Source organism: Lepidochelys olivacea (genome assembly GCF_965140295.1).
Source record: "Lepidochelys olivacea isolate rLepOli2 genome assembly, chromosome: 1".
NCBI lineage: Eukaryota > Metazoa > Chordata > Testudines > Cheloniidae > Lepidochelys > Lepidochelys olivacea.
Window position 1 is genome coordinate 8,316,761 of NC_140411.1, and position 71,516 is coordinate 8,388,276.

At 47.9% G+C, this 71,516-nt stretch overlaps 4 protein-coding genes across 4 annotated transcripts; 3 read left to right on the forward strand and 1 right to left on the reverse strand.

Annotated features, from left to right (window-relative positions):
- Nucleotides 1-21,168: 21,168 nt before the first annotated feature.
- On the reverse strand, nt 21,169-22,131 carry LOC311514353 (olfactory receptor 52K2-like; the record flags this gene model as incomplete). The annotated part of the gene is made up of 1 exon (XM_084616908.1): nt 21,169-22,131. The coding sequence occupies one exon, from the start codon at nt 22,129-22,131 to the stop codon at nt 21,169-21,171; it is 963 nt and encodes a 320-aa protein (XP_084473034.1).
- An 8,441-nt stretch (nt 22,132-30,572) lies between these two features.
- LOC311513351 (olfactory receptor 52K1-like) lies at nt 30,573-35,655 on the forward strand (the record flags this gene model as incomplete). Its single annotated transcript, XM_084615109.1, has 2 exons — nt 30,573-30,694; nt 34,664-35,655. The coding sequence occupies exon 2, from the start codon at nt 34,693-34,695 to the stop codon at nt 35,653-35,655; it is 963 nt and encodes a 320-aa protein (XP_084471235.1). The 5' UTR covers nt 30,573-30,694; nt 34,664-34,692.
- Nucleotides 35,656-59,218: 23,563 nt separating this feature from the next.
- LOC311513360 (olfactory receptor 52K1-like) lies at nt 59,219-60,181 on the forward strand (the record flags this gene model as incomplete). The annotated part of the gene is made up of 1 exon (XM_084615120.1): nt 59,219-60,181. One exon carries the CDS (start codon nt 59,219-59,221, stop codon nt 60,179-60,181), a length of 963 nt encoding a protein of 320 aa, XP_084471246.1.
- An 8,999-nt stretch (nt 60,182-69,180) lies between these two features.
- LOC311513343 (olfactory receptor 52K1-like) lies at nt 69,181-70,143 on the forward strand (the record flags this gene model as incomplete). Its single annotated transcript, XM_084615098.1, has 1 exon — nt 69,181-70,143. The coding sequence occupies one exon, from the start codon at nt 69,181-69,183 to the stop codon at nt 70,141-70,143; it is 963 nt and encodes a 320-aa protein (XP_084471224.1).
- Between the last annotated feature and the right edge of the window lie 1,373 nt (nt 70,144-71,516).

The window sequence follows — 71,516 nt, forward strand, 5'->3', positions numbered from 1 at the left end:
GCCTTTCCGGCCTGCCCTGGGGGCATGAACGCACATCTGCCCAAGGCCCAGCGCTTTGCTATAGGTTCCCAAACATTTACATGGAGTCTGAGACAGAGCCGGTGTTGAGTGCGCTCCTCCTCTCCCATCCAGGATTGCAGGGACCACTTCCCCTGTCCCTGGCAAGCACATAATAGCCCTGTGGCAGATAGTTGCGAACCATTGCTTACATGGCACTGTAATAAGAAAATATTTATATATTATTGGCTACTGATAGCCGGAACAAAGAGAAGAGCCAGTAGCAGCGTGTGACCAGTCAGTGCCGCATGGACACAGCTTAGGAACGAGGCCTGTTGATAAACGTAGGCAGTTTATGCAGCCTTGTCATAGCTGTGTTGGTCCGAGGCTGTTAGTGAGGCCAGGTGAGTGCAGGAATATCTTTACTGGACCAACTTCTGTCGGTGAGAGAGAGACACAGAGCTCTGTGTGGCCCAGAACCTGGTCTCTCTCTCACCAACAGAAGTTGGTCCAATAAAAGATATTCCCTCCCCGACCTTGTCCCTCTGCACACACTTGAGACAGGTTTGATTGTGGGTTCCAATAGCCCCCCACAGCCAACTCTTTGGACTCTTACGTAGCTAACTGCCTCTCATTAACTTTGGTTTCAGAGTAACAGCCGTGTTAGTCTGTATTCGCAAAAAGAAAAGGAGGACTTGTGGCACCTTAGAGACTAACCAATTTATTTGAGCATGAGCTTTCGTGCGCTACAGCTCACCTCGGATTAAGTGGGCTGTAGCTCACGAAAGCTCATGCTCAAATAAATTGGTTAGTCTCTAAGGTGCCACAAGTACTCCTTTTCTCATTAACTTTGTGTGCAAAATCATGGGAATTTTTTTTTAATTCAAAACAGGTTGGAGATTTTAAAAAGTCCCCAGAAATGAAAACCCACATGGTAATAAATGAACTGCAGTAAAGCCCTGTGCAGATGGGGCTGCAGCATTTGATTACCAGTCATTTGCCTGAGGGAAGCTTCCCTGTATTGGTAAAAACCAGAACAGGAGCTGAGGGGCATTAACTTTGAATTTTTAACCCTTCCCTCTCTAGTTCTTGTCTGCCCCCTCTGTGCCGCCGATGTGGTCCCTTAGTGATGGGCTGGAACGTGTCTCCTCCCTGGATTGCTCAGTGCAGGCAGACACATGGTCTTAGCCATGGCAGATACATGCCCCAGCACAGCAAGTGTGTTCTCTCGGGAGGTCCCTGGCCCCTTTAGCAGCAGCGTTCTGGCTGCCTGTCCCTGCTGCTATCAGCAGTACTGCACCCGAGAGCCGGAGTTTGAAGAGAGCTTGGCCCCACTTTGTCAGGGCTCTGTGCCCACGAGTAGCCTGCGTTTCCCACGAAGCCCCCGGCATGTGAAACAGCACGTACCCGGCCCATTCAGCCGCACAGCTTGGGCATTCTGCCTGGATGTACATAGTTCCTCTGGCGACAGGCGTGAGTAGTGCTAATCTGCTTCCAGAGATGGGGAAAGTGAGACAAAGAGGCCGTGGCTCTGATCCTGCTTCCACTGAAGGCAGTGGAAAAACTCCCACTGGCTTCCAAGGTGCAGTATTGGGCTGTTACTTATGAGCAAGAAACCTCAAAGCTCGCAAGAGTCCCAGTTAAAATTCCTACCTCCCAGTGCTATGCTCTATGCACTGCCCTGGAATCCAGCAGACTGATGAGAAAAGCTGGGCTGATTGATGGTATTTCTGGTTTGGAAAATGCCAGAATTGTCACAGAACACCCCCCAGGTCCCTTGTGGGGATCTTCCTACGTTTCACACCAGTGAGAGGCCGATAATTACCTTAATGCCGATCAGTATTACAGCAGGAAGGCGGTGCTGCTGGTTGGAAAGAAATCAGGGAGACCATGGCTGCTCTGCTGAAATGTATTTAAAAACAGACCTTGCAGACAAGTAAATTTATAGAAAAAAGTCGAAGTCACCAAAGAGATGTAGACTGGACTGTTGTGATGACAAAAATAGTGCAAGTCCACAGGGGCAAAAAGAGGATTGCAAGGTGTTGCCACACATGTGTGTGTCTAAGGCTGTAGAAAAGAATGTTTGATGTTGTGTTAATTGAGGAATAATTTGCAATCAAATCATTAAAGACTAAGAAATTCATACAAAGGGGGCAGAATTCAGCTTGTGTTATCGTTGGCATTTCTTGAATTCTGAGGACTTCCCCTTCTCACAAGGCCTTTTTTCCATGTTATTAAATTCATTCATTCATAAAAAAACAAATTCTGCTCAGTTACACTGCTGTAAATCCTGAGTAGCTCTGCTTTAATCAGTGGGATTATTTTACATTTACACCAGCATGACTGACAAAAGGATTTGTCCCAAAGTTTTCCAGTCCATTTAAAAATTATTCGTTAACAGGGCCCCTGATTAAATCCATACTGCCCCAACTCACCTGGATCTGTCTGTATCTTCTTCACCTACAGTGAACGCTACAGTCATACACATTCTGTGTGATTCTCCAGTCTGCCGGGACAACCCGCATGGGGGTATTTATACCTTTTAAAGAAATCCTCTTTCCTCCCCCCGCTGGGAATTCAGAGCCATTACAGAGGAAAATCTGCGATCAGGCACAGGGAATAGCCACAAATAGTAGCAGTAAATTAACCCATTCCTAGTTTACAGGCCCTTGGCTTAATAGCTACATCGCCATTCAATAGTATGGGATTGATCTTCAAGAGAGGACATGCTGGGTGTGTGTGTGTGTGTGTGTGCCTAGTTTAAGTGAGCAAATACCCCCAAAGGTCTGTCTGCATGAGGGGATCAGCACAACTAAGGGGGTGCATGTTCAAAAGTGTATATGACATTTGAAGACTTGTCCCTGCTTGTTCAGGGCTCTGTTTAGATATGAGTGTTAGGATATAGATATTCAGGCCTGTCTGTAAATGCCTATACTTTAAGAATGTGGGTATATGTTTATCATTTAGCTAGTTATAGAGCTATAAAAGAAAGAATCAAAATCACTGTCTGCTTGTGTAAGGGGCTTCTCTCACTGTGACAGTCTGAGGCCCCGTTCCTTAGCTAAGGCCTTTGGTTAAGCAGTGGGAGCAGCCATGAGCTGGGAAGCGAAAGGTCACGTCCTCACATTCCAAACTAGTCACATTGAAATAAGGCAATTGGAAAGGTGATCCAATCTATCACCTCCAGAAAGGGAAGAGCCTAGAAGATGTAAAAGGAAATTTAGTTTGATAGTCTTCTGTTTGGTAAGAACTCACTTATCAATAGACACAGCTGGGAAACCCTTATGTCTTTATAGATGTCATTGTGAAATCCTCACTTCTGTATTGTTTTGTCATTAGAGTTCCCACTTTGCTCTTATTTGCATGGTCTCTGTCTGGTTCTGTGACTGTTTCTGTCTGCTGTATAATTAATTTTGCTGGGTGTAAACTAATTAAGGTGATGGGATATAACTGGTTAGAGAATTATGTTACAATATGTTAGGATTGGTTACATAAATTTCAGTAAAATGATTGGTTAAGGTGTAGCTGAGAATATTACTATATAAATTAGGGACAAACAGGAAGTAAGTTGGGATTCAAAAATAAGGAAAAAGAAACTTGGATTTAAGCTTGCTGGAAGTTCACCCCAAAAAACTTTGAATTGTTTGCACCTTTGGACTTCAGGTATTGTTGCTCTCTGTTCATGCAAGAAGGACCAGGGAAGTGAGAGGGTGAAGGAATAAGTCCTCGAAGAATGAATATAATATAATCAGTACCCTTTTTGGTTAAGAGAGTGTTACCCAGGGTTTTCAGAACCCAAAGCAGTGGTAACTTCACTGCTTCACTCCAGGCAGTGTCAGGAATAAATCAGTGGGAACACAGCACTTCCAGCTGATGAAAGATTGATACAAGTCAGCGTGCTTTTATTTAAAACTACAATTTATTAAAGCTCACACAGACACTAGCAATAGGGTTAGAATATCCCATATCATTACCTAGAATTTGAGATGGCATCGAGTAGTTGACAGTAGATCAGCGATGGCCGGTTGCTTCCCCACCAGGGAGCATGGTAGTGTCAAGAAAAAAATCTCTCAGGATAGCTTCCGAGAACTGCTCCAAAGTACACACTATTATCTAGTCTTTTTTAACTAACTTTTACAAAACACACAACTCATAGGGGGTGGGTCATCACCTCTCCTAACTTCAATCAACTGCTTATCAACAAACATTCCTAACAATCTTAGTCAGAATAAGCTTTTGTATCAAAGGTGTGCAAACTCATGGTCTCTATCCACTTATTTTCTTTCCGTCTCAATTTGTTGACACTTTTCGCCCCTCCTCCCATTCTCATTAGCAGAAACTGCAAGTCTGCAGCTAGTTTTGACCTTGCCTCCAGAAGCCCTGATTGTTCAAATTAACCCTTAACGATGTGGAGTTCTATTTCATTAATTCATGGTGGCTGAATGCACACAATATGCTTGCAATTAGCTTGATCAACATCTGGAGCTACTACATACATCCAATCCAGGGCAACAAGGGGGCAGAGTTCAGGTGGATGGATAAATAGCACTTTAAATAGCACCTTTCCTCTAAGGATCTCAAAGCACTTTATAAACTTCAGTGAGAACACCTGTGTAATGTAAGTCAGTATTATCACCATTTTACAGGCGGGGAAACGGAGAAACAGAAAGGGTCAATGAATTCCCTGTGTGGACCTATAGTCTGGTCTCAATAGCTGGGATTAGAATCTGGCCCAGAAAGTCTTTGGGATTGCTGGAAAGGGAGTCGACAGCTCCTAACTCCCCTTGGTGTCCCTTAGCCACAGGAACATCCTTCCCAGTTCCCCAAAAGGCATACTGGAGTGGAGTGAGAGGTTGCATTTATTCTGGGAACATGGGCCAAAGAACACTCCACTGATTTTCCCCTACTCAAATTGCTTACAAGTCGGCACTGGAGGCAGGACACTTATTAATGCATATACACATCCGCAGAGAACACTGTCCCACACTCAGTCCAAAAAGATCCCACAAATTGGTGAACCCTCCCGGTGCCCCAGATCAGGAGATCCATTCAGAGACAGGTTCCCAAAAGCTCAGAACTTCTTGTTCTGTGCAATATGAGGAGATCCTGGACAGAGGTGGTTTGGCTGCAGCTGTTGGGTCCTTTCCATATTAGGAATCAAACGTGGGTCAGATATTCAGATGAAGCGTCATGCAGGAACGGGGAAGGGACCTGCGTGCTGTGAAGCACTGCCCTTTCCCTCTGGCTGTGAGGCTGCCCCAGCATGCAGGACACAAAGGCCTCACAGGTCCTACAGAAAAACAAAGAGACATGGGAACTTCTGTTGGGTTCTTGCATGTCTGCCACTAACTGTGGGGGAGAAGGAAAGACCTGTGGACAAGTCATTCCAAAACTGTCCTCTGCAAAGTATCATGAATCTTCCTCTATGGCATCGGGTACTGGCCAGTGATGAGGGCAACATACTGGACTAGATGGATCTGGTCTGGGGATTTCTAGGTTCCTGCCCGGCAAGGCATGTAAACCACTATGTTCTAGCAGCAGGAAAAGGGCATTTCTAGTCGGGCCCACCTCTAGACCAGGGAAAAGCAGACAATTCTGCAACTCCATTGCTGTCCCCTCTGTGGAATGGTGGATGGTGGATGCAAGGTAGAGTTCTAGGGTTGAATTATCCGCCTTTTACTCTACGCTTTGGAACACAGACCCCACTATCTCGGCTGGCACCTTGGTGACATTCCCAGATGAGGAGAAGCACAGTAGCAGAAGAGAGAGAACGACTCAGTGGTTAGGGCAGTAATTTCGGAGGCCTGCACTCTATTCTTGATTAGGACATGGGTAACCTTGGCCAAGTCTCTCTGTCTTTCCGTTCCCAAGCTGTAAAATGAGAAGAATAGCCTTGCCCTACTCTGTTATCATACCCAGCGAGTTTAGGGAGCATCAGCTGTGCAGTACCTAGAACAGCTCACGTTCGGCAACACCGGGGCTGGGAGAAGCCTAATACCTTCAGTGAATTCCAACTTGGATCATTGCATTCCAGCAGCCTCAATTTCCCCTGGTAGGGGATGTGGTAGTGGATGTGACAATCTCCTACACTTTCTGTGCTAACCAGGTGTGATGAGTAGCTGGTGCCCAATGACTGTCACAGTTAAACCGATATGTGGCTGCATTTCAGTGCTGGCGACATATACCCAGTCCAGGAGAGCCGGAATCTCTAGTGCAAATTCCTGTTGCAAATTTTCACCTGGTTGTAAGTGGCAGACTAAGATTTGTAACAGATCTACTGGATCCTTCAGCTATAGATCCTCCAGTGGAAACCAAGAGAGACCAGTAAAAATCGACACCTGTCATGGATGGTTATAAACTGTTCAGGAAGGACAGGCAGGGCAGAAAAGGTGGGGGAGTAGCACTGTATGTAAGGGAGCAGTATGACTGCTCAGAGCTCTGGTACGAAACTGTAGAAAAACCTGAGTGTCTCTGGATTAAGTTTAGAAGTGTGTGCAACAAGAGTGATGTAGTGGTGGGAGTCTGCTATAGACCACCGGACCAGGGGGATGAGGTAGATGAGGCTTTCTTCCGGCAGCTCACGGAAGCTACTAGATCACATGCCCTGATTCTCATGGGTGACTTTAATTTTCCTGATATCTGCTGGGAGAGCAATACAGCGGTGCATAGACAATCCAGGAAGCTTTTGGAAAGCGTAGGGGACAATTTCCTGGCGCAAGTGCTAGAGGAGCCAACTAGGGGGGGCGCTTTTCTTGACCTGCTGCTCACAAACCGGGTAGAATTAGTGGGGGAAGCAAAAGTGGATGGGAATCTGGGAGGCAGTGACCATGAGTTGGTTGAGTTCAGGATCCTGACGCAGGGAAGAAAGGTAAGCAGCAGGATACGGACCCTGGACTTCAGGAAAGCAGACTTCGACTCCCTCAGGGAACGGATGGCCAGGATCCCCTGGGGGACTAACTTGAAGGGGAAAGGAGTCCAGGAGAGCTGGCTGTATTTCAAGGAATCCCTGTTGAGGTTACAGGGACAAACCATCCCGATGAGTCGAAAGAATAGTAAATATGGCAGGTGACCAGCTTGGCTTAATGGTGAAATCCTAGCGGATCTTAAACATAAAAAAGAAGCTTACAAGAAGTGGAAGGTTGGACATATGACCAGGGAAGAGTATAAAAATATTGCTCGGGCATGTAGGAATGATATCAGGAGGGCCAAATTGCACCTGGAGCTGCAGCTAGCAAGAGATGTCAAGAGTAACACGAAGGGTTTCTTCAGGTATGTTGGCAACAAGAAGAAAGCCAAGGAAAGTGTGGGCCCCTTACTGAATGAGGGAGGCAACCTAGTGACAGAGGATGTGGAAAAAGCTAATGTACTCAATGCTTTTTTTGCCTCTGTCTTCACAAACAAGGTCAGCTCCCAGACTGCTGCGCTGGGCATCACAAAATGGGGAAGAGATGGCCAGCCCTCTGTGGAGATAGAGGTGGTTAGGGACTATTTAGAAAAGCTGGACGTGCACAAGTCCATGGGGCCAGACGAGTTGCATCCGAGAGTGCTGAAGGAATTGGCAGCTGTGATTGCAGAGCCATTGGCCATTATCTTTGAAAACTCGTGGCGAACCGGGGAAGTCCCGGATGACTGGAAAAAGGCTAATGTAGTGCCAATCTTTAAAAAAGGGAAGAAGGAGGATCCGGGGAACGACAGGCCAGTCAGCCTCACCTCAGTCCCTGGAAAAATCATGGAGCAGGTCCTCAAAGAATCAATCCTGAAGCACTTGCATGAGAGGAAAGTGATCAGGAACAGCCAGCATGGATTCACCAAGGGAAGGTCATGCCTGACTAATCTAATTGCCTTTTATGATGAGATTACTGGTTCTGTGGATGAAGGGAAAGCAGTGGATGTATTGTTTCTTGACTTTAGCAAAGCTTTTGACACGGTCTCCCACAGTATTCTTGTCAGCAAGTTAAGGAAGTATGGGCTGGATGAATGCACTATAAGGTGGGTAGAAAGCTGGCTAGATTGTCGGGCTCAATGGGTAGTGATCAATGGCTCCATGTCTAGTTGGCAGCCGGTATCAAGTGGAGTGCCCCAAGGGTCGGTCCTGGGGCCGGTTTTGTTCAATATCTTCATAAATGATCTGGAGGATGGTGTGGATTGCACTCTCAGCAAATTTGCGGACGATACTAAACTGGGAGGAGTGGTAGATACGCTGGAGGGGAGGGATAGGATACAGAAGGACCTAGACAAATTGGAGGATTGGGCCAAAAGAAATCTGATGAGGTTCATTAAGGATAAGTGCAGGGTCCTGCACTTAAGACGGAAGAATCCAATGCACCGCTACAGACTAGGGACCGAATGGCTAGGCAGCAGTTCTGCAGAAAAGGACCTAGGGGTGACAGTGGACGAGAAGCTGGATATGAGTCAGCAGTGTGCCCTTGTTGCCAAGAAGGCCAATGGCATTTTGGGATGTATAAGTAGGGGCATAGCGAGCAGATCGAGGGACGTGATCATTCCCCTCTATTCGACATTGGTGAGGCCTCATCTGGAGTACTGTGTCCAGTTTTGGGCCCCACACTACAAGAAGGATGTGGATAAATTGGAGAGAGTCCAGTGAAGGGCAACAAAAATTATTAGGGGTCTAGAACACATGACTTATGAGGAGAGGCTGAGGGAGCTGGGATTGTTTAGCCTGCAGAAGAGAAGAATGAGGGGGGATTTGATAGCTGCTTTCAATTACCTGAAAGGGGGTTCCAAAGAGGATGGCTCTAGACTGTTCGCAATGGTAGCAGATGACAGAACGAGGAGTAATGGTCTCAAGTTGCAGTGGGGGAGGTTTAGATTGGATATTAGGAAAAACTTTTTCACTAAGAGGGTGGTGAAACACTGGAATGCGTTACCTGGGGAGGTGGTAGAATCTCCTTCCTTAGAGGTTTTTAAGGTCAGGCTTGACAAAGCCCTGGCTGGGATGATTTAACTGGGAATTGGTCCTGCTTCGAGCAGGGGGTTGGACTAGATGACCTTCTGGGGTCCCTTCCAACCCTGATATTCTATGATTCTATGATTCTATGACACAGACCAGAAGACATCCACAGAGAGGAGAGAAAGACCAGTTCAAGGATTCCCATGGAGTCTACTGGAATTTCCACTAGGGATAAGAATTCCCCCAAATCTTGGTCCCAAGTTTAAAATCAACCAAGTCTTTTGGAAGGTTTGGAAAAGCCGAGGGAACTCCACCCCACTGAATTACGTTTTCTTTTCACTGCACCTCGTCCCTTCTGGGGTCCAGCTAGAAAGGGAAGAGCTGAAGTCTCAGAAGAATGGCTGCCTGGCCAGATTGGCAGGTGGATGCAGTCAGGAAGTGCCAGCACAGCCATGAAAGTGCCTCTTCTCAGGGTACGTCTACACCGCACCCCCTCCTCCCCCGGGGAGCAAGTCTCAGAGTCTGGGGGAACATACCTGGGCTCACGGTACAGGGCTAAAGATAGCAGTGTAGCCATTTCTGATCGGGCTGGAACCGGGGCTCTGAAAGCCAGTGAAGGGGGAAGGCCCAGAGCCCAGACTTCAGTCTGAGCGGGAACATCTTCACTGCTCTTCTGAGTGCCGTGGCCTGAACCCCACGAGCCAGACTCAATTGACCTGGGCTCTGAGACGCTGCCATGTTTTTGTTTGTTTTCAGTGTAGACTTATTTATAGTCAAGAGAATCCACTCGTTGCACCAAATGTCTCCCCATTGGTCTGCATTGTTCACAGGGTCACTGAATGCCTCAGGGGCATATGGGGATGAAATGAGGGGAGATTTCTTCTCCTCGGTGAGTTCACTACTCCCGGGAACTGTAACACCGACACAGATTGGAAACTCTATCGGGCACCTTTTCCTTACACATGTGTACAGCACCTGGCACGACGGGACTCGGTTTCCAGGCTGAGGCCTCTGAGCACTATCCCAGTGCAAACTAAAAGCAATAACATAAGGCAGCTGGCTGCGGAGTAAATATCTACGAGGCTGTATTGCCTCCTAAGGCCTCTCCCTGTGAGTGGCGTTCAGTAGCTAGCTTGTATTCGTAGTGACTGCAGACTTTGAAACATTCAACCAGAAAGCAGCTGAAGTTGACTTGTCTGGCCAGGGTGACCCTCTTGCATAGCCGGAGGAGGTACTCCGGGCACTAATACAGCCTCCTACGGGAAGTGGTGGAGGGTTCATTGGTTGCATTAAAACGAGACTGGGCAGAGCACTGGGGAATCTGCTGTAGTGATCAGTTCTGCAATGGCTGAGGGATCATGGTCTAGGAGGGACTGAAAATGGCTTTTCTCGCTCTCATTCTCATGATGCAGGAACAGTTTCTTTTCTCCCAAGACTGAAAAGAAAGAGTGAACTCTGTCTGCCAAGGATGGGTGGGGAGGACAAAGTGGAAGCAGAGATTCCCAGCTGAACTGCGAGACCCCCCCGCGGGGAGAAGGCGAGTTCTCTCACTCTGGCTATAAATCCACCAAAGGCAGGCAGCTGTGGGTGAGCATGTGGACCTCACACAGCCCGTGAGGGAAACCAAGGCTCTAGGAAAGGAGGGGAGCACTGCAGGATTCTGGTGAGTTGGCCCATGGAATCCGATTTGTGAGGGCAAAGGAATTGGACTGTTCTGTAGCCATGGACGGGTCTGAAGCAGAACCTCAGATCCAAACACACCCACATTCTGGGCAAGTTTAAAATCTGATCCAAAGTCTTCTGCTGTATATTTTAATTTCCTGTTTCATCTGTGGATTTGTATTGATCTCCACCTGATCCAGCTGGGGGCCTATCACTAGGCATCTATGGTCTATATTTAGAATGAATGATCTGGTTTTCACCTAAATGAGTGACCTGGTTTTCAATGGGACTGATGGGTGTTCAGCACCTCCTAAAAATCAAGTTATGTGCCCAAGCGTGGATGAAGGCAAATACTTTCAACACCCAAGATTGAGAATGTGGTGCTAAGTGGCTCTTTAGACGTTTCACAGGCAGATTACCTCTCGACTTCAGCGTTGGTCCTACTTCCTTTCTGTTAAGGTGCCTGGATTCTGAAAGGGGAATTCTGAAATAACTGCCCCCACAAATCAGGTGTGTGGAGGCCTCTGTGCCCACATTCCTGCTGGCAGATCATTGTGGGTGCAAACAAAGATGGAAAGGCCTACAAGCTAATGACGGGATGGAGCCAGGAGCCATGTGTTAAAATTCCGCCACTAAATGATTGGGAAGTTTGGGGTGATTTTGTACATTCTCTAGATATTGAGAATTATTGATCTTTGGATAGCCCTCAGAATGTGCAAGGCACTGTACAGACACACACACACACACACGAACATACACACACAGATACTTTCCTTCCTCAAAATTAAGCCCTGTGTAACATACGAGGGGGGAGATAAAGGAATACAAACGAAAAAGTGGACCATTTTTCCTACCCTTATATGCATCTGTTATGTTAGATACATGCACATCAGCTCTACCCGATGGCCCATTGTTCCTTGGCCAAGTGGGGATGGGAGTGAAGCAGGAATGGGGAGCGGTCCAGTTCAGGGAGGCTGTTCTATACCTGGAGGCAGCGTGGGAGAAGCAGAGAGGTGGGCAGTCTGTCCCTGGAAAGAGTGGAGGGGAGAGGGGACAACACGAGAAGGGAACTGAGTGAATTAGTAAGGAGACGGAGCTGCGAAGTGCCCTGAGGATGAGGACAAGGAGCCTGTGGAGGGATTTCATGCTTTGGGTGTGCGAGAAGGGGCATGTGGACTAGAGTGGAGGAGGTTGCCAGAACCAAAGCTAGAGATGATGAGGGGCTGGAAATGGAGGAGAATTTTTGTTGTGTAGATAGAAGGGTCGGATCTTAGGAGCATGATGGAGAGTGACGTGACAGGACTTGGATAGGCCCTGCACACGCAGGTTGGAGGGTCAAAGACATCTGCCAGGTTGTAGCCCTGAATGAGTGCGAGGCTGGAGGTGTTGTCAGCTGATAGAGCTGGGGAGAGGAGAGGGCTTGGCAACGAAGGCAATGAATTTTCCCCTTCCCCCGCCTACTCCCCAGCATAAGAGACAGGAGGCTGGGGTCAGGGTGCTTCCCCTGGAATTCAGTCCCTACTCAACCTTTGTCAGAGATACCCTAACCATGCTGCAAAGCACATATTTACTGTCCCAACTTCTCACCTGGCAAGTGTAGGAGTCATGGGGTGAGTCGCTGTCTGAGGGAGGGAAGGGTTTTGCTAAGTTCTACACTATTTGGTTTCGGCTGATTTGCTTGATATGTTTTGTGGGTTGGGGCTAATCTGGGTTGAACTTGTACAAGTGCACAAAGCTCCAAGGACTTCAATAGCTCAGACATAGGTGAGAGCAGGAGTGGGTGGGTGAGATTCTGTGGCCTGCGTTGTACACTTCCTGCTGGCTAAATTCTACCTCCTCTTTCCTCCCATGATGAACCCCATCGTGTATGGTGTGAAAACTAAACAGATTCGTGACCGGGTGCTTCTCCTGTTCTGTGGGAAAAGCTTCTACGCTGAGCAGGAGGGGGCTGCTGATCAATCAGGAAGCAGAGGATGCAGGAGAGGTTTTCTGAGTAACTTAGACAGCATGGTTTTGGGGGCTTTGTGTACGCTGGGATGGGAACCCCACCTCTGATTCACAGGGAGCTGTACACCATCCCCTACACGAGCTTAGCGCTGCTGGCAGGAAGGTGATCTTGGCCGTGACCTTGTCCTTACTTCGCCCCGTGTGTGGAGCGTGAAAAGGAGTGTGAAGGCTCCTTGCACCTTCTCTTTCTTTGCTGGAATCTAGCCTTTATTAGTGACACACCCAGCCATGGCCAAGGACGTCCATGCTGCAGGAACAAATGCTGTATCTGCTCCTGAAGTTCAGTCAGCTCTGAGATGAAGCAACACACCAGGGGCCATTTTGGCCCCAGAAGAAGTGCTGAGTGCTGGGCTTTTCTGTCTCAAATGTGCCACCATGGAAAGTGCTGGGTACCAACTTTTCTAGGTGAAATCTGGCCTTCGTTGTGGTGTCTGAACATTTGAGAGTCTGTTCCCAGTTGTTTAACCCTACCGCACAGCAGCACAATGCACTAGGTCAAGAGAAGGGCGTGAGGAAGGCTGGATCTGCCTGAAAGTGCACTTCAAAATTCCCCAAATCCTCACTAGAGTGATCTCACATGTTAGCATTTAGGCTTGTTTGTCAGCCTGAGATAGAATTTTGGAGTTGACTTTTTGATACTCTTATATCTTATACTAATATGTGTGAAGAACAATGAAGAAAGACACTGTGTGTTGCATTCCCCACCAGATGGGCCTTTTAGTACAATGGGAAAAGATAAGGGATTCAGCTAAATTGTTACTGGGCATGGTGGGAATGTCATATCTGAGCACACACTTAAAGACGGCCTCAACTCCTTATCTGAAGGCAAGGTCAAGCAACCAGTTAGGATGGAAAGAGAGGCTGTGGGGTGGAGGTGAGGGAGGCATAAGAAACACTAAAAACCGAAGAAAGGCCTGGCCTTGGCCAGAACACAACCTCACTCCTTCCCCCTCCCATGCGGTACAAAAGGGGTGGGATGAAGACCCTAGACTCACAACCCTCCAAAACGGAACATGACCCTAAGTGGTAAGGGGTATAACTAGGGGAATGCGCTGCAGGTATATTTGGGCCTGCTAAGGAGGAGCAGCGGGGAATGGGGAATAGGGAATGGGAAATGGGGAATGGAGGTGGGGAATGAGGAACAGGGACAGAGGCAAGGCTCTGCGGCATCAAAGCTGGGAAGGGGGACGTGGAGTAAACACTTTGCGGTGTGACAGCTGGGAACAGAGCACTGGGGAACAGACTCTGCCGGCGTGTAAAGCTATGGACGTGTTTGCTTGGATAAACATGTCTGCGCTTCAGACTTCTGGTCTTCTGCTTTCCGTCTGCGTGGCAAGAACCAGGGCAGAGGGTGAACGGACAGCTAACCTCAGACACAAAGTATTCAGAGTCCACTTTCTGATACTGACAATAAATAAATGAAACAGAGTACTCTGTGTGTGTGTGTGTGTGTGTGTGTGAGTACTCTGTGTGTGTGTGTGTGTGTGTGTGTGTGTGTGTGTGTGTGTGTGTGTGTGTGTGTGTGTGTGTAGATCAATAAAATACTCAGGAAAAAGTCTTGGTTTGCTTTGCTATCAACTTTGTTCCTGTTGCCTAATATATACTGTACAGCATATAGATATATATCACATTAATATTATGTATTCTGGGCACCACATAGATACTAGGATGCATTTAGGAACAGTGGGAGGGCACCGTCAGGGTAAGGTGAATGCCGTATCGCTGCACGGGACGGCTCTTTGGAGATTGGTATCGTATCGACCTTTTCCCTTCACCATATTAATAAACCCGACTGACATTGGCTATTTGTGCTCTTGAGTATATTTCATAACAAAATAATGAACCAAAGTGTGGTGAAACGATATAATTGATCAATAGTTCCAGATAGTTTGAATCACCACCCAGAGATATCACTGCAGAGATCCTATGGCCCATTTTCCCTGGAAAACTTCTGTTTTCTGTCACCCTGTGGGGTAACATAAAGAGAAACTGTTGCTCGGCCCTCCATGACAAAGCTCCGCCGTGGCTCCCCACCCCCAACTGACGCCCTTTCCCCATAGTGCAAGGGGGGCATGGGTGGAGTTTGGAGGACGATGGGGGTGCTGCCCCTCAAACTGCAAAGGTTCAGCCACCCCACTGAACAGATCGAGTCACAGCCCCCACCCTGGGCAGGCCCTCTCCCAGTCCCAAGGCACCCGGCACTGCCATGTAGAACTGGGAAGCAGACAGTGATGAGGAGCCCTGTGCCAGGAGCCGGCCCCAGCCCCCTGCTTGGTGGGGTGGTGTCCGGCGATGACCGGGGGAGTACAGCATCTCCGGTGGGTGGCAGAGGGCAAAGTGGAGCTGCCAGAGGTGGGGGAGGAGAAGGGGCCGGCCCCGAGAGGAGGTGGTTCCCAGGTGGCTGGAGGGTTCATGGCTTTTCCTGCTCCAAGCTCCCGCATCCCCTGATCCATGGCTGTTGGGCGCCCAGAGTCTCAGCCCTGCTACCCTCCAAGGAATGGGGCTGGGCCTTGCCACTCTGTTTCCACCTGGCCAATGTTGTGATTTGGACCAACATAGGTAACAGCCTGGCCTGGCACCAGTGTGTCCCTCTGCCCAGCACTGGCGGCTCCTGAGGCCTTCCTTTTTTCCGGTGCGGGGGTTGCCTGTGAGGTGCACCAGCTTACTGGGTGGGTGCAAATTAATTCCAGTTCTGTACAATAAAAACACTAAGCCTGGAAACTATCCTTGCAACAAACCCCATTGCCAACTCTGTCCACATATCTGTTCAAGAAAGAAGAGGAGTACTTGTGGCACCTTAGAGACGAACCAATTTATTTGAGCATAAGCTTTCATGACCTACAGCTCACTTCATCAGATGCATACTATGGAAAATACAGAAGATGTTTTTATACACACAGACAATGAAAACTGGGTGTTTATCACTACGAAAGGTTTTCTCTCCCTCCACCCCACTCTCCTGTTGGTAATAGCTTATCTAAAGTGATCACTCTCCCTACAATGTGTATGATAGTCAAGGTGGGCCATTTCCAGCACAAATCCAGGTTTTCTCCCCCGTCCATCCCACTCCAGCATTTGCTCAAGAAACTCCCTGAAAAAGCACAAGATCAAATTCACACAGACACACCCCTGGAACCCCGACCTGGGATATTCTATCTACTACTCAAGATCCATAAACCTGGAAATCCTGGGCGCCCCATCATCTCAGGCATTGGCATCCGGACAGCAGGATTGTCTGGTTATGTAGACTCCCTCCTCAGGCCCTACGCTACCAGCACCCCCAGCTACCTTCGAGACACCACTGACTTCCAGAGGAAACTACAATCCATCGGTTATCTTTCTGATAACACCATCCTGGCCACTATGGATGTAGAAGCCCTCTACACCAGCATTCCACACAAAGATGGACTGCAAGCTGTCAAGAACACTATCCCCGATAATGTCATGGCTAACCTGGTGGCTGAACTTCGTGACTTTGTCCTTACCCATAACTCTTTTACATTTGGGGACAATGTATACCTTCAAATCAGCGGCACTGCTTTGGGTACCCGCATGGCCCCACAGTATGCCGACATTTTTATGGCTGACTTAGAACAACACTTCCTCAGCTCTCGTCCCCTAATGCCCCTACTTTACTTGCACTACATTGATGACATCTTCATCATCTGGACCCATGGAAAAGCAGCCGTTGAGGAATTCCACCATGATTTCAACAATTTCCATCCCACCATCAACCTCAGCCTGGTCCAGTCCACACAAGAGATCCACTTCCTGGACACTACAGTGCTAATAAACGATGGTCACATAAACACCACCCTATACCGGAAACCCACTGACCGCTATTCCTACCTACATGCCTCCAGCTTTCACCCTGACCACACCACATGATCCATTGTCTACAGCCAAGCTCTGCGATACAACTGCATTTGCTCCAACCCCTCAGACAGAGACAAACACCTACAAGATCTCTATCAAGCATTCTTACAACTACAATACCCACCTGCTGAAGTGAAGAAACAGATTGATAGAGCCAGAAGAGTTCCCAGAAGTCACCTACTACAGGACAGGCCTAACAAAGACAATAACAGAACTCCACTGGCCGTCACTTTCAGCCCCCAACTGAAACCCCTCCAACGCATTATCAAGGATCTACAACCTATCCTGAAGGACGACCCAACACTCTCACAAATCTTGGGAGACAGGCCAGTCCTTGACTATAGACAGCCCCCCAACCTGAAGCGAATACTCACCAGCAACCACATACCACACAACAGAACCACTAACCCAGGAACTTATCCTTGCAACAAAGCCCGTTGCCAACTGTGCCCACATATCTATTCAGGGGACACCATCATAGGGCCTAATAACATCAGCCACACTATCAGAGGCTCGTTCACCTGCACATCTACCAATGTGATATATGCCATCATGTGCCAGCAATGCCCCTCTGCCATGTACATTGGCCAAACCGGACAGTCTCGATGCAAAAGAGTAAATGGACACAAATCAGATGTCAAGAATTATAACATTCAAAAACCAGTAAGAGAACACTTCAATCTCCCTGATCACTCAAGAAAAGACTTAAAAGTGGCAATTCTTCAACAACAAAACTTCAAAAACAGACTCCAATGTGAAACTGCAGAACTGGAATTAATTTGCAAACTGGACACCATCAAATTAGGCTTGAATAAAGACTGGGAATGGATGGGTCATTACACAACCTAAAAACTATTTCCCCATGCTAATTTCCCCCCCTATTGTTACTCACACCTTCTTATCAACTGTTTGAAATGGGCCATCCTGATTATAACTAAAAAAGGTTTTTTTTGTCCTGCTGACAATAGCCCACCTTAATTGATTAGTCTCGTTAGAGTTGGTATGGCAACCCCCATCTTTTCATGGTCTCTGTATATATATCTTCCTACTGTATTGTCCACTGCATGCAGCCGATGAAGTGGGTTTTAGCCCATGAAAGCTTATGCCCAAATAAATGTGTTAGTCTCTAAGGTGCCACAACGACTCCTCGTTCTTTTTGCTGATACAGACTAACACGGCTCCACTCTGAACCCTGTCAGGATGAAATGTGTTGTCATAAATATAAAATGAAGGGTAAACCCCTTTAAAATCCCTCCTGGCCAGAGGAAAAAATCCTCTCACCTGTAAAGGGTTAAGAAGCTAAAGGTAACCTCGCTGGCACCTGACCAAAATGACCAATGAGGAGACAAGATACTTTCAAAAGCTGGGAGGAGGGAGAGAAACAAAGGGTCTGTGTCTGTTGGTATGCTGCTTTTGCTGGGAATAGAGCAGGAATGGAGTCTTAGAACTTTTAGTAAGTAATCTAGCTAGGTATGTGTTAGATTATGATTTCTTTAAGTGGCTGAGAAAAGAATTGTGCTGAATAGAATGACTATTTCTGTCTGTGTGTCTTTTCTGTAACTTAAGGTTTTGCCTAGAGGGATTCTCTATGTTTTGAATCTAATTACCCTGTAAGGTACCTACCATCCTGATTTTACAGGGGTGATTCCTTTACTCCTATTTACTTCTATTTCTATTAAAAGTCTTCTTGTAAGAAAACGGAATGCTCTTTCATTGTTCTCAGATCCAAGGGTTTGGGTCTGTGCTCACCTATGCAAATTGGTGAGGATTTTTACCAAACCCTTCCCAGGAAGTGGGGTGCAAGGGTTGGGAGAATTTTGGGGGGAAAGACGTGTCCAAACTACATTTCCCAGTAAACCCAGTTAGAGTTTGGTGGTGGCAGTGGATATTCCGAGGACAAAGGATAAAATTAATTTGTACCTTGGGGCAGTTTTAACCTAAGCTGGTAAAAGTAAGCTTAGGAGGTTTTCATGCAGGTCCCCACATCTGTACCCTAGAGTTCAGAGTGGGGGAGGAACCTTGACATGTGTGTAGCAACATTACATGTTACGGTATAAGCAGAAGCTGAAATTAGGTCTGAAATGGGTTTACTAGACGAGTCTGCATAAACCTTTTTCTCAAAGACAAAGGACAAGCTGACACCCCTGACCAGGGCAATCAGCTACCAAGTAGCCATTCCTTGGCAAGGAAGAGGGCAGCAATAAACAGATCTGCATTGTAGCAAATACCAGCCTGGATCCTCTTTCACCACAAGATTCCTTGAGTGCAACTTCGCAGCAGGGGTAATTCTCAGAATAACAAGTTTCAAAGGGGGACAGGACTATAAAAATGATGGGCAAAAACAGCCCAAGGTATCTGTCCCTTCCATGTCTCTCTCTTTCATCCCAAAAGACAAAAGAAACACCCTTTGACGTTTGGTCAACCCTGGTGCTGGGAGCATGTGGGGAGAATCTGATCTTGAACCAAGTTTGTTAAGTTTTAGTTTCTAGAAAGGGTTTGATCTTTATTTCTCTTGTAACCATTCCTGACTTTAAGGTCTTATACTTCTAGTGGCGTAAAACCGATCTCTTTGTAGTGAAATAAACTTGCTTTATTCTTGAATCAAAAGTAACCCAGTGTTGTGTTTAAACTGAATTGTGTGGCTAACTCCATGTAAAGCAGCCAGCTGTTGGATATTGAGCCCTTAGAGGGGCAGTGGAGTGGGCCTTAAATATCTGAACTGTCCAGGAGAGGGCTGGACAGCGCAGAATATACTTTCCTTTGGGAAACCCATGCCAGGGGGACGTGCCTGCAGGAGCCTGTCTTTGCACCGTGCACCGCAGCTTGGTTGCAAAAAGAGCAGTCACACCTTATAGCACACCTGGTCTAGGCTCGGTCTGCATGGAGGGAAGATACCTGGGCAGCTTCACCATCCAGCCAGGTCCCCATTGGGTGGTTCCGCTAAGGATGCTCATCCAGCATGGGGCTTGTCCAGTGGACTCTCAGCCTTGCACTGTCTTCTCCCTGTTCTCTGGGGTAATGGTATGCAGCAGGGAGGACAGAAATTGGTCGAGGGGTTGCTCTCCCCCTGCCATGTCCATCAGTCCCGGTGACAGCTGTGTTTGGACCTCTCTTGGCAGCCTGTCCTTGGCGATTCTTGTTTTCCTGGTTCGCCAAATGTCTCGCATGTGACAGCGCTGCTTTTTGTTAGCATTCGTCATTGGTCTTTCCAATATGTGGTACAGGCTCCGAGATCAAGTCAGATTTGTGTCTGATTTGAATAAATACAAGCTGTTGCCCTGAGATTGCTTTGGAGGGGCACTGGAGGGAAACACAAGCCAGACTTAGGATCAAATTCTCAACAGCACCAATGTGGCTCAGGAGCCCAAGTGCCATTGACTTTCAGTGAGACTTAGGCTCCTCTGGGACAGATTTTTAAAGGGTTTAGGCAGCTAAAGATGCAGGTAGGTCCCCAGTGGGATTTTCAGAAGCATCCAGGGGCCTTTGCATCTTTAGGCACCTAACAAGCATTAAAAATCCGGCCCAGTGTCCCTCAATCACTTTTGAAAATTTTACCCATCAGTCCCAACAGGACTTGGTCACTTGTGGCATGTCTCCACAGCCAGCGGCAGCGAACGTCTGAGCTCGGGTTGACACATGTCGGCTGGTGCGGCTCGTGCTGCCCTGTTATGAACAGCTGCGTGGCCAGTGGTGCTAAGGTGTGGCTTGGGCCGGAGCTCAGGGTCTGAAGCACAGCTCCCCTCGCTAGGCTTCAAAGCCCTCGTGCCAGCCCTCATGCAACATCTACACAGATATTTTTAGCATGGAAACGCAAGCCCCCCGAGCTCCAGTCTGTAGCCCTGGGCTGGCAGGCTCACTGCTGCAGGCTGCGGGGACGTACCCTTAAGTGGCGCTTTTGAAAATGCTCCCCTGCAAGGCACCAGGGGCCAAATCCTGACAAGTCAGAATGGTCACACATCTTTGATTTTTCAAATAACGGTGAAATTTTTTCCCCAAATTTTGGAAACCAGTAAAAATTTTGACAAAGAAATCACGGTATTTTTCAACCAGCTAGAGAGCCAGCTGAAGTTTCAAAAAAACATTTTCAAAAGACCCTCATGGAACTTTCCAAAAACATTGCTGACATTAAAAATAACCCATCAACAGTTAAACAAATGGCACTGACGTAATTTCCAAAAATGTCATTGACATTTTAAAACAACACCTTGGAATAGGAAACACCGGGAAAAAAAGGTCCAATCAAACATTAAAAAACTTTTGCAAAAATGTGGACTGAGTTTTCAGGTAGCTCTGCTGAAACACCAGATGGGGATAGTAATAGCTCAGAACCCCTCAGGATTAGTCCCATTGGCTTCAATGGGCGTCGGGCTGCTCAGCACCTCTTGGCAGCTGGCCCTGTACTGTCAGCAGGTGGATACCGGTAGGCAAGCCATTCATTGGGTTTTAAGCCAGACAGACCTGGTTCTCTATGCTTTGTCCCCTGTCCGGTGCTGCTCTCAAACCTGCCATGGTTAGCTCTGGTATCATGCATGGAGGATGCTGTTTCGCGGAGTGTGTTGCTCCACCCCTGCCGGTGTGAGCTCACATGCATTGTGCGCCATGACCTCACACGCACTGTGCATGCGATATCATGCTGCTGGGAGCGGGGAAACACAGGCAAAGGCGGGGACAACGGAGGGGAGGTCCTGTATTCTGGGGCTGCGTCAGTGGCCACCCTACATACTGGCTTCTGCTAAGGTCTTTCTTTGGCCAAAGAGCTTAAAGACCCGTTTCCGGATCTGCTTGGACTTCATGCCATAGATGACTGGGTTTAGCATGGGGGGAACAACGAGGTACAGGTCAGCCACCAAGACCTGGGTGTGAGGAGCAAGGCTGAGGTCCAAAATATGCAGGTACATAGAAAGGAGCCCTCCCAAGTAGAAGAGCAGGATGACACAGACATGGGAGCCACAGGTGCTGAAGGCCTTGAGACGTGCTTCCTGAGATGAGAGCCGTAGGACGGAGCGGAGGATTATGCCGTAAGAGCAGGTGATGAAGATGAAGTCTGTCCCCACTAGGGCTGTGGCCACAATGATGCTGTACAGGTCGCTGACTGCCGTGTCTGTGTGGGCCAGCTCCATCACAGCCATGTGCTCGCAATAGGAATGAGGGATGACATTCGTTTTACAGTAGGGCAGACTGGTTAGAAGGCAGGTTAAGGGTGTCACAATCCCCACCCCTCTAGCAAGGGACAGCAGCCCAATCTGGGCAATCTTTGAGCTGGTTAAGATAGTCTTGTATCTCAAGGGCTTGCAGATAGCCACGTACCGGTCTAAAGACATGGCCAAGAGCACCCCCGACTCCACTCCAGTGAAGGTGTGGATGAAGAACATCTGGAGGAAGCAGGCCCCGAAGCTGATCTCTCTGGAATCCAGCCAGAAGATGCTCAGCATTTTAGGGACAACGGCAGTTGAGAGGACCAAATCAATGACTGCCAGCATGGAGAGGAAATAGTACATGGGCTCATGGAGGGTCTCCTCCTGCTTTACAACGAAGAGGACAGTACCATTTCCTAGCAGAGCAATCAGATACATGAGGCAGAAGGGGATGGAGATCCAGACATGCTCAGATTCCAGGCTGGGGATGCCGGTCAGCAGGAATGTAGAGGGGTTAGGGCAGGTCTGATTGAAGGTTGACATGACCTACAGCAGTCCTGGATCAATCGATTTGCAGAAGATCTTTCCCTGTAATACAATAATTGAAGGGCTGGGATTTTTTCAGGATGCTGGACATTTTTCAAACCCAGCACGACTTCATTTGGTTTATTCAGGCCAAAGCGTTCAAAGCTCGGTGTCTTAAATTACGCTCCTAAATTGGCAGCATAGTCTGGAGGGGCAAAGTGGTCTAGTGGGGAGGGCACTGGACAGCAAGTCAGGAGATTTGAGTGCTGCCTTGGGCTCTGCCACTGAGCTGCTGGGTCACCTTGGGCCAGTCACTTGCCCACTCTGTGCCTCAGTTTCCCCTTCTTTGTCTGTCTTGTCTTTTTCCTTTGTAAGCTCTTCCGGGAAAGGGTTCTCTAGCATGAACATGTGTATGTACAGCTCCTAGCACGGTGAGGCCCTGATCTCAGCTGGGGCCCACAGTTGCTATTGTACTGACAGATGGGGAGAGTAGGGCACAGAGATTTCCATGCCCTGCCCTCTTTCCTCAGCCACCTTCCATGAACCAAGTGCAATCGGGAGACCCAGGAGCCTCTACGAGGATCCCACCGCAGACTCAGAGATAAGAAGAGGAAGATGAGGACTGAGGACATAAGATAATGTTTTGGAGACAGCAGACAGCCCTGGCTACTCCCTGATCAGCCTTTGCCCCTGTACAGCTACTGCAGTGCGTTGGGCCAGGGGTGAATCTGGCCTGATACGTCCATGGCAAAATGAACCAGAGAGAATTGCAGCTGTTTGATCATTGAAAATTACAGCTGGTGCATCCAGAGCTGTGAGTTAAGAACGTAATCAAGGATGTAAACAATTAAAAGTTTGACAACATCTATCTATCTATCTATCTATCTATCTATCTATCTATCTATCTAAGAGCGGCCATACTGGGTCAGACCAAAGGTCCATCTAGCCCAGAATCCTGTCTTCTGACAGTGGCCAACGCCAGATGCCCCAGAGGGTATGAACAGAACCGAGAATCATGAAGTGATCCATCCCCTGTCGACCATTCCCAGCTTCTGGCAAACAGAGGCTAGGGACACCATCCCTGCCCATCCTGGCTAATAGACATTGATGGACCTGTTCTCCATGAATTGATTTAGGTCTTTTTTGAGCCCTGTTATAGTCTTGGCCTTCACAACATCCTCTGGCAAAGAGTTCCACAGGTTAACTGTGTGTTGCGTGAAAAAATACTTCCTTTTGTTTCTTTAAACCTGCTGCCTATTCATTTCATTGGGTGACGCCTAGTTCTTGTGTTATGAGAAGGAATAAACAACACTTCCTTATTTACTTTCTCCACATCACTCATGATTTTATAGACTTCAATCATATCCACCCTTAGTCATCTCTTTTCCAAGCTCAAAGTCCCAATCTTATTAATCTCTCCTCACATGGCAGTCGTTCCATGCCCCTGTGCATTTTTGTTGCCCTTTTCTGAACCTTTTCCAATTCCAATATATCTTTTTTCAGATGGGGCAACCACATCTGCACGCAGTATTCAAGGTGTGGGTGTACCATGGATTTATCGAGAGGCAATAGGATATTTTCTGTCTTATTATCTATCCCTTTCCTCACGGTTCCCAATCTATTTCAACGTCACTACTGTGAAAATGTTGTCCAGGTATTTTTCTCTCTGAGAGTTGATTGTAGAAAGAATGGAGCCCGTAGGGTAATAAACTAGGTGAGCTCTGAGTTCTTTGAGCTGGATCCGTAGCTGATTTATGCCTACAACGGGACGGTGCATGTGTGGATGCCAGAGGAAGCTGGCTGGGAAGGCCATGCCCGTCCATCACCCTGTAAGCCTGAGTCTGCAAAACCACTTAATTTCTCTGCTTCTCTGTTACTGGCATTAAGTTACCCCCTGTGCAGCGCTGACAGACACTGGTTTCTGGCATTGTACCACATCTGGCCGTGTACAATAAAGCACCTTCAGATGCATGTTCCACACGAGATGCTGTGTAGCCAGTTTCTCCTTGTCTCCACTACTTCACTCTCTCCTTATGAATGCTCATCCCCCGCCCGCATGGGACTCCAGTCACAGCCCCTTCCCTGCACCCGCTATATTAGACCCTCAGAATCGGGAGAATCAGTTTCTGCCCTTGGAAAGCAGGAAGTTCAGAAATAGCCCGTCCCTTTGGCCTGTTTGGGTTCACCCCACACACAGACTGTCCCCTTGGCCTGTGCAGAAAATTCCTTCCCTGCCTCTACAGGGAGTCTTATTTCTGCTGTCCTGTCGGTCACATGTCTGCCCTTGTCATGTGCCCTGCAACTACGGCTCCCAGGGGCATGAACGCACATCTGCCCAAGGCCCAGCGCTTTGCTCTAGGTTCCCAAACATTTACACGGAATCTGAGACAGAGCCGGTGTTGGGTGCGCTCCTCCACTCCCATCCAGGATTGCAGGGACCACTTCCCCTGTCCTTGGCAAGGACATAATAGACCTGTGTCTAGTTGCCAGCCATTGCTTACATGGAACTGGAATAAGAAAATATTTATATATTATTGGCTACTGATAGCCGGAACAAAGAGAAGAGCCAGTAGCAGCGTGTGACCAGTCAGTGCCGCATCGACACAGCTTAGGAACGAGGCCTGTTGATAAACGTAGGCAGTTTATGCAGCCTTGTCATAGCAGTGTTGGTCCCAGGCTGTTAGAGAGGCCAGGTGAGTGTGGGAATATCTTTACTGGACCAACTTCTGTCGGTGAGAGAGAGACACAGAGCTCTGTGTGGCCCAGAACCTGGTCTCTCTCTCACCAACAGAAGTTGGTCCAATAAAAGATATTCCCTCCCCGACCTTGTCCCTCTGCACACACTTAAAACAGGTTTGATTGTGGGTTCCAATAGCCCCCCACAGCCAACTCTTTGGCCCCTTACGTAGCTAATTGCATCTCATTAACTTTGTGTGCAAAATAATTGCAATTTCTTTTAAATGCAAAACAGGTTGGAGATTTTAAAAAGTCCCCAGAAATGAAAACCCACATGGTAATAAATGAATTGCAGTAAAGCCCTGTGCAGATGGGGCTGCAGCATTTGATTACCAGTCATTTGCCTGAGGGAAGCTTCCCTGTATTGGTAAAAACCAGAACAGGAGCTGAGGGGAGTTAACTTTGAATTTTTAACCCTTCCCTCTCTAGTTCTTATCTGCCCCCTCTGTGCCGCCGATGTGGTCCCTTAGTGATGGGCTGGAACGTGTCTCCTCCCTGGATGTGCTCAGTGCAGGCAGACACATGGTCTTAGCCATGGCAGATACATGCCCCAGCACAGCAAGTGTGTTCTCTCGGGAGGTCCCTGGCCCCTTTAGCAGCAGCGTTCTGGCTGCCTGTCCCTGCTGCTATCAGCAGTACTGCACCCGAGAGCCAGAGTTTGAAGAGAGCTTGGCCCCACTTTGTCAGGGCTCTGCGCCCACGAGTAGCCTGCGTTTCCCACGAAGCCTCCGGCATGTGAAGCAGCACGTACCCGGCCCATTGAGCCGCACAGCTTGGGCATTCTGCCTGGATGTACATAGTTCCTCTGGCGACAGGCGTGAGTAGTGCTAATCTGCTTCCAGAGATGGGGAAAGTGAGACAAAGAGGCCGTGGCTCTGATCCTGCTTCCACTGAAGGCAGTGGAAAAACTCCCACTGGCTTCCAAGGTGCAGTATCGGGCTGTTACTCACGAGCAAGAAACCTGAAAGCTAGCGAGAGTGCCCATTAAAATTTCTACCTCCTGTTGCTATGCTCCATGCACTGCCCTGGAATCCAGCAGGGCGATGAGAAATGCTGGGCTGATGGATGGTATTTCTGGTTTGGGAAATGCCAGAATTGTCACACAACACCCGCCAGAGCCCTTCATGTTGTGGGGATCTTCCTACATTTTACACCAGTGTGAGGCCGATAATTACCTTACTGCCGATCAGTATTACAGCAGGAAGGCTGTGCTGCTGGTTGGAAAGAAATCAGGGAGACCATGAATGCTCTGCTGAAATGTATTTAAAAACAGACCTTGCAGAGAAGTGAATTTATACAAATAAGTCAAAGTCACCAAAGAGATGCAGACTGGACTGTTGTGATGACAAAAGTAGTGCAAGTCCACAGGGGCGAAAAGGGGACGACAAGGTGTTGCCACACATGTGTGTGTCTAAGGCTGTAGAAAAGAATGTTTGATGTTGTGTTAATTGAGGAATGATTTGCAATCAAATCATGAAAGACTAATTGCAGGTTTCAGAGTAGCCGCCGTGTTCGTCTGTATTCGCAATGCATCCGATGAAGTGAGCTGTAGCTCAGGAAAGCTTATGCTCAAATAAATTTGTTAGTCTCTAAGGTGCCACAAGTCCTCCTTTTCTTTTTACTAAAGCCTAAGAATTTCATCCAAAGGGGGCAGAATTCAGCTTGTGTTATCGTTGGCGTTTCTTGAATTCTGAGGACTTCCCCTTCTCACAAGGCCTTTTTTCCATGTTATTAAAGAGCTCATTCATAAAGAGCCAAATTCTGCTCAGTTAAATTGCTGTAAATCCAGAGTAGCTCTGCTTTAGTCAGTGCGACTACTTTATATTCACACCAGTGGGACTGAGAATAGGATTTGGCCCAAAGTTTTCCAGTGTATTTAAAAATTATGCATTAACAGAGCCCCTGATTACATCCATACTGCCCCAACTCACCTGGTTCCGTCTGTATCTTCTTCACCTACAGTGAATGCAACAGTCACACCCAAGCTGTGTGATTCTCCAGTCTGCCGGGACAACCCGCATGGGGGTATTTATACCTGTTAAAGAAATCCTCTTTCCTCCCCCAGCTGGGAATTCAGAGCCTTTCTTCATTACAGAGGAAACTCTGCGATCAGGCACAGGGAATAGCCACAAAGAGTAGCAGTAAATTAACCCATTCCTATTTTACAGGCCCTTGGCTTAATAGCTACATCTCCATTCAATAGTATGGGATTGATCTCCAAGAGGGAAGTGCAAGTGTGTGTGTGTGTATGTCTTTGTGTGTGTGTGTGCGTGTGTGTGTGTGCCTAGTTTAAGTGTGCAAATACCCCAAAGGCCTGTCTGCATGAGGGGATCTGCACAACTAGGGGGTGCGTGTGCAAAAGTGTCTATGACGTTTGAAGACTTGTCCCTGCTTGTTCAGGGCTCTGTTTAGGTTTGAATATGAAGTTAAGAGAGGGTTACCCAAAGCAGAACCCAAAGCAGTTTAGCTTAACTGCTTCGCTCCAGGCGGTGTCAGGAAGAAATGAGTGGGAACACAGCAGTTCTGGCTGAGGAAAGATCCATACAAGTAAGCGTGCTTTTATTGAGAACTACAAGGTATTGAAGCTCCCACAGACACTAGCGATAGGGTTAGAACATCCCTTAAATGGTGTTCTATTTTATTAATGAATGAATTAATAGGTAGCAGGTTTAAAACAAACACTAGCAAGTATTTTTTCACACAACGCCCTGTCAACCCCTGGAACCCTTTCTCAGAGGGTGTTGTGAAGGCCAATACGATAACACGGTTCAAAAGGGAGCTAGATAGATGAATGGAAGACAGGTCCATCAATGGCTATTAGCAGGATGGGCGGGAATGGTGTCCCTAGCCTCTGTTTGCCAGAAGGTGGGATTGGGTGACAGGGCATGGATCACTTTACGATGACCTGTCTGTTCATTCCCTTTGGGCACCTGCCATTGGCGACTGTCAGAGGACAGGATCCTGGGCTTGATGGACCTTTGTTCTGACCCAGTATGGCCGTTCTTTTGTTCTTCTGTTGTTTGTTTTGAGTTAGAGGTTGCTTTTATTCTGGAAACTTGGGCCAAAGAACAGTGCACTGATTTTGCCCTGCCCAAATTGCTTACAAGTCGGCACGGGAGGCAGGACACTTATAAATACGTATACACATCCGCAGAGAACACTGCCCCACACTCAGTCCAAAAAGGTCCCACAAATTGGTGGTTCCCCCCGGTGGCCTAAGATCAGGAGATCCATTCAGAGACAGGTTCCCCAAAGCTCAGAATAGCTTGTTCTGTGCGATATGAGGAGATCCTGGACCAAGGTGGTTTGGCTGCAGCTGTTGGGTCCTTTCCATATTCGGAATCAAACGTGAGTCAGATATTCAGATGAAGTGTCATGCAGGAACGGGAAGGGACCTGCTTTTTCCGTCTGGCTGTGAGGCTGCCCCAGCATGCAGGACACAAAGGCCTCACAGGTCCTACAGAAAAACAAAGAGATGTGGGAACTTCTTCTGGGTTCTTTCGTTTGTGCCACTAACTGCAGGGAGAAGGAAAGACTTCTTCTGTGGGCAAGTCATTCCAAAACTGTCCTCTGCACTGTATCTTGAACCTTCCTCTGCAGCCTTGGGTACTGGCCAGCGATGAGGGCAACATTCTGGACTAGATGGATCTTGTCTGGGGACTTCTAGGTTCCTGCCTGGCAAGGCACGTAAACCGTTATGTTCTAGCAGCAGGAAAAGAGCATTTCTAGTCAGGTCCACCTCTAGACCAGGGAAAAGCAGACAATTCTGCAACTCCGTTGCTGTCTCCTCTGTGGGATGGTGGATGCAAGGCAGAGCTCTATGGTTGCATTAGCCACCTTCCACTCTACCCCCTGGAACACAGATCCCACTACCTCAGCTGGCAGCTTGGTGACATTCCCAGCTGAGGAGAAGCACAGTAGCTGTAACGAGAGAACGACCCAGTGGTTAGGGCAGTAATTTTGGAGGCCTGCGTTCTATTCTTGACTTGGCCGCAGGTGACCTTGGGCAAGTCCCTCGGTCTCTCCATTCCTAAGCTGCAAAATGGGAAGAATAGCCCTGCCCTACTCTATTATCATAGCTGTGCAGTATCTTGAAGAGCTCACGTTCAGCAAGACTGGGGCTGGGGGAAGCCTGGTATCTTGAGTGAATTCCAACTTTGATAGTGGATGTGACAATCTCCGACACTTTCTGTGCTAACCAGGCATGCTGTGTAGCTGGTGCCCAATGACTGTCACAGTCAAACCGATATGTGGCTGCATTTCAGTGCTGGCGACATATACCCAGCCCAGGAGTGCCGGAATCTCTAGTGGAAATTCCTGTTGCAAATTTTCACCTGGTTATAAGTGGCAGACTAAGATTTGTAAGAGATCTACTGGATCCTTCAGCTATAGATCCTCCGGTGGAAACCAAGAGAGACCAGTAAAAATCGACACAGACCAGAAGACATCCACAGAGAGGAGGGAAAGACCAGTTCAAGGATTCCCATGGAGTCTACTGGAATTTCCACTAGGGATAAGAAATCCCCCAAATCTTGGTCCCAAGTTTAAAATCAACCAAGTCTTTTGGAAGGTTTGGAAAAGCCGAGGGAACTCCACCCCACTGAATTACGTTTTCTTTTCACTGCACCTCGTCCCTTCTGGGGTCCAGCTAGAAAGGGAAGAGCTGAAATCTCAGAAGAATGGCTGCCTGGCCAGATTGGCAGGTGGATGCAGTCAGGAAGTGCCAGCACAGCCATGAAAGTGCCTCTTCTCAGGGTACGTCTACACCGCACCCCCTCCTCCCCCGGGGAGCAAGTCTCAGAGTCTGGGGGAACATACCTGGGCTCACGGTACAGGGCTAAAGATAGCAGTGTAGCCATTTCTGATCGGGCTGGAACCGGGGCTCTGAAAGCCAGTGAAGGGGGAAGGCCCAGAGCCCAGACTTCAGTCTGAGCGGGAACATCTTCACTGCTCTTCTGAGTGCCGTGGCCTGAACCCCACGAGCCGGACTCAATTGACCTGGGTTCTGAGACGCTGCCATGTTTTGGTTTGTTTTCAGTGTAGACTTATTTAAAGTCAAGAGAATCCACTCGTTGCACCAAATGTCTCCCCATTGGTCTGCATTGTTCACAGGGTCACTGAATGCCTCAGGGGCATGTGGGGCTGAAATGAGGGGAGATTTCTTCTCCTCGGTGAGTTCACTGCTCCCGGGAACTGTAACACCGACACAGATTGGAAACTCTGTAGGGCACCTTTTCCTTACACATGTGTACAGCACCTGGCACGACGGGACTCAGTTTCCAGGCTGAGGCCTCTGAGCACTATCCCAATGCAAACTAAACATAAAAACATAAGGAGGCCGGCTGTGGAGTAAATATTTATGAGGCTGTATTGCCTTTTCAAACTCCTGAGGCCTCTCCCTGTGAGTGGCGTTCAGTAGCTAGCTTGTATTCGTAGTGACCGGGGACTGTGAAATATTCAGCCAGAAAGGAGCAGAAGTTGACTTGTCTGGCCAGGGTGACCCTCTTGTGTAGCCAGAGGAGGTACTCCGGGCAGTAATGGTCTTGCTGGGGTGGATAAAGCCTCCTAAGGGAAGTAGTGGAGGGTTCATTGCTTGGATTATTTAGAGACTGGGAGAGCACTGGGGAATCTGCTGTAGTGATCAGTTCTGCAATGGCTGAGGGATTTTGGTCTAGGAGGGACCGAAAATGACTTTTCTCTCTCTCATACCCATGATGCAGGAACAGTTTCTATTCTCCCAAGTCTGAAAAGAAAGAGTGAACTCTGTCTGCCAGAGATGGGTGGGGAGGACAAAGTGGAAGCAGAGATTCCCAGCTGAACTGCGAGACCCCCCTGTGGGGAGGAGGTGAGTTCTCTCACTCTGGCTATAAATCCTCCAAAGGCAGGCAGCTGCGGGTGAGCATGTAGACCTCACACAGCCCGTGAGAGAGACTGACGCCCTGGGAAAGGAGGGGAGCGCTGCAGGATTCTGGTGAGTTGGCCCATGGAATCCGATTTGTGAGGGCAAAGGAATTGGACTGTTCTGTAGCCATAGACGGGTCTGAAGCAGAACCTCAGATCCAAACACACCCACATTCTGGGCAAGTTCAAAACCTGATCCAAATTCTGCTGCTGTATATTTTAATTTCCTATTTCATCTGCCCATTCGTATTGTGCCCGACCTGATCCAGCTTGGGTGCTGTTCGCCGACGGCCAAGGATGTTTGGTGAGGTGCCAGCTATGCCCGTTTATACCATCCATGACTTTAACCGCTAGGACGCACTGTCCCTTCGCGGCGGGCAGCCCGGGCTAGGCTGACGGATGCCCCAAGGTCCTAACCACCCGTGACTTTAACTGCTAGAGCTCAGAGCTCCTTCGCAGCGGGCAGCCAGGATTGACTGACAGGTGCCCCAAGAGTTTGCCCCATGGAGGCGGCACAACTCAACGCTGGGCTCTAAGTACTCTCACCTAATGGCCAGGCTTTAGAGCCAAAACGGCTGAGGTTCTTTAATTGTGTTGGCTGCTTTACAGTAAACAAGAGAAAACAAGTCAGGCTTATGCACAAATGGTTACCAAAATTTATTAAGCTAGATTCTAATCATGTGGTTACAAAATTGCTAGTGCCTACTTATTTAAATGTAGAGATGTTACACACACAAACAAGTTACAAAACTGAAGCCACAATCCCAAAGAAAGAAAACAAAGTATAGAGCTCTATTTCAAAATATGTGTACACTAAAGATAGGAGATCAGGTGTGGGTGCTTCTTACCCTCCTTGCATCTCTCGATTCCAGCGGTGCCAAGCCAGGATCGGTCACTCAATTCCGCGGAAAGACGAATAAGGGACAAGGCGTAGGGACCCTCTTAGCTGCAGAAGCCTTGGGAGGCTGTCACATATCTGACCAGCAGATAGATAGTGAAAAGCACTCAAAAATCATGGTGCTGTAGGTCCCCTACTTATACCTCTGTACTCCTTTATTCTCTTTCTCCTTTCTTATGCCAAATTGAGGCTGGTCTGTCTGGGCGACGCCAGCTTTCGCAAGAGTAGTTTACACTTGCAAGGGAGAGAAACAATAAGTTTCGACTACTGGACATTTCTTTTATCAGGGTAAATATTTTCCCACCTAGGATGTTGGGGTGTGTGCATCACGCTATTTAGTAGGGGCTAAGAGCCATGTCTGTCACAGGGCCTCTGCCTGCTGTGAGCTTAATCGTTGTATCTGTTCCCAGAGGCACATTGTAGCAGCACACCTGTGCTTTCACAGCTTCAAAGGCTGGGCTGGAATATATGTTAAGTGCCCTGTTCCGGCTTCCTCCTGTGTTTCCAGCAATGCTGGTCTGGGGTGGGGGGGCTGTCTGTCTGGCTACAGGTGCCTATTGCTAGGCATCTATAGTCTATATTTAGAATGAATGATCTGGGTTTTCACCTTCATGACTTACCTGGTTTTCCCCTCAGTGAGTGGTCTGGTTTTCAATGGGAGCTGATGGGTGTTCAGCACCTCCTAAAAATCAAGCTAGGTGCCCAAGCGTGGATGAAGGCAAATACTTTCAACACCCAAGATTGAGAATGTGGTGCCAAGTGGCTCTTTAGACATTTCACAGGCAGATTACCTCTCTTGACTTCAGCGTTGGTCTTAGTTCCTTTCTGTTAAGGTGCCTGGATTCTGAAAGGGGTTATGGAGTGCAGTTTATGTGCAAGAGACTATGAGGATTACATTTGAGGTTTGCTTTTTTGAAGAAACCTGGCCTTCCTTTCTCAAGGCACAGTTTGCACCTGGAAATAACTGCCCCCACAAATCAGGTGTGTAAAGGCCTCCATTCCCACATTCCTGCTGGCAGATCATTGTCGGTGCAAACAAAGGTGGAAAGGCCTACAAGCTAATGACAGGATGGAGCCAGGAGCCATGTGTTAAAATTCCGCCACCAAATGATTGGGAAGTTTGGGGTGGTTTTGTACATTCTCTAAATATTGAGAATTATTGACCTTCCGATATCACTCAGAATGTGCAAGGCGCTGTACACACACGCACACACTCAGACATGCATGCGTGCACACAGAGACTTTTCTTCATCAAAATTAAGCCCTCTGTAACATACGGAGGGGGAGACAAAGGAATACAAACCAAAATATAGACCATTTTCTCCTACCATTATATGCATCTGTGATGTTAAATACATGCACATCACCTCTAGTCAATGATCCCTTGTTCCTTGGCCGATTAGTCCTGAGGATGGGAGTGAAGCAGGAATGCAGACCAGTCCAGTTCAGGGAGGCTGTTCTATACCTGGAGGCAGCGTGGGAGAAGCAGACAGGTGTGCAGTCTGTCCCTGGAAAGAGTGGAGGGGAGAGGAGACAATACGAGAAGGGAACTGAGTGAATTAGTAAGGAGATGGAGCTGTGAAGGGCCCCGAGGATGAGAACAAGGAGCCTGTGGAGGGATTTTGTACTTTAGGTGTGCGAGAAGGGGCATGTGGACCAGAGTGGAGGAAGTTGCCAGAACCAAGGCTGGAGATGACCCGGGGTTGGAGATGGAGGAGAATTTTTGTTGTATAGATAGAAGGGTTGGATCTTAGGAACATGATGGAGCGTGAGGTGAGAGGACTTGGATAGGGCCTGCACACGCAGGTCGGAGGGTCAAAGACGTCTGCCAGGTTGTAGCCCTGAGTGAGTGCGAGGCTGGAGGTGTTGTCAGCTGATAGAGCTGGGGAGAGGAGAGGGTTTGGCAACAAAGGCAATGAGTTTTCCCCCTTCCCCTGCCTACTTCCCAGCGTAAGAGACAGAGGGCTGGGGTCAGAGTGCTTCCCCTGGAATTCAGTCCCTACTCAGCCTTGGTCAGAGAGACCCTAACCATGCTGCAAAGCCCATATCTACTGTCCCAACTTCTCACCTGGCAAGTGTAGGAGTCATGGGGTGGGTCGCTGTCTGAGGGAGGGAAGGGTTTTGCTACGTTCTAGACTATTTGGTTTTGGCTGATTTGCTTGATATGTTTTGTGGGTTGGGGCTAATCTGGGTTGATCTTGCACAAGTGCCTAATTCTCCAAAATAGCAAAATAAATAATTTGAAATCTGAAAGCTGCAGATGTAAATGGAGTACGAAGTTCATTGTGTCTTCCCCAGGTGCTCAGGTACCATGGTGATGGCACTGAAAGAAATGCCCATAACAGAAAAGGTAATGCAAAGGCATGCAGGGAAAACTGGAAAGTCTTCTGAAGAAAAGGGTTGGTGTCACAGATCTGATGTGTAGCGCCAACTCCAGATGTGACAGAAGTGGATGCTGACATAATAGAGTGGCAGATTTCTAAGGCAAGAAGGGTCCATTATGGCCATCAAGCCTGACCTCCTGCATGTCACAGGCCAAAGAATCCACCCAATGATTCCTGCATGCAACTCAGTAACATGTGGTTGAGCTGGAACATCTCTCTGAGAACATCCAATCTTTATTGAAAGACCCTGAGCCCCGGGGAAGTTACTAAGCCTGTGACGGTTCTCTTGAACTGGTTAATTCCATCTTAGTTCCAGTAGCACAGTTGCATCTTATTCACAGTTTGCACTCTGAAGGCTTCAACTTCCAGCCACTAGCACTTGTTTTGCCTTTGCCTGCCAGGTTCAAGAGCCCTGCAGTAGCTGATATCTTATCACTTTGTCCTTACACCCCTGGATCCAGGCTTTCGTTAATTTGAGCTCCTCGATATTTACCACCCAAGCAATGTTTCTATCAGCTCCAGACCTTGTCATCCATTCCCAAAGGAGTTGCACCCCATGAGCCAGAGTGGAGTGTGGCATCTCATACGTGTACAGTATCTGTTCATCTCATCTGATATGTTTTATTGACAGGACAGACGTTGTTGTGAAACTTACAGAGGATGCTCCTGCAGGGCAACCTGTCAGCTCCTAACGGCACAGGCTCTGATCCATCAGTGTTCTTCCTGACAGGCATCCCAGGACTGGAAGCTCTGCACCCCTGGATCTCCATCCCCTTCTGTTCAATGTTCACCGTGGCCCTTCTAGGAAACTGCACTCTCTTGTATGTTATCAAGACAGAGCCCTCCCTCCATCAGCCCATGTTCTATTTCCTCGCCATGCTGGCCATCATCGACCTGGGTTTATCCACAACCACCGTGCCGAAAATACTGAGCATCTTCTGGTTTAATTCCAGGGAGATCAGCTTTAACGTCTGCCTGGTGCAGATGTTTTTCCTTCACTCGTTCTCCACCCTGGAGTCTACTCTGCTGCTGGCCATGGCCTTCGACAGGTACATGGCCATCTGCAACCCCCTGAAGTACGCCACCATCCTGACCAATTCAGTGATAGCAAAGATCGGGCTGGCAGCTTTGGCCCGGGCTGTTCTGCTAGTGGTCCCCCTCCCCTTCCTCGTCAGGAGGCTGCCCTACTGTGGGTCCCATGTCATCTCTCATTGCTACTGTGAGCACATGGCCATGGTGAAGCTGGCCTGTGCCAGCACCAGGGTCAATAATGTCTATGGGATCGTGGTAGTTCTCTTCATTGCAGGGCTGGATCTGATGTTCATCTCCCTATCGTATGTCAAGATCCTAAGGGCTGTGTTAAGCCTGGCATCCAAGAAAGAGCAGCTCAAGGCTTTTGGCACCTGTGGCTCCCACCTTTGCGCCATCTTAGTATTCTACATCCCTGTGGTCCTCTCCTCAACAATACACAGGTTCGGGCGCCATGTCGCCCCACACGTACACATCCTGCTGGCTAATTTCTACCTCCTCTTTCCTCCCATGATGAACCCCATCGTGTACGGTGTGAAAACCAAACAGATTCGTGACCGGGTGCTTCTCCTGTTCCGAGGGAAAAGCTTCTAGGCTGAGCAGGGGGGGGCTGCTGAGCAATCAGGAAGCAGAGGAAGCAGGAGAGGTTTTCTGAGTAACTTAGACAGCATGGTTTTGGGGGCTTTGTGTATTCTGGGATGGGAACTCCACCTCTGACTCCTAGGGAGCCATATACTGTCCCCTACACAAGCTTAGCGCTGCTGGCCGGAAGGTGATCTTGGCCTTCACCTTGTCCTCAATCGGCCCTGTTTGTGGAGTGTGAAGAGGAGTGTGAGGGCTCCTTGCACCTTCTCTAGCTTTGCTGGAATCTGGCTTTATTACTGACACACCCAGCCACAGCCAAGGACGTCCATGCTGCAGGAACAAATGCTGTATCTGCCGCTGAAGTTCAGTCAGCTCTGAGATGGAGAAACACACCCGGGGCCATTTAGGCCTCAGAAGAAGTGCTGACTGCTGGGCTCTTCTGTCCCAAACGTGCCACCAGGGATCCAGGGATGCTGCTGGGTGTCAACCTTTTTTTTTTTTTTGGAAATCTGGCCTTAGTTGTGGTGTCTGAACATTTGAGAGTCTGTCCCCAGTGGTTTAACCCTACCGCACAGCAGCACAATGCACCAGGATGAGAAAGGGGGGACGAGGAAGGGTGGCTCTGCCTCAAAGTGCACTTCGAACCTCCCCAAATCCTAACCAGAGCGATCTCAGGCACAAAGTATTTAAAGTTCACTTTCTGATACTGACAATAAATCAATGAAACAGAGTATTGTCTGTGTGTGTGTGTGTGTATAAAATACTCATGAAAAAGTCTTGCTCTACTTTGTTATCACCCTTGTTCCTGTTGACTAATATATGCAGGATAGCATATAGATATACATCATGTTCATAATATGTATTATCTGCACCATGTATATACGAGTAGCATGCATTAACTACCAGTAACATTAACCACAAATATTGTAACAAAAGAACTAGATAAGTTAAAAAAAAAACTAGATAAGTTCATAGAGGACAGGTCCATCAGTGGCTATTAGCCAGGATGGGCAAGGATGGTGACCCTAGCCTCTGTTTGCCAGAAGCTGGGAATGGGCGACAACCACTTGATGATTCCCTGTTCTGTTCATTCCCTCTGAGGCACCTGGCTTTGGCCACTGTCGGCAGACAGGATACTGGGCTAGATGGACCTTTGGTCTGACCCACTATGGCCGTTCTTATGGTCTTAACAGTGATATTGCTGAAACGGCCTATACCATGATCCTGTTCATTCACTTATCCTTAGTATCCCCAAATACCTTGCATTTACTTAACTAAGCATTGGCACAAGCAGATAGGAAACTTGTCAACATGTGTAACTTGTAAAATCATATAAATAATAGCAGCTGAAATTTGTACCTGGGGGGAGCATACTGGACGGCTCTTTAGAGACTGGTATCGTATCAAATCTTTTTCCTGCTCCATATTAATACACCTGACTGACACTGGTTATTTGGGATCTTGAGTATATTTCATAAGAAAATAATGAATCAAAGCATGGTCAAACAATACAATTTATCAACAATTCCAGATAGTTGGAATAACCTCCCATAGACATCACTGCAGAGATCCTGTGGCCCATTTTCCCTGGAAAATGGCAGTCTCTGGGGTAGCATAAAGAGAAATGGTCCCTCATCCTCCATGACATAGCTCCGCCGTGGCTCCTCACCCCTGCCTGAGGCCCTTTCCCCACAGCGCCAGGGGGGCATGGGTCGAGTTTCAAGGAATATGGGGGGTGCTGGCGCCCAAACTGCATAGGCTACTAATGGGGGGAACAATTTAAAGGTTTAGCCACCCCCCACAAACAGCTCGAGTCACAGCCCGCAAGCTGGGCAGGCCCCTCCCAGTTGCAAGGCACCCAGCACTGCCATGTACAACTGGGAAGTGGACAGCGATGAGGAGTCCTGTGCCAGGCGCCGGCCCCAGCCCCCATGCTGGTGGGGTGGTGTCTGGCGATGGCCCCCACCCAGGTCCGGAGGAGCCCAGGATCTCTGGTGGGTGGCAGAGGGCAAAGCGCAGCTGCTGGGGGTGGGCGAGGAGAAGGGGCCGGCCCCGAGACGAGGTGGTTCCCAGGTGAGTGGAGGATTCATGGCTGTTCCTGCTGCGAGCCACACCCCATGATCCATGGCTGTTGGGCCCCCTGGAGTAACAGCCCTGCTGCCCCCCAGGTACCGGGGCTGGACTGTGTCACTCTGCTTCCACCTGGACAATGCCATGATCTGGACCAACATAGGTAACAGCTGGGCCCAGTCCCTCTGCCCAGCACTGGTGGCCCCTGTGTCCTTTCCTTGATTCTCGGGCAGGGGGTGACTGTGGGGTGCACCCGGTTCCTGGGGGGTGTCTGCGGCAGGGCTGCCAGGTGGTGACAGGGCTGTTGCCAGGTTTCCGGTTTTTGACCAGAAGGTCCGGTCGGAAAGGGAAACTGTCAGCGTCCGGACAACACTGCTGCAGTAACCCGCCTCCGCCACCAGCGGGCGGGAAGAGCAGCAGCCGGGGCTGGAGCCGGGAGCGACCAGGCTGCTCCCGGACCAAAGTAGGTACCGGCGCTGGCCGGGGCTGGGGCTTGCACCTGTCTGGTCCCCCCTGCTGTGCCCCGATTTCCCACCCCAGCACTCTGATTGGACAGGCAGGTAGACTCCGCGTCAGACCCTCCCAGCCCGGCTCTGCAGGTGGCAGGTGAGTCATGGGGGATGGGGAGTGAGCGACGGGAGTGGGGGAGATACAGGTGGGGGGGGGCCTCGGGGGAAGGGGTAGGGCAGAGACGTTCGGTTCTCAGAGGTTAGAGCAGGGGTGGCCAACCTGTGGCTCCGGAGCCCCGTGCGGCTCTTCAGAGGTTAATCTGCGGCTCCTTGTCCAGGCACCGACTCCGGGGCTGGAGCGACAGGCGCCAACTTTCCAGTGTGCCGGGGGGCGCTCACGGCTCACCCCCAGGCTCTGCCCCAGGCCCTGCCCCCACTCCACCCCTTCCCGCCCCCTCCCCTGAGCCTGCCGTGCCCTCACTCCACCCCTTCCCGCCTAGAGTCTCCTGCACGCCGCAGGAGGCTGGGGAAGGAGGGGGCGGTGCGGATCAGCAGGGCTGCTGGCAGGCAGGTGGGGGAGCTGACGGGGGGCTGCTGACGTGTTACTGTGGCTCTTTGGCAATGGGCGCTGGTCAATTCTGGCTCCTTCTCAGGTGCAGGTTGGCCACCCCTGGATGAGAAAGCTGGGTGTACAGGGCCAAAGTAATATGAGATCTGAGCTGTGTTTGAAGAGTTCTTCTTCAGGTCACTGATTTCATAAGAATTGGGCTGGGCCTTATTTCAGCCAAAACTCAGGTGCTGAACTGTATTGAAGTTCAAGACTTCTCAGTTAGACTGAAAGATAATAGGGTAGGGAACTGGCTATGAGAGAAACCCCATGTCACATGCATTACAAGCCAGGAAATCAGCTTATTAAAATTGAAAAAATATCATTGTCGTGGAGACAGCAGGGCTTAGTGGATAGAGCACTGCACTGGGATACCAGAAACCTAGGATCATTTCCTAGTTGGGTCATTGGGCTGCTGGGTGAGGTTAGGTAAGACACTTAACCTCCCTACAGGCAAGGAGTGAGCAGGCCTGGCCCTCTTGCTAGTGATGGACAAATGAGGCAGGAGCACAGCCAAGTGTAACTTCTATGGTGACCACCTCAGGCAGAGCACGGGGACTATATGCTGCACCCCATGCAAAGGTGACATCATTCCCACACCAGCATGTACAGACCTTTCACGCCATGGTTTGTGAAGAGCTTTAAAATTGTTCAAGATGCAAGATGCTGCAGAAAGATACATCAGCACTAATGATCCCTGTGCATTAGGGGGGTGGGGCACTTGCTGATGCATTTCCCAGCACTAGACTCCACACAAGGTGCAGGCTAGAAGCTTTTCCTTCGGAACAGGAGAAGCACCCGGTCACGAATCTGTTTGGTTTTCACACCGTACATGATGAGGTTCATCATGGGAGGAAAGAGGAGGTAGAAAGTGCCCATCAGGACATGTACGTACGGGGCGATTTGGTGGCTGAACCTGTGAGTTACTGAAGAGAGAACCCCTGGTACATAGACCACTAAGATGGAGCAAAGGCGGGAAGCACGGGTGCCGAAAGCCTTGAGCTGCTCTTCCTGGGATGCCAGGCTTAAGACAGTCCTTAGGATCTTGATGTATGACAGGACGATGAACAGCAAATCCAGCCCCACAATGAAGAGAGCTACGATGATCCCATAGATGTTATTGATCATAGTGCTGGCACAAGCCAGCTTTGCCACAGCCATGTGATCGCAGCAGCAATGGGAGATGACATGGGACTGGCAGAATGGCAGCCTCCTGACGAGGAAGGGCAGAGGGACCATGAACAGAACAGCCCAGACCAAAGCCGCCAACCCGATCTTCGCTATCATTGAATTGGTCAGGATGGTGGCGTATCTCAGGGGGTTGCAGATGGCCACGTACCTGTCGAAGGCCATGGCCAGCAGCAGACCAGACTCCATCCTGGCCGTTGGAACCTGACAGGTTGTGTTGTTGTGGCATCATTTGCAATTCTCAATGTCTTTCCTTTCAATAAAACCTAACTCATGGAATGAGCAGACCCTGTAAACTACATACATAGTAGGGGCAGTCTCAGTTCTGGAAGAAGTGGACTGACCTTTTGTTGAGTTCATCAGTCATGTTGCAATAACACTAATCATACAAACCCTGATATTTTTCTGTGCAAAATCATTTAGAGTTTTTAGAATGTCATTACAAGTAACGACTTATGAACCCCACTTGATTACAAGTATCCTACCTGGTGTACTTTGCTGCTAAAAGATGCACATTTTGATAATCACTACAAAAGGTTTTCTCTCCCCCCCCCCCCCGCACTCTCCTGCTGGTAATAGCTCATCTTAAGTGATCACTCTCCTTAGACAGTGCATGATAAACACCCATTTTTTCATGGTCTGTGTGTATATAAATCTCCTCACTGTATTTTCCACTTTATGTATCCGATGAAGTGAGCTGCAGCTCACGAAAGCTTATGCTCAAATGAATTGGTTCGTCGCTAAGGTGCCACAAGTACTCCTGTTCTTTTTGTGAATACAGACTAACACAGCTGCTACTCTGAAACCTGTCATGATAACAGAATTACAGAATAAAGAGTCTCTCACAGTGCAATTGTACCAGGGGAGAGAACTATGGCTCTGTGCTGTGTGTAACCTGAACATCCCTGATATTTTGGAATACTCACTTGTTTCTTCCTGTACTTTTTTTGGTTGTTTGGTTTTTGATGGAATTAAATAGTTCCCTTCTAAATGACCAACCTCACTCTACTCTCACTTATGCGGGCCTAAATCCAGAATCATTCCAGTTTTACACCAGTTTGACTGACAGCAGATTTGGCCCAAAGCTTTCCATTTCTTTTTAAAATCTCCTATTTAGAAAGTTCCTTGATTAGCTTTAATATAAACTGCCCCAGCTCACCTGAACCCTGGCTGCGTCTTCTTCCCTCTCAGCACATGCTGAAGTCACACACAAACTGCAGGACTCTGCACTCAGCTGAGATCAACTGGGGGAGAGTATTTATACCTCCTAATGACACACACCCTGGTGACTTTACTCGGTGGCAGTTGAGAGACTTGGGTCATTATCGCGGCACATTTGCTTTGGGGCCTAGAGGGTCACAGCAAATGGTGAATGTAGATTAACCCAGGTCTCTCCTGCTGGGCTGGTGTTCATATCGACATCTACGTGAAAAAGTGTGGGTCAAACCCTCAGCAGAGTGCATGCACGTGTCGTCCATATTGCACGTGTCCACAAAATAGTGTGCAAATCCCCACAACTGACGTGTGTACCAGGGATTTACATACCTAAATTGGGCAGGTGGAAAAGTGCACACACAGTGTGCAGGACTTCACCCTGCGTGTTAGGGCTCTGCTTGGAGTTGACTATGAAGACAGCTGAACACTGGTTTGGGAAAGAGATGGGTAATGACATCTTACGTGTACATGGCCTCTTTTATCCAGTAGAATCCCCCAAACCTCATTCTACAGAGACCCACTCACGCATTGCAGACATGCAGCCAGCTCTGGGGTGGAACATAAGCAGCAACACTACAAAAGCGCAGCTGCTACCACTTCCTCTTTGGGTAGGAAGAAGGGCCCCCCTGTATAGGCATAGTTTGACTTCAATATTTGGGGGGCAGCTCCAGCCAGGAGAACAGGGCCACATTTGGAGGACAAATTCCGTGCCTACCAGAGGCTTGCAGCGCTGGGCCCACTGTGGGTTCACCCTGGTGTTTGTTCAGACCTTGCACAGGGACCTGGCAGTGTGTGTGTGTGTGTGTGTGTGGAATTTAACCATGGTCACAGGGTGGCTAATGCCAGGTGTCCATAGCCAGGGGGCAGCCTTGGAAGCCACGACTGGAAAGCACCCAACCTCCATGAGCTAGGGGTTGGGTCGGGGCTGCCCCACTCCTGCGTGTGGGTTTCCTGCTGACTCAGAATCAGCCCCATTCTCGGTCACAGTGGTGCTGCCAGCCCCCTCTCTGTGCGGCAGCTGGCTGGACCTGAGCCAGTCAAGTGACCTCGGAGACCAGGTGAACTGCACTCTGCACCCCATGGAGAGAGGCAGGAGTAACGGGGTAAGGGCGGGACCTGCCCGGTGGGGGGGGGGGGGTGTGACTCAACCTACTTGGGGGGTGGCCGAACCTTTACATTGGGCCCCCCCCTCACTATAAATATATGCTTGTTGGAGACCCCAGGGCATGGCCACTAGTTAAGTCGAGGGGATGGAAGTCCATAAGGGTCGAGGAGGTCTCCCTGCTGAAGGCCTAAGGGCTTCTTTTCAACCCCCCTTAATAGAACTCAGGCCTGGCTGGTTTGAGTAAGATCTTTTGCTCTTAAAACAATGTTGCAGCCATAGATAATGCCTTATAGTGTAAGGTTTGCTGACGCCAAGTTAAAGATAACAGGAGAGACAGTTACAAGGCCAGACAGGATGTGCTGGTTGTTTAAGTTGCTACGAATGCTTGTTAGAGGTTGCAGGAAATAAACATTGTTGTTACCCATATAAGGAAGGCAGAGTATTTGTGCAAAGCTTTGATTGGCTGATGTGTAGTGCAGTAGCATTAAGGAATATAAAAGTGTGTGTAATGACCTGCTCTGGGGTGCAGGATTTGAGATTTCTCTCCCTGTACCTTTCTTTGGAATTTGAAATAAACTTTTCTGCTTCTCCACCCCATTGTGTTTACTGGGTGACACACACCGGGCAACGAATCCCTGCTCTTGTTTTGCCTCTGGGCACTGGGTGCCGGCAACATGCAGGTTCATAGTGCTCCCTCCCGCCTCGCCCACCAGGCCGGCAAGCCGTCGTCCCCTCAGACGGATCAAATGGGAAATCAGGCCAGGGGCTGAGCCCGCAGCCTGGCTTCCCCAGGCCGCCTCGCATCCCTCAGGGGAGGGGCACCGCAAGGCGTGCGCGGCCCCTCGCCTCAGCGGGGACCGGGGCCAGCGAGGGGGCGACGGGACCAGGCAGGTGCCACAGCCGGTCCCCGCCAACACCCTGCCCCTCAGCAGCCCGCTGTGTGCCTGGAGCCCATCGCCTGGGGTTGGCAACTTTCTAATCCCTGAAATCCGAACCGCCCTGTGCCGCCCCTTCCCCTGAGGCTCCGTCCCCTCCCCCCTCTACCTCTGAGGCCCCTCCCCCTACCCAGATGCTGACAATTTCCCTTTTTGACTGGACATTCTGGTCAAAAACAGGACACCTGGCAACAACCCTGTCATCACCTGGAAGCCCTGCACCAGGCACCCCGCAGTAACCCGGTGCACCTCACAGTCACCCCCAGCCCGGGAACGAAGGAAGGATGCAGGGACCACCAGTGCTGGGCAGAGGGATGCACTCGTGCTCAGCCCGGCTCTTACCTATGCTGGTCCAGATCACAGCACTGTCCAGGTGGAAACAGAGTGGCACCACCCAGCTCCGGTCCGTGTGGCAGCAGGGCCGATACTCCAGGAGGCCCAACAGCCATGGATCATGAGGAGCGGCCGCTTGGAGCAGGAACAGCCATGAACCCTCCAGCCAGCTGGGAACCACCTCCTCTTGGGGTCAGCCCCTGCTCCTTGCCCACAGCCAGGCATTTTTGTCGCTCTTCTCTGGACTCTCTCCAACTTGTCCACATCCTTCCTGGAATGTATTGCCCAGAACTGGATACAATACTCCAGTTGAGGCCTAATCAGCCGCAGAGTAGAGCGGAAGAATTTCTTCTCCTGTCTTGCATACAACACTCCTGCTAATAAATCCCAGAAGGATGTTTGCTTTTTTTGCAACAGCGTTACACTGTTGTCTCATATTTAGCTTGTGGTCCACGATGACCCCGAAATCCCTTTCTGCAGTACTCCTTCCTAAGCAGTCATTTCCCATTTTGTATGTGTGCAACTGATTGTTCCTTCTTAAATAGAGTATTTTGCATTTGTCTTTATTGAATTTCATCCTATTTACTTCAGACCATTTCTCCAGTTTGTCCAGATTATTTTGAATTTTAATCCTATCATCCAAAGCATTTGCAACTCCTCCCAGTTTGGTTTCATTTGAAAACTTATAAGTGTACTCTGTATGCCATTATCTAAATCATTGACGAAGATATTGAACAGATCCGGACACAGAACCAATCCCTGCAGGGCCCCACTCCTTATGCCCTTCCAGCATGACTGTGAACCACTGGTAAATACTCTCTTGGAATGGTTCTCCAACCAGTTTTGCACCCATCTTATAGTAGATTGATCTAGGTAGCATTTCCCTAGTTTGTTTATGAGAAGGTCATGTGAGACAGTATCAAAAGCTTTACTAAAATCAACATATACCACATCTATTGCTTTCCCCCATCCACAAGGCTTGTTACTTTGTCAGAGAAAGCTATCAGGTGGATTTGTTTTTGATTAATCCATGCTGACTGTTATTTATCACCTTATTATATTCTAGATGTTTGCAAATTGATTGCTTAATTAGAATCATAGAATCACAGAATCATAGAATATCAGGGTTGGAAGGGACCTCAGGAGGTCATCTAGTCCAATCCCCTGCTCAAAAGCAGGACCCATCCCCAATTAAATCATCCCAGCCAGGGCTTTGTCAAGCCTGACCTTAAAAACTTCTAAGGAAGGAGATTCCACCACCTCCCTAGGCAACGCATTCCAGTGTTTCACCACCCTCCTAGTGAAAAAGTTTTTCCTAATATCCAACCTAAACCTCTCCCACTGCAACTTGAGACCATTACTCCTTGTCCTGTCCTCTTCCACCACTGAGAATAGTCTAGAACCATCCTCTCTGGAACTACCTCTCAGGTAGTTGAAAGCAGCTCTCAAATCCTCATTCTTCTCTTCTGCAGACTAAACAATCCTAGTTCCCTCAGCCTCTCCTCATAAGTCATGTGTTCCAGAGCCCTAATCATTTTTGTTGCCCTTCGCTGGACTCTCCAATTTTTCCACATCCTTCTTGTAGTGTGGGGCCCAAAACTGGACACAGTACTCCAGATGAGGCCTCACCAATGTCGAATAGAGGGGGACGATCATGTCCCTCGATCTGCTGGCTGTGCCCCTACTTATACATCCCAAAATGCCATTGGCCTTCTTGGCAACAAGGGCACACTGCTGACTCATATCCAGCTTCTCGTCCACTGTCACCCCTAGGTCCTTTTCCGCAGAACTGCTGCCTAGCCATTCGGTCCCTAGTCTGTAGCTGTGCATTGAGTTCTTCCGTCCTAAGTGCAGGACCCTGCACTTATCCTTATTGAACCTCATCAGATTTCTTTTGGCCCAATCCTCCAATTTGTCTAGGTCCCTCTGTATCCTATCCCTGCCCTCCAGCGTATCTACCACTCCTCCCAGTTTAGTATCATCTGCAAATTTGCTGAGAGTGCAATCCACACCATCCTCCAGATCATTTATGAAGATATTGAACAAAACTGGCCCCAGGACCGACCCCTGGGGCACTCCACTTGACACCGGCTGCCAACTAGACATGGAGCCATTGATCACTACCCATTGAGCCCGACAATCTAGCCAACTTTCTACCCACCTTATAGTGCATTCATCCAGCCCATACTTCTTTAACTTGCTGACAAGAATACTGTGGGAGACCGTGTCAAAAGCTTTGCTAAAGTCAAGATACAATACATCCACTGCTTTCCCTTCATCCACAGAACCAGTAATCTCATCATAGAAGGTGATTAGATTAGTCAGGCATGACCTTCCCTTGGTGAATCCATGCTGACTGTTCCTGATCACTTTCCTCTCATGTAATTATTTGCTCCATTTTCTTTCGGGGTACACAAGTTAAGATGACTGTAATTTCCTGGGTTGTCCTTATTCCCCTTTTTATAGATGGGCACTGTATTTGCCCTTTCCAGTCTTCTGGAATGTCTCCCATCTTTCATGACTTTTCAAAGATAATTGCTAATGGCTCAGATATCTCCTCCTTGAGTATTCTAGGATGCATTTAATCAGGCCCTGGTGACTTGAAGACATCTAATTTGTCTTAGTAATTTTTAATTTGTTCTTTCCCTATTTTAGCCTCTTCTGATCTTACCTCATTTTCATAGTCGTTCACTATGTTACATGTCCAAACGCCACCAACCTTCCTGGTGAAAACAGAAACAAAGAACTCATTAAGAATCTCTGACATTTCCACATTTTCTGTTATTGTTTTTCCTCCCGCATTGAGTAACAGGCCTACTCTGTCCTTAGTTTCAGAGTAACAGCCGTGCTAGTCTGTATTCGCAAAAAGAAAAGGAGTATTTGTGGCACCTTAGAGACTAACCAATTTATTTGAGCATGAGCTTTCGTGATGCATCCGATGAAGTGAGCTGTAGCTCACGAAAGCTCATGCTCAAATAAATTGGTTAGTCTCTAAGGTGCCACAAGTACTCCTTTTCTTTCTGTCCTTAGTCTTCATCTTGCTTCTAATGTATTTGTAGAATGTTTTCTTGTTACCCTTTATTAATCTAGCTAGTTTGACCTGATTTTGTGCCTTGTCCTTTCTAATTTTGTCCCTACATACTTGTGCTATTTGTTTATATTCATCCTTTGTAATTTGACCAAGTTTCCACTTTTTGTAGGACTAGATTTCTAGATCATTGAAGATTTTTTTTTATTTCTTTTTGATTTCTAGATCATTGAAGATCTCCTGGTTAAGCCAGGGTGGTCTCTTACCATACTTCCTATCTTTCCTACGCAGTGGCTTAGTTTGCTCTTGTTCCCTTAATAATGTCTCTTTGAAAAACTGCCAAATGTCTTCAGTTGTTTTTCCCCTTAGACTTGCTTCCCATGGGATCTTACCTACCAACTCACCGAGTTTGCTAAAGTCTGCCTTCTTGAAATCCATTGTCTTTACTGTGCTGTTCTCCCTCCTACCATTCCTTAGAATCATGAACTCTACCATTTCATGATCACTTTCATCCAAGTTACCTTCCACTTTCAAATTCTCAACCAGTTCTTACCTAATTGTCATATCTAGAACAGCCTTCCCCCTAGTAGCTTTCTTCACCTTCTGAAATAAAAGATGGTCTCCAATACATTCCAAGAACTTGTTGGATAATCTGTGCCCTGCTGTGTTATTTTCCCAATAGAGGTCTGGGGAGTTGAAGTCTACCATCACCACCAAGCCCTGTGATTTGAATGATTTTGTTAGTTGTTTGAAAAAAGCCTCACCCACCTCTTCTTCCTGGTTTGGTGGTCTGCAGTAGACCCCTACCATCACATCACCTTTGTTTTTTACCCCTTTTATCTTTACCCAGAGACTTTCAACCAGTCTGTCTCCTATTTCCATCTCAACCTCAGTCCAAGTGTGTACATTTTTAATATATAAGGGAACACCTCCTCCCTTTTCTGCCTTCCTGTCCTTCCTGAGCAAGCTGTACCCTTCTATAACAATATTCCAGTCATGCGCATTATCCCATCAGGTCTCTGTGATGCCAACGATGTTATAGCTGTGTTTATTTACTAGCATTTCTAGTTCTTCCTGCTTATTCCCCATACTTCTCGCATTAGTATTCAGACATCTAAGATACTAATTTGATTTCCCCCGTGCGCCCCTCCCATTCTGTCTTGTCTCTCCTTTTCCCCTGCTATAACAGCCTATGCTCTGCCAAATTTCAAACCTTCTTCCATGTCTCCATGTTCTTGACTTACCTGTGGGCTTTGGTCACCTGCCCCCTTCGAACCTAGTTTAAAGCCCTCGTCACTAGGTTAGCCATCATCAAGTGATCCATACCCTGTTGCCCATTCCCAGCTTCTGACAGACAGAGGCTAGGGATACCATCCCAGCCCATCCTGGCTAATAGCTACTGATGGACCTGTCTTCCACCAATTTATATAGTTCTTTTTTTAGCTTATCTAGTTATTTTGTAATGATATTTGTGGTTAATGTTATTGGTACTTAATGCATACTACTAGGCTATATACGGTGCAGATAATACGTATTATGAATGTGATGTATATCTATATGCTATCCAGCATATATTAGTCAACAGGAACAAGGGTGATAGCAAAGAAGAGCAAGACTTTTTCACGAGTATTTTATACACACACACACACGGAGACAATACTCTGTTTCATTTATTTATTGTCAGTATCAGAGAGTGAACTTTAAATACTTTGTGCCTGAGATCACTCTGGTAACGATTTGGGGAGTTTCAAAGTGCTCTTTGAGGCAGATCCACCCTTCCTCGTCCCCCCTCTCTTGACCTGGTGCATTGTGCTGCTGTGCGGTCGGGTTAAACCACTGGGAACAGACTCTCAAATGTTCAGACACCACAGCTAAGGCCAGATTTCCAAAAAAAAAAAAAAAAAAAGGTTGGCACCCAGCAGCATCCCTGGTGGCACGTTTGGGACAGAAGAGCCCAGCACTCAGCACTTCTTCTGGGGCCTAAATGGCCCCTGGTGTCTTGCTACATTTCAGAGGTGACGGAACATCAGGGGCAGATACAGCATTTATTTCTGCAGTGTGCACATCCATGGCTGTGGCTGGGTGTGTCAGTAATAAAGGCCAGATGTTCCACCAAAGCAAGAGAAGGTGCAAGGTGCCTTCACACTCCTCTTCACACTCCTTCGCACTCCACACATGGGGCTGAATGAGGAGAAGGCCATGGCCAAGCAGCACTAAGCTTGTGTAGGGGATGGTGTACGGCTTCCTGTGAATCGGAGGTGGAGTTCCCATCCCAGCGTACACAAAGCCCCCACAACCATGCTGTCTAAGTTACTCAGAAATCCTCTCCTTCATCCTCTGCTTCCTGATCGCTCAGCAGCCCCCCCCCCCCCCGCCCCCGGTCAGCCTAGAAGCTTTTCCCTTGGGACAGGAGAAGCACCCAGTCACAAATCTCTTTGGTTTTCACACCGTACATGATGGGGTTCATCATGGGAGGAAAGAGGAGGTAGAAATTGTCCATCAGGATGTGTATGTGCTGGGCAACATGCGCACAAACCTGTGAATTATTGAGGAGAGAAGCACAGGGGCGTAGACCACTAAGATGGCACAAAGGTGGGAAACACAGGTGCCGAAAGTCTTGAAATAAACACATAAACTGAATACATATGGAGACTGTAGGGCAGAGTCAGGGGATATCATGGGAAGGCTGCAGTGAGCACACTGTGGGTAGGTGGCCTTGAGGAAAAAGAGGCCATTTCTGCAGGGGATCACCCAGGTCGGCGCTGACCTTTTTGTTTCAAGTGATTTGCTCTGCCAGACAGTAAAAATCAGAACAACAGTGGAACCAGGAAACCCAGACCTCATTGAATTGGCAGTCACATATGAATTCCCAGACATATTCGGAGACACAGGATTTTTGCCTGGACGTGGTGAAATACAGAGCTCAGGTTACATGCGTTGACTGAGGCCTGGTGATTGAAGTACGTGCTTCAGAATTCAGAAATCCAGAGAAGAGGGGACGTGGGAAATGCACTAAATTAGCCGGGAGCCTCTCAGAAGAGTGTCTCCAATCCACTTGCCGGGCCCTCAGAACAATTCGGAGCAGTGATTTGTTGTTCTGATATTACCAAGTTCCATAAAAAAACCCTCGTTGAGTCTGAAATCCCTTCTTTTGTTTTCAAAAGAGAAGACACCATCTTGTACGTAATTCAACTTTGTAACACCAGACACTGGCCTCTAGAGTTAAGCTGGTGTCAGTATTTAGTGGGCACAAGCCGGTGTATTTAAGCTGTAGAGTTGCAAGTGATTTTATCCCAGTTTAGAGAAGCAAAGCCTGAGAAGGTAACTCGTCTTAAATGTTTTGGTACCAATTCTAGGAGGTGACTCCCCCACTATTTTTAGTCACACGTGGTTCTTCTTGTACAAATACTTTTGTCATATTTGCCTTCTGATCAACTGGTTTGTACATTTATAACTTACAGTTTCTAATAACGACATTTACAATTCGAGCAGAGATCCCCAAACTGTGGGGTGCACTCCCCTAGGGTGGCATGGAGGAACGTCCTGGGGGGGCATTGCAGGGCCTTTGTGTGGACCAACATGGGGGGGGCGCAACCCTCAAAATTTGGGGGAACGCTGAATTAGAGACTTCTTTCAAATGCTCTATGGAAGGCAGAAATCACCTGAATTCACATTTATAGCTGTCTTTCAAACATAATATAAAGAAAACTAGTCTACGTGTTTAGAAGCAAAGTAGAAGCGGTAAAACTACATTCCGGGATCTGTGTAAGGAGACAGGGAGATCATAGACGTTTTATAGTGAGAGAGGTGTCATCTTAGCCACATGGGTTGGATGGGCATTCAGTCGCTGCTTAAAGTCAGAGATTTCCTAAAGAGTTTATTTAACTAGCATAAATCTTCATTTCATAAAGCAAACAAGCAAAAGTGCTCACATGTGGTAAAACCCTGGAGAGGAAAGACAATAGCATTTATATGAATCCTAGGCAGAGAGCCTGGAAGCAATCGTACTTAGATTTCAAATATTCTGATGCACAGAGTTACAAGAAGGGTTCAATTAGGTGGCTTGTTTAAATATTTTATGAGTCTTCTCTCTCCCACCTCCTCTGGAAGACTTTTCATTTGATTTTTTCTTTTTGGTTTTTCCCTCTAATAAAAAATACAAATGATTTGACAAGACCGCATTTTACTCTTTATTTCTGGAAATGAACACAGCTCAGAGCTCAAATTCTTTTAGCCCTATACACCAGGCCCCCCTGAAAAGCTCGAGTCACAGCCCACACCAAACGTAACTCTATAGTGACCCAAGTCTCTCAACTCCCACCTGGGGAGTAAAGTCACCAGGATGTCTGTCATTAGGAGGTATAAATACTCTCACCCAGTTGATCTCGGCTGAGTGGAGAGTCCTGAAGTTTGTGTGTGACTTCAGCATGTGCTGAGAGTGAAGAAGACACAGCCAGGGTTCTGGTGAGCTGGGCAGTTTATATTAAAGCTAATCAAGGATCTTTCTAAATAGGAGATTTTTAAAGGAAATGGAAAGCTTTGGGCCAAATCTGCTGTAAGTCACACTGCTGTAATACTGGAATAATTCTGGATTTACACCTGTATAAGTGAGAGCAGAGTGAGGTTGGTTATTTAGAAGAGAACTATTTAATTCCATCAAAAAACAAAAAACTATGTGAAGAAACCACTGAGTATTCAAAAAATCAGGGATATTAGAGTTACCCTCTTAGAATGTATAAGCAACTGAATATCGAGCGGAAATAGAGAGATGTACGGTTTGGAGAGACCATTATTGGCCACTGTTTCTAGGTCCAGTGTCAACACTTCAAAAAGGTTGTGGACAGATTGAAAAGGTTTCAGAAAAGAGCTACAAGAAAGATTTCAGATCTGGAAAACATGGCTTGTAGCCAGAGACTAAAGAAGCTCAATCTATTTAGTTTATCCGAGAGAAGGTTAAGAGGTGACTTGATCACAGTCTTTAAGTCTATAGATGGGAAGAGATTTCTGAATGTAGAAGGTTCTCTAATCTAGTAGACAAAGGCAGAATGAGAGCCAATGTCTGGGAACTGAGACTAGACAAATTTAGGCTAGAAACAAGGTGCACATTCACAGAGCAAGGTGAACTAATATTTGGAATAACTTAGCTAGGAATGTGGCTGGATCGCCATTACTTGAAGTCTTTAAAGCAAGACTTGATGCTTTCTCAGCAATATGCTCCAGCTCCAAGAATCATTATGGGCTAGATGCAGAACTCACCTGGTGAAATTTTGTGCCCTGTGTTATTCAGGAGGTCAGAGCAGGTGATCAGAATAGTCCCTTCTTGCCTTAAAATCTATGACTCCATAATTATTTGATCACAATTTTTCTCAGTTAATGGCCTTCAATAAATACAGCCTGTAACAGCTTGCAATATTTTTTCCCTTTGTGAAAATAGTCTCTGCATCTCTGTTGATTTGGACTTTTTATACCATAAAATTTCTTCTCTCCAAAGTCTGTTTTGAATACATGTGACTTTTTTAAGAGCCTAAGGTGAGGGACCTTGTCAAAGGCTTTCTGAAAGTCCAAATACACTATAGCCACCCTTGTCCATATGTTTGTTGACCTCCTCAAAGAATTCTACTAGACTGGTGGGGGATGATTTCCCTTTACAAAAGCCAGGTTGATTCTTCCCCAACAAATCTTGTTAATCTATATGTCTGGTAATTCTGTTCTTTACGAACATTTTAACCTATTCATCTGGTTCTGAAGTTAGGCTCACTGGGGTGTAAGTGCCAGGATCACCTCTGGAACCTCAGCATCGTTCTAGCAAGCTGCCAGTCATCTGTTACAGAGGCTCATTTAAGTTGTAGCCTAGACTCTAAGAATTTAGGAGTATACTTATCATTTGGCCAATTAGAGGTATGAAAGAAAGAATCAAAATCACTGTCTGCTGGTGTAAGGTCCTTCTCTTACTGTGACAGTCTGAGGCCCTGTTCTTAGGCTAAGGACTTTGGCTAAGCAACAGAGGCAGCCATAAGCTGGGAAGCGACAGGTCACATCCTCACATTCCAACCTAGTCACATTGAAATAAGGTGCTACTGGGCTGCTAGGAATACAATCCTGTCCTGATAATGCCTGTCACCTCCAGAGAAAGGGAAGTGCCTAGAAGATGTAAAAGGAAACTTAGTTTGATAGCATCCTGTCTGGTAAGATATCAAGGTTCCTTCCCCACTCTGAACTCTAGGGTACAGATGTGGGGATCTGCATGAAAACCTCCTAAGCTTACTTTTACCAGCTTCGGTTAAAACTTCCTCAAGGTACAAACTATTTTACCCTTTGCCCTTCGACTTCCACTGCCACCACCAAACTTTATCTGGGTTCCTGAGAAAATGTAGTTTGGAAATGTCTTTCCCCCCAAAATCCTCCCAACCCTTGCACCCCACTTCCTGGGGAAGGTTTGGTAAAAACCCTCACCAATTTGCATAGGTGACCACAGACCCAAACCCTTGGATCTTAGAACAATGAAAAAGCATTCAATTTCCTTACAAAAAGACTTTTAATAGAAGTAAAAAGGAATCACCTCTGTAAAATCAGGATGATAGATACCTTACAGGGTAATTAGATTCAAAACATAGAGAATCCCTCTAGGCAAAACCTTAAGTTACAAAAAAGACACACAGAAAGGAATAGTCATTCTATTCAGCACAGCTATTTTCTCAGCCATTTAAAGAAATCATAATCTAACACATACCTAGATAGATTACTTACTAAATTCTAAGACTCCATTACTGTTCTGTCCCCAGCAAAAGCAACACACAGACAGACACAGCCCCTTTGTTTTTCTCCCTCCTCCCAGCTTTTGAAAGTATCTTGTCTCCTCATTGGTCATTTTGGTCAGGTGCCAGTGAGGTTACCTTTAGCTTCTTAACCCTTTACAGGTGAGAGGATTTTTTCCTCTGGACAGGAGGGATTATAAAGGGGTTTACCCTTCCCTTTATATTTATGACATGCCCCCCAAATCTCAGCTAGGGTGAAACGCTGGCTGGGATTTCTTCCTGGAGCTCTAGGAAAAAACAGAGTTAATAAGACACATGCACCTCTAAATATACTATCAAGTATATGAAGACTAACAATATTTTCCACATCTCAAGGACGATTTTAACCAGTTGATTCTGGGAAACTTTCATGGGAGAGTGCATCAGCCACTTTGTTAGAAGTTCCTGAGATGTGTTGGATGTCAAAATCAAAATCTTGGAAAGCTAAACTCCACCGAAAAAGTTTTTTGTTATTTCCCATGGCGGTATGAAGCCACTGTAGCTCAGCATGGTCGGTTTGCAGGTGGAAACGCCGTCCCCAAACATATGGGCGTAGCTTTTCCAGAGCGTAGACAATGGCATAACATTCTTTTTCACTGACAGACCAGTTGCTTTCCCTCTCAGACAGCTTCTTGCTGAGAAACACTACAGGGTGGAATTCTTGATCATAGAATTATAGAATCATAGAATCATAGAATATCAGGGTTGGAAGGGACCCCAGAAGGTCATCTAGTCCAACCCCCTGCTCAAAGCAGGACCAATTCCCAGTTAAATCATCCCAGCCAGGGCTTTGTCAAGCCTGACCTTAAAAACCTCTAAGGAAGGAGATTGATCTGGTCCTTCCTGCTTTAAAACTGCTCCCACACCATGCTCGGACGCATCTGTGGTTACTAGGAACGGTTTGTCAAAGTCTGGGGCCCTTAGTACAGGGTCAGACATGAGTGTCGCTTTAAGCTGGTTAAAGGCCTTAAAGGCCTTCTGACACTGTTCGGTCCACTGAATGGCATTTGGCTGTTTCTTTTTGGTTAGGTCTGTCAGTGGGGCAATGATTTGGCTGTATTGCGGTACAAATCGTCTGTAATAACTGGCCAAGCCTAAGAAGGATTGAACCTGTTTCTTTGACTTTGGGACAGACCACTTTTGGATAGCATCCACTTTGGCCTGTAGGGGGCTGATAGTTCCTTGACCCACCTGGTGTCCAAGGTAAGTCATTCTGTTTAGGCCTATTTGACACTTCTTAGCCTTAACAGTTAGTCCTGCCTCCCTTATGCGCTCAAGGACCTTTTGTAGATGTTCCAGGTGTTCTGCCCAGGAATCCGAAAATATGGCCACATTGTCAAGGTAGGTGACTGCATATTCTCCCAATCCCGCTAGGAGACCATCTACAAGTCTTTGGAAGGTGGCGGGTGCATTTCGCAGCCCGAAAGGGAGTACATTAAATTCATACAGCCCGACATGTGTGGTGAAGGCTGACCTTTCCTTGGTGGATACATCTAGCGGTAGCTGCCAGTACCCCTTGGTTAAGTCCAAGGTAGAGATGAACTGGGCCCGTCCCAGTTTCTCTAATAGTTCATCTGTGCGTGGAATTGGATAGTTGTCTGGGCGAGTTACAGCATTTAGCTTACGGTAGTCCACGCAAAAACGTATTTCCCCATCTGGTTTGGGAACTAGAACCACTGGAGATGCCCATGCACTTTCAGAGGGGTGGATTACACCCATCTCTAACATATCCTGGATCTCCCGTTCTATAGCAGTTTTAGCTTGAGGAGACACCCGGTAAGGTTGGGCTCTAATTGGGTGAGCATTACCTGTGTCAATGGAGTGGTATGCCCGTTCAGTCAGTCCTGGGGTGGCTGAGAACGTTGGCGCGTAGCTAGTGCACAGCTCCTTGATCTGCTGTCACTGCATACGCCCAAGGGTCATGGAGAGGTTCACCTCTTCCACACCACCAGCACTTTTCCCTTCATAGTAGACACCTTCAGGCCACTCAGCGTCGTCTCCTCCCTGGGCTGTTAGCTGACAAACCTTTAATTCTCTGGAATAAAAGGACTTTAAAGAATTAATATGGTACACCTTATGCTTTCGGTTGGAGGTGGGGAATGCTACGAGATAATTTAGCTTCTTAACCCTTTATAGGTGAGAGGATTTTTTCCTCTGGCCAGGAGGGATTTTAAAGGGGTTTACCCTTCCCTTTATATTTATGACACAAGAACTCACTTATCAATAGCTGGGAAGTGAAATCCTCACTTCTGTTTTCTTTTGTCATTATAGTTCCCACTTTGCCATTGTTTGTCTGCATAATCTCTGTCTGGTTCTGTGATTGTTTCTGTCTGCTGTATAATTAATTTTGCTGGGTGTAAACTAATTAAGGTGGTGGGATATAATTGGTTAAATAATCATGTTACAATATGTTAGGATTGGTTAGTTAAATTTCAGGAAACTGATTGGTTAAGGTATAGCTAAGCAGAACTAAAGTTTTACTATATAGCCTGCAGTCAATCAGGAAGTGTGTGTGTGTGTGTGTGTGTGTGTGGGAAATGGGAACAAGGAATGGGGGTGGAGAAATAGGAATCATGTTTTGCTAAAGGGGAAAATGGGAACAGGGATACAGTTACGCCTCTGTGGTGTCAGAGCTGGGAAGGGGGGACACTAAGGAAAGAAACTGGAATCATGTTTGCTGGAAGTTCACCCCAATAAACATTGAATTGTTTGCACCTTTGGACTTTGAGTATTGTTGCTCTCTATTCATGCAAGAAAGACCAGGGAAGTGCGTGAAGGAATAAGCCCCCTAACAAATCCCATCTGGTCCTGGTGACTTATTACTGTTTATCAGTTTCCTCCAAAACCTCTTCAACTACCCACACATCTGTCAGGGAAATTACACAGCACAGCACAGATTATCCAACAAGTTCTTGGAATGTATTGGAGACCATCTTTTATTTCAGAAGGTGAAGAAAGCTACTAGGGGGAAGGCTGTTCTAGATTTGATTTTGACAATTAGGGAAGAACTGGTTGAGAATTTGAAAGTGGAAGGCAACTTGGGTGAAAGTGATCATGAAATGGTAGAGTTCATGATTCTAAGGAATGGTAGGAGGGAGAACAGCACAGTAAAGACAATGGATTTCAAGAAGGCAGACTTTAGCAAACTCGGTGAGTTGGTAGGTAAGATCCCATGGGAAGCAAGTCTAAGGGGAAAAACAACTGAAGACATTTGGCAGTTTTTCAAAGAGACATTATTAAGGGAACAAGAGCAAACTATCCCACTGCATAGGAAAGATAGAAAGTATGGCAAGAGACCACCCTGGCTTAACCAGGAGATCTTCAATGATCTAAAACTCAAAAAAGAGTCCTACAAAAAGTGGAAACTTGGTCAAATTACAAAGGATGAATATAAACAAATAACACGAGTATGTAGGGACAAAATTAGAAAAGCCAAGGCACAAAACGAGATCAAACTAGCTAGGGATATAAAAGGAAATAAGAAAATATTCTACAAATACCTTAGAAGCAAGAGGAAGACCAAGGACAGAGTAGGCCCGTTACTCAATGAGTTGGGAAAGAAACTCATTGAGTAATGTGACAGAAAACATGGAAATGGCAGAGATGCTTAATGACTTCTTTGTTTCTGTTTTTATCAAGAAGGTTGGTGGCAATTGGATGTCTAACATAGTTAATGCCAGTGAAAATGAGATAGGATCAGAGTCTAAAATAGGGAAAGAACAAGTCAAAAATTACTAAGACAAGTTAGATGTCTTCAAATCACCAGGGCCTGGTGAAATGCATCCTAGAATACTCAAGGAGCTGACTGAGGAGATATCTGAGCCATTAGCAATTATCTTTGAAAAGTTATGGAAGATGGGAGACAGTCCAGAAGACTGGAAAAGGGCAAATATAGTGCCCATCTATAAAAAGGGAAATAATTTCTGTTCCTGGAAAGCTAATGGAGCAAATAATTAATCAATCAATTTGCAAACACCTAAAAGATAATAAGGTGATAAATAATAGTCAGCATGTATTTGTCAAGAACAAATTGTGTCAAACCTTTGAGAGAGTAACAAGTCTTGTGGATGGGGGGAAGTGGTAGATGTGGTATATCTTTACTTTAGTAAGGCTTTTGATACTGTCTCACATGACCTTCTCAAAAACAAACTAGGGAAATACAAACTAGAAGGAGCTATTATAAGGTGTGTGGATAACTGGTTGGAAAATTATTCCCATAGAGTAGTTATCAGTGGTTCACAGTTATGCTGGAAGGGCATAATGAGTGGGGTCCCTCAGGGATCGGTTCTGGGTCTGGTTCTGTTCAATATCTTCATCAATGATTTCGATAATGGTACAGAAAGTACACTTTAAAAGTTTGTGGATGACACCAAGCTGGGAGGGGTTGCAAATGCTTTGGATGATAGGATTAAAATTCAAAATGATCTGGACAAACTGGAGAAATGGTCTGAAGTAAATAGGATGACATTCAATAAGAACAAATGCAAAGTACTCCCTTTAGGAAGGAACAATCAGTTGCACACATACAAAATGGGAAATGACTACCTAGGAAGGAATACTGCAGAAAGAGATCTGGGAGTCACAGTGGACCACAAGCTAAATATGAGTCAACAGTGTAATGTTGTTGCAAAAAAATCAAACGTCTTTCTGGGATGTATTAGCAGGAGTATTGTAAGCAAGACACGAGAAGTAATTCTTCCACTCTACTCTGCTCTGACTAGGCCTCAGCTTGAGTATTGTGTCCAGTTCTGGGTGCCACATTTCAGGAAGGATGTGGACAGATTGGAGAGAGTCCAGAGAAGATCATCAAAAATTATTAAAGGTCTAGAAAACGTGACCTATGAGGGAAGATTGAAAAAAATGGGTTTGTTTAGTCTGGAGAAGAGAAGACTGAGAAGGGACAAGATAACAGTTTTCAAGTACATAAAAGGTTGTTACAAGGTGGAAGGAGAAATTTATTCTTCTTAACATCTGAGGATAGGACAAGAAGCAATGGAGCTTCCAGCCCCGGGATGCCCAGTTCAGTTATCCCGGAACTCGGTGGGGAGTTCTCCCCCTGACTTCAATGGAAATGGGATCAGACTCATAGGCTCTTTGGATTTGTCTATGCAGCGAGTGGCAGTTAGATTCACAGCTCGGGTAGACAGATGCAGGCTTGTGCTTCTCGGGGTACCGTGCTAAGAATAGTTGTGTAGATGTTGAGACTTGGGCTCTGAAGCTGGTGGGCTGGAGCCCCAACTTCTGCTCCAGCATCTACACAGCTTGTTTTAGCGAGGTACCCCGAGTCTGTCGATCTGAGCTCTGAGACTTGTTGCCGTGGGCTGACACTTGCTGTGTAGATGTTCCCTTGGTCATCGCTGAGATCAAAATAGCACTAGTCATGCATGTTCTGCAATGAATTACGTACATGCAGGTTGAATACCCAGAGTGTGCTGCTGAAGGTAACAGGTACATCTTGTTACATGAAGCTTAAAATGCCAGGTATTTCTAGGCTGAAAGCATGTGCCATGTGGCCAGATACATTAGGTACTTCAAGGCAGAATGCACACTAAACAATGCACATCTCCTAGCAGCAAGGTACACTAGATAGGATACTTGTAACCAAGTGGGGTTCATTAGTCATGACCTGTAATGACATTCTAAGAACGTTAAATGATTTTCCACAGTAGAATATAAGGGTTTGTATGATTAGTGTTATAGCAACATGACAGATGAACTCAATGAAAAGTCAGTCCACATCTTCCAGAGCTGAGACTGGCCCCTAGTATGTATTTAATTTACAGGGTCTGTTCATTCCATGTGTTATGTTTTATTGAAAGGAAATTCATTGATGTGAGACTGGCAAATGATGCCACAAGAAGATAATCTGTCAGGTTCCAATGGTACAGGCTCTGATCCATCAGTGTTCTTCCTGACGGGCATCCCGGGGCTGGAAGCTCTGCACCCCTGGATCTCCATCCCCTTCTGCTCAATGTTCACCGTGGCACTTCTAGGAAACTGCACACTCTTGTATGTTATCAAGACAGAGCCCAACCTCCATCAGCCCATGTTCTATTTCCTCGCCATGCTGGCCATCATCGACTTGGTTTTATCCACAACCACCGTGCCGAAAATACTGAGCATCTTCTGGTTCAATTCCAGGGAGATCAGCTTTAATGCCTGCCTGGTGCAGATGTTTTTCATTCACTCATTCTCCATCATGGAGTCTGCTGTACTGCTGGCCATGGCCTTCGACAGGTACGTGGCCATCTGCAACCCCCTGAGATATGCCACCATCCTGACCAATTCAGTGATAGCAAAGATCGGGCTGGCAGCTTTGGCCCGGGCTGTTCTGCTAGTGGTCCCCCTCCCCTTCATCCTCAGGAGGTTACCCTACTGCGGGTCCCACATCATCTCTCATTGCTACTGCGAGCACATGGCCATGGTGAAGCTGGCCTGTGCCGACACCAGGATCAATAATGTCTATGGGATCATGGTAGTTCTCTTCATTGCGGGGCTGGATCTGATGTTCATCTCCCTATCGTATGTCAACATCCTAAGGGCTGTGTTAAGCCTGGCATCCAAGAAAGAGCAGCTCAAGGCTTTCGGCACCTCTGGCTCCCACCTTTGCGCCATCTTAGTATTCTACATCCCTGTGGTCCTCTCCTCAACAATACACAGGTTCGGGCGCCATGTCGCCCCACACGTACACATCCTGCTGGCCAATTTCTACCTCCTCTTTCCTCCCATGATGAACCCCATCGTGTACGGTGTGAAAACCAAACAGATTCGTGACCGGGTGCTTCTCCTGTTCCAAGGGAAAAGCTTCTAGGCTGAGCAGGAGGGGGCTGCTGAGCAATCAGGAAGCAGAGGATGCAGGAGAGGTTTTCTGAGTAACTTAGACAGCATGGTTGTGGGGGTTTTGTGTATGCTGAGATGGGAACTTCACCTCCAACTCCTAGGGAGCCGTACACTGTCCCCTACACAAGCTTAGCGCTGCTGGCCGGAAGGTGATCTTGGCCTTGACCTTGTCCTCACTCAGCCCCATTTGTGGAGTGTGAAGGAGTGTGAAGAGGAGTGTGGAGGAGTGTGAGGGCTCCTTGCACCTTCTCTTGCTTTGCTGGAATCTGGCCTTTATTACTGACACACCCAGCCACAGCCACGGACGTCCATGCTGCAGGAACAAATGCTGTATCTGCCACTGAAGTTCAGTCAGCTCTGAGATGGAGCAACACACCCGGGACCATTTAGGCCCCAGAAGAAGTGCTGACTGCTGGGCTCTTCTGTCCCAAACGTGCCACCAGGGACGCTGCTGGGTGCCAACCTTTCTTTTTTTTTTTTTTTTTTTTGGAAATCTGGCCTTAGTTGTGGTGTCTGAACATTTGAGAGTCTGTCCCCAGTGGTTTAACCCGACCGCACAGCAGCACAATGCACCAGGTCGAGAGAGGGGGGACGAGGAAGGGTGGATCTGCCTCAAAGTGTACTTCGAACCTCCCGAAATCCTAACCAGAGCGATCTCAGGCACAAAGTATTTAAAGTTCACTTTCTGATACTGACAATAAATCAATGAAACACAGCATTGTCTCCATGTGCGTGCGTGTGTGTGTGTATAAAATACTCGTGAAAGAGTCTTGCTCTTCTTTGCTATCGCCCTTGTTCCTGTTGACTAATATATGTTGGATAGCATATAGATATACATCACGTTCATAATATGTATTATCTGCACCATGTATATACGAGTAGCATGCATTAACTACCAAAAACATTAAGCACAAATATTGTAACAAAAGAACTAGATAAGTTAAAAAAAGAACTAGATAAGTTCATGGAGGATAGGTACATCAGTGGCTATTAGCCAGGATGGGCAGGGATGTTGTCCCTAGCCTCTGTTTGCCAGAAGCTCAGATTGGGTGACAGGGGATGGATCACTTGATGATTCCCTGTTCTGTTCATTCCCTCTGGGGCACCTGGCACTGGCCACTGTCGGAAGACAGGATACTGGGCTAAATGGACCTTTGGTCTGACCCACTATGGCCATTCTTATGGTCTTAACAGTGATATAGCTGAAACTGGCCTGTACCATGATCCTTTTCATTCACTTAGTATCCCGTAATACCTTGCATTTTCTTAACTAAGCATTTGTCACAAGTAGGTAGGAGACTTGTAAACATGTTGTCACTTGTAAAATCACATAAATAATAGCAGCCGAAATTTGTACCTGGTGGAGGGCACCATCAGTATAAGGTGAATGCGGTGTCGCTGAACGGGACAGCTCTTTGGAGACTGGTATCGTATCAAACCTTGTTCCTGGGCCATATTAATCAACCTCCCTGACATTGGGCTCTTGAGTATATTTCCTAACAAAATAATGAACCAAAGTGTGGTCAAACGATACAATTTATCGAGAAATCCAGATCGTTGGAATAACCACCCATAGATATCGCTGCAGAGATCCTATGGCCCATTTTCCCTGGAAAACCACTGACATCGCCCCGCCATGGCTCCCCACCCCCACCCATAGTGCCAGGGGGGCATGGGCGGAGTTTGGAGGATTATGGGGACAGCCCCCCAAACTGCGTACGTTGCTGGGGGGCATAATTTAAAGGTTCAGCCGCCCCCTCGGAACAGCTCGAGTCACAGCCCCCAAGCTGGGCAGGCCCCCTCCCAGCTGCAAGGCACCCGGCACCACCATGTACAACTGGGAAGTGGACAGTGATGAGGAGTCCTGTGCCAGGAGCTGGCCCCAGCCCCCATGCTGGTGGGGTGGTGTCCGGTGATGGCCCCCACCCAGGTCTGGAGGAGCCCAGCATCTCCGGCAGGTGGCAGAGGGCAAAGCAGAGCTGCCGGGGGTGGGCTCGGAGAAGGGGCCGGCCCCGAGAAGAGGTGGTTCCCAGGTGAGTGGAGGATTCATGGCTATTCCTGCTGCGAGCCACACCCCATGATCCATGGCTGTTGGGCCCGCTGGAGTATCAGCCCTGCTGCCCCCCAAGGACCGGGGCTGGGCTGTGTCACTCTGCTTCCACCTGGACACCTGTCTGACCCCCCACATGGCTGTGCCTCGATTTCCCCCCCGCTGTGCCCTGATTCCCCGCCACCCACGCTGTGCCCCGATTTCCCTCCCCTGCTGTCCCCCGAATTCCCCACTGCCTGCTCTGCTCCTATTCCCCCCCCCGCCCGCTGTGCGCCAATTTCCACATACCCCAACCCCCCCCCAGGGACTGATCTCCCCCCCGCGCCCTGATTTCCCACCGCAGCCCCTGGCTCTGGGGACTGACGCCTGACATGTCCCGCTGTGCCGCAATTGGGCAGGGTCAGCGTCAACTCCTCCCAGCCCGGCTCTGCAGGTGGCAGGTGAATCCCAGGGGATGGGGACTGAGATGGGGGTGGGAATGCAGTGCGAGTGACAGGGAGGGGGGGGAAGACAGGTAGGGCAGGGGGTGGGGCCTCGGAGTAAGAGGCGTGGTAGGGGGAGGGGCCCCAGTGAAGAGGTGGGGCGGGGGCGGGGCCTCAGGGGAAGGGGCGGGACAGGGAGTTTAGATTTCAGGGGTTAGAAAGTTGCCAACCCCAGGCGATGGGCTCCAGGCGCACAGTGGGCTGCTGAGGGGCAGGGTGTTGGCGGGGACCGGCTGTGGGACCTGCCTGGTCCCGTCGCCCCCTCGCTAGCCCCGGTCCCCGCTGAGGCGAGGGGCCACGCACGCCCTGCCGTGCCCCTCCCCTGAGGGACGCGAGGCGGCCTGGGGAGGCCAGGCTGCGGGCTCAGCCCCTGGCCTGATTTCCCATTTGATCCGTCTCAGGGGACGACGGCTTGCCGGCCTGGTGGGCGAGGCGGGAGGGGGCACTATCAATCTGCACCCACTGGTAGTGGGGGGCACAATGTAAAGGTTCAGCCACCCACCAAACAAGTCGAGTCACGCCCTCCTCTCCCCCCACCCCATGCAGGTCCCTCGCCCTGCCGCACCCAGCTGGTACTCCTGGCTCTCCCCACGGGGTGCAGCTTCCAGTTCCCCTGGCCTCCCGGCTCACTTGACGGGCTCAGCTCTGGCCAGCTACCGCACAGGGAGGGGGCCCGGCGGTACCATGTGACCGAGCACGGGGCTGGTTCTGAGTCAGCAAGAAACCCACACGCAGGAGTGGGGCAGCCCCGACCCCACCCCCAGCTCATGGAGGCTGGGTGGTTTCCAGCCGTGGCTTCCAAGGCACCCCCCCGACTGTGTACACCTGGCATTAGTCACCATGTGGCCATGGTTAAATCCCCTCCCCCTCCCCACGGGTCCCTATGGAAGACCTGAAGAAACACCAGGGCAAGTGCCCAGCCCCCACAGGCCAGCAGTGACCCCACAGCGGGCCCAGCACTGCAAACATGGGGTAGGCATGGAATTTCTCCCCCAAGAGTGGCCCCGCTTTTTCTGCCTGGAGCTGCCCCCCAAATATTGAAGTCAAACTATGCCTATACAGGGGGGCCTTCTTCCTACCCAAAGAAGCTGCGCTTTTGTAGTTTTGCTGCTTATGTTCCACCCCAGAGCTGGCTGCATGTCTGCAATGCGTGAGTGGGTCTCTGTAGAATGAGGTTTGGGGGATTCTACTGGATAAAAGAGGCCATGTACACGTAAGATGTCATTACCCATCTCTTTCCCAAACCAGTGTTCAGCTGTCTTCATAGTCAACTCCAAGCAGAGCCCTAACACGCAGGGTGAAGTCCTGCACACTGTGTGTGCACTTTTCCACCTGCCCAATTTAGGTATGTAAATCCCTGGTACACACATCAGTTGTGGGGATTTGCACACTATTTTGTGGACACGTGCAATATGGACGACACGTGCATGCACTCTGCTGAGGGTTTGGCCCACACTTTTTCACGTAGATGTCGATATGAACACCAGCCCAGCAGGAGAGACCTGGGTTAATCTACATTCACCATTTGCTGTGACCCTCTAGGCCCCAAAGCAAATGTGCCGCGATAATGACCCAAGTCTCTCAACTGCCACCGAGTAAAGTCACCAGGGTGTGTGTCATTAGGAGGTATAAATACTCTCCCCCAGTTGATCTCAGCTGAGTGCAGAGTCCTGCAGTTTGTGTGTGACTTCAGCATGTGCTGAGAGGGAAGAAGACGCAGCCAGGGTTCAGGTGAGCTGGGGCAGTTTATATTAAAGCTAATCAAGGAACTTTCTAAATAGGAGATTTTTAAAAGAAATGGAAAGCTTTGGGCCAAATCTGCTGTCAGTCAAACTGGTGTAAAACTGGAATGATTCTGGATTTACGCCCGCATAAGTGAGAGTAGAGTGAGGTTGGTCATTTAGAAGGGAACTATTTAATTCCATCAAAAAAACAAACAACCAAAAAAAGTTCAGGAAGAAACAAGTGAGTATTCCAAAATATCAGGGATGTTCAGGTTACACACAGCACAGAGCCATAGTTCTCTCCCCTGGTACAATTGTACTGTGAGAGACTCTTTATTGGGAGATTTCAGACTGGGGGACATATGTTTTGGCAGAGAGACAAGGAATGATTAGGACAGGGCAGTCCCCTAAAACGAGCTCAGTCACTTGCTAAACTGGGCTCACTTGAACAACGTGCAGATTACATTACAACGTGCATTACAACTAAATGTGAGGTTCTACATCGAGGAACCAAGACCACAGATCACACTTACAGGATGGGGGACTTTTGTTTTAGAAAGCACTGACTCAAAAAAGAACTCGGAGTCATGATGTGTAACCAGCTGTACATGAGGTCCCAGTGCAATGTGGTGATGGAGAGAACAAATTCCCTCCTTGAAGGCATAAGCAGGGGAATATGGAGCAGAAATAAAGAGGTGTGCGGCTTGGAGAGACCATCACTGGACACTCTTTCTAGGTCCGGTGCCCACACTTCAAAAAGGTTGTGGACAGATTGAAAAGGGTTCAGAAAAGAGCTACAAGAATGATTTCAGATCTGGAGAACGTGGCTTAACTGCCAGAGACAGAACAAGCTCAATCTATTCAGTTTATCTGAGAGAAGGTTAAGAGGTGACTTGATCACAGTCTTTAAGTCCATAGATGGGAAGAGCTTTCTGACTGTAGAAGGTTCTTTAATCTAGCAGACAAAGGCAGAATGAGATCCAATGCCTGGGAGCTGAGACTAGACAAACTGAGACGAGAAACGGTCTAGCTCCAAGGGACATTATGGGTTTGAGGCAGAACTCACGTGGTGAAATTCTGTGTCCTGTGTTATTCAGGAGGCCAGAGCAGGTGATCAGAATGGTCTCTTCTTGCCTTAAAACCTATGACTCCATAATAATTTGATCAGAATTTATTCTCAGTTAATGAAATAAGTAATATTTTTTCTACAACCTTAGATAAATATGGGCTGTAGCAGCTTGTAATATTTTTTCCCTTTGTGAAAATAGTCTCTGCATCTCTGTTCATTTGGATTTTTATAGCATAAGATTTCTTCTCTCCAAAGTCGGTTTTGAATACGTGTGTGCCGCAGCTATGCACCACACTACAACCCTCCTGCTGCAATATAAATAGGCCGAAAGGGATTCATCTGAGTCCCTTTGCTTCTGGAACCGACGGCCTGTCCACATTCACGGCAGCATGTGGAGAGCCGACGCTGCGTGCCCGGCTAGCATGGGGGTAAAGAGCCGTGTCGATGGAGAGTCACTGCTGAGGCACGTAGAGAACAGGTCTGGCGGAACCCTAAGCTCTACACCCTGCACAGTTCTCCACACACCCAAGCCGTGCTCCCATACCCACCACTGAGTGTCCCGCTGCCTCCCTGCTGCCGGAGCCTCTCCCCGTTGCAGTGAAAGGGTCCAGGAGTGGGGAAAGGCTCTGGCAGTGAGGAGCCTTTCCCTGCTGCCTGCCCATTGCCAGAGCCCTTCCCTGCCATGGGTAGCTACACACCTGCTTGTCAATGGGGTGTGTAACTACACATACCTCACATGCCGAGGGCAGACAAAGCTTCAGGAAGACATTACGTAAGTCATATTTTCTTGGTGTGCCATTTCTAGTTTTCCCCAAACCAGAAACAGCATAAGCGTAGCCTCACAGTCCTGCAGTATTTCAGCGGAGGGCGGGGGGTGTTTCATAGGCCTGGAAATAGGGAGTTTTCGCTGTAAAACTGACCAGTTGTGAAGCCTCTGACAAGTATCATACAACATAAGAATGGTCATACTGGGTGAGACAAATGCTCCAACTAGCCCAGTATCCTGTCTTCCAACAGTGGCTAGTACCAGATGCTTCAGAGGCAATGAACAGAACAGGACGATTATTGTCCCAGTCCCAGGTTCTGGCAATTAGAGACTTAGGACACCCAGATCATCAAGTTGCATCCCTGACCATCTGGACTGATAGCCATTGATGGACCAATCCTCCAGGAACTTATCTAATTCTTTTTTGAACCCAATTAGACATTTGGCCTTTGCAGCATCCCCTGGCAACAAGTTCCCCAGGCTCACTGTGTGTTGTGTGAAGAAATTCTTCCTCCTGTTTGTTTTAAACCTGCTGCCTATTAATTTAATTCGGTGACCCCTGCTTCTTTTATTATGGGAAGGAGTAAATAACACTTCCCTGCTCACTTTCTCCACACCAGTCATTATTTTATAGATCTCTATCATATACCCCTTAGTCATCTTTTCCCTTCTCTTTGTCTTTTCCAATTCTAATATATCTTTTTTGAGATGTGGTGACCTAAACTGCATATAGTATTCAAGATGTGGCATACCATGGATTTATACAGTGGCATTAGGATATTTTCTGTTTTATTATCTATCACTTTCCTAATGATTCCCTGGTTTCAGTGTAGCAGCCATGTTAGTCTGTATTTGCAAAAAGAAAAGGAGTACTTGTGGCACCTTAGAGACTAGCAAATTTATTTGAGCATAAGCTTTTGTGACCTAAAGCTTCTGATGAAGTGAGCTGTAGCTCACGAAAGCTTATGCTCAAATAAATTGTTTGTCTCTAAGGTGCCACAAGTCCTCCTTTTCTTTCTAATGATTCCCAACATTCTGTTCGCTTTTTTGACTGCCGCTGCACATGGAGTGGATGTTTTCAGAGAACTATCCACAATGACGCCAAGATCTCTTTCTTGAGTGGTAACAGCTCATTTAGACCCCATCATTTTATATGTATAGTTGGGATGACGTTTTCCAATGTACATTACTTTCCATTTATCAACACTGAATTTCATCTGCTGTTTTGTTGCCCAGTCACCCAGTTTTGTGAGTTCCCTTTGTAACTCTTCACAGTCTTCTTTGGATTTACCTATCTTGAGTAATTTTGTATAAAATCTGCAAATGTCACTACCTCACTGTTTACCCCTTTTTCCAGATCATTTATGGCTATGTTGAACAGCACTGGTCCCATTACAGACCCCTGGGGGACTTTGCTATTTACCTCTCTTCAGTCTGAAAACTGACCATTTATTCCTACCTTTTGTTTCCTGTCTTTTAACCAGCTACTGACCCATGAGAGAACCTTCCATCTTATGCCTTGACAACTCACTTTGCTTAAGAGCCTTTAAGGAGGAAACTTGTCCAAAGCTTTATGAAAGTCCAAGTACACTATAGCCACTGGATCACCCTTGTCCACACATTTGCTGACCTCCTCAAAGAATTCTATTAAATTGGTGAGGGCTGATTTCCCTTTACAAAAGCCAGGCTGGCTCTTCCCCAACAAATCTTGTTCATCTATGTGTCCGGTAATTCTGTTCTTTACTATCATTTTAACCAATTCGCCTGGTTCTGAAGTTAGGCTCACTGGGCTGTAATTACAAGGATTGCCTCTGGAACCTTCTTTAAAAATTGGCATCACATTAGCTATCCTCTAGTCATCTGGTACAGAGGCTGATTTAAGTGATAGGTCACTTACCACAGTTAGTAGTTCTGCAATTTGATATTTGAGTTCCTTCAGAACTCTTCGGTGAATCCCATCTGGTCCTGGTGACTTATTACTGTTTAATTTATCGGTTTGTTCCAAAACCATCTCTACTGACACCTGGGACAGTTCCTCAGATTTGTCCCCTAAGAAGAACGGCTCAGTTATTGCAGAAGTTGGTGGGGAGTTCTTCCCCTGATTTCAATGGGAGTGGGATCAGACTCATAGGCTCTTTGGGTTTGTCTATGCAGTGAGCGGCAGTTAGCCTCACAGCTGGTGTCAACAGATGTAGGCTCGTGCTTCTCGGGGCACCGCGCTAAGAATAGCTGTGTAGATGTTGAGACTCGGGCTCTGAAGCTGGTGGGGTGGAGCCCGAACACGAGCTACAGTATCTACACAGATTGTTTTAGCGAGGTACCCCAAGCCTGTCGATCTGAGCTCTGAGACTTGCTGCCGCGGGCTGACACTTGCTGTAGATGTACCCTTGGTCATCAATGAGATCAAAATAGCACTGCTCATGCATGTTCCATAATGAACTACATACATCCAGGCTGAATACCCAGAGTGTGCTGCTGACGGTACCAGGTACATCTTGTTACATGAAGCTTAATATGCCAGGTATTTCTGAGAGAGTGTGCCGTGCGGCCAGATATACTAGGTACTTCACGGCAGAATGCACACTAAACAATGCGCATCTCCTAGCAGCAAGGTACACCAGGTAGGATACTTGTAATCAAGTGGGGTTCATTAGTCATTACTTGTAATGACATTCTAAAAACTCTAAATGATTTTGCACAGAAAAATATCAGGGTTTGTATGATTAGTGTTGTTGCAACATGACTGATGAACTCAACAAAAGGTCAGTCCACTTCCTCCAGAACTGAGACTGACCCCTAGTATGTATTTAATTTACAGGGTCTGTTCATTCCATGTGTTATGTTTTATTGAAAGGAAAGACATGTGAGACTTGCAAATGATGCCACAACAAGACAACCTGTCAGGTTCCAACGGCACAGGCTCTGATCCATCAGTGTTCTTCCTGACGGGCATCCCGAGGCTGGAAGCTCTGCACCTCTGGATCTCCATCCCCTTCTCCTCAGTGTTCACCATGATCCTTCTAGGAAACTGCACCCTCTTGTATGTTATCAAGACAGAGCCCTCCTTACACAAGCCCATGTTCTATTTCCTCGCCATGCTGACCGTCATCAACCTGGTTTTATCTACAACCACCGTGCCGAAAATACTGAGCATCTTCTGGTTTAATTCCAGGGAGATCAGCTTTAATGCCTGCCTGGTGCAGATGTTTTTCATTCATTCAATGTCCATGATGGAGTCTGCTCTGCTGCTGGCCATGGCCTTCGACAGGTACGTGGCCATCTGCAACCCCTTGAGATATGCCACCATCCTGACCAATTCAATGATAGCGAAGATCGGGTTGGCGGCTTTGGCCCGGGCTGTTCTGTTCATGGTCCCTCTGCCCTTTCTCGTCAGGAGGCTGCCATTCTGCCAGTCCCATGTCATCTCCCATTGCTGCTGCGATCACATGGCTGTGGCAAAGCTGGCTTGTGCCAGCACTATGATCAATAACATCTATGGGATCATCGTAGCTCTCTTCATTGTGGAGCTGGATCTGCTGTTCATCGTCCTGTCATACATCAAGATCCTAAGGACTGTCTTAAGCCTGGCATCCAAGGAAGAGCAGCTCAAGGCTTTCGGTACCTGTGTTTCCCACCTTTGTGCCATCTTAGTGGTCTATGTACCAGGGGTTCTGTCTTCAGTAACTCATAGGTTCAGCCACCAAATCGCACCGTACGTACATGTCCTGATGGGCACTTTCTACCTCCTCTTTCCTCCCATGATGAACCCCATCGTGTACGGTGTGAAAACCAAACAGATTCGTGACCGGGTGCTTCTCCTGTTCCGAAGGAAAAGCTTCTAGCCTGCACCTTGTGTGGAGTCTAGTGCTGGGAAACGCATCAGCAAGTGCCCCACCCCCCTAATGCACAGGGATCATTAGTGCTGACATATCTTTCTGCAGCATCTTGCATCTTGAACAATTTTAAAGCTCTTCACAAACCATGGCGTGAAAGATCTGTGCATGCTGGTGTGGGAACGATGTCACCTTTGCATGGGGTGCAGCATATAGTCCCCGTGCTCTGCCTGAGGTGGTCACCATAGAAGTTACACTTGGCTGTGCTCCTGCCTCATTTGTCCATCACTAGCAAGAGGGCCAGGCCTGCTCACTCCTTGCCTGTAGGGAGGTTAAGTGTCTTACCTAACCTCACCCAGCAGCCCAATGACCCAACTAGGAAATGAATCCTAGGTTTCTGGTATCCCAGTGCAGTGCTCTATCCACTAAGCCCTGCTGTCTCCACGACAATGATATTTTTTCAATTTTAATAAGCTGATTTCCTGGCTTGTAATGCATGTGACATGGGGTTTCTCTCATAGCCAGTTCCCTACCTTATTATCTTTCAATCTAACTGAGAAGTCTTGAACTTCAATACAGTTCAGCACCTGAGTTTTGGCTGAAATAAGGCCCAGCCCAATTCTTATGAAATCAGTGACCTGAAGAAGAACTCTTCAAACACAGCTCAGATCTCATATTACTTTGGCCCTGTACACCCAGCTTTCTCATCCAGGGGTGGCCAACCTGCACCTGAGAAGGAGCCAGAATTGACCAGCGCCCATTGCCAAAGAGCCACAGTAACACGTCAGCAGCCCCCCGTCAGCTCCCCCACCTGCCTGCCAGCAGCCCTGCTGATCAGCACCGCCCCCTCCTTCCCCAGCCTCCTGCGGCGTGCAGGAGACTCTAGGCGGGAAGGGGTGGAGTGAGGGCACGGCAGGCTCAGGGGACCTGGCAACAGCCCTGTCACCACCTGGCAGCCCTGCCGCAGACACCCCCCAGGAACCGGGTGCACCCCACAGTCACCCCCTGCCCGAGAATCAAGGAAAGGACACAGGGGCCACCAGTGCTGGGCAGAGGGACTGGGCCCAGCTGTTACCTATGTTGGTCCAGATCATGGCATTGTCCAGGTGGAAACAGAGTGACACAGTCCAGCCCCGGTACCTGGGGGGCAGCAGGGCTGTTACTCCAGGGGGCCCAACAGCCATGGATCATGGGGTGTGGCTCGCAGCAGGAACAGCCATAAATCCTCCAGCCACCTGGGAACCAACTCGTCTCGGGGCCGGGCCCTTCTCCTCGCCCACCCCCGGCAGCTCCGCTTTGCCCTCTGCCACCCACCAGAGATCCTGGGCTCCTCCGGACCTGGGTGGGGGCCATCGCCAGACACCACCCCACCAGCATGGGGG